At 39.5% G+C, this 72,089-nt stretch overlaps 1 protein-coding gene across 2 annotated transcripts; it reads right to left on the bottom strand.

Moving 5' to 3' along the window:
- Window positions 1-48,518: 48,518 nt before the first annotated feature.
- LOC140800840 (tyrosine--tRNA ligase 1, cytoplasmic) lies at window positions 48,519-64,231 on the bottom strand. 2 transcript variants are annotated; one of them, XR_012111319.1, is made up of 10 exons: window positions 63,985-64,218; window positions 63,770-63,917; window positions 59,825-60,108; window positions 59,587-59,683; window positions 59,048-59,153; window positions 58,879-58,961; window positions 50,457-50,698; window positions 49,995-50,219; window positions 49,246-49,305; window positions 48,519-48,828 (listed from the first exon to the last, which is right to left on the bottom strand). XR_012111319.1 is itself a non-coding variant. In XM_073155731.1 (10 exons), exons 1-10 carry the CDS (start codon window positions 64,104-64,106, stop codon window positions 48,808-48,810), a joined length of 1,173 nt encoding a protein of 390 aa, XP_073011832.1. In that variant the 5' UTR covers window positions 64,107-64,231; the 3' UTR covers window positions 48,519-48,807. The 2 variants fall into 2 exon arrangements, 1 of the variants encoding a protein (XP_073011832.1); XM_073155731.1 differs by having other exon boundaries at window positions 49,995-50,100; window positions 50,553-50,698; window positions 63,985-64,231.
- Window positions 64,232-72,089: the final 7,858 nt, after the last annotated feature.

Raw genomic sequence — 72,089 nt, 5'->3', positions numbered from 1 at the left:
CATGTAAGTCAACGGTTAAACAAATGCTAATATAAGATTTACTTTCCTATACATCATTATCTGTTTATCATCTAGCAGCATAATAAACATCCATCGATACACTGTATATGAAATATCATAGTCCACTGTATTCCTTTCATTACCGTCCTATGAAGCAATTAGTTCAACTTCCAAATCATCTATCAGTCATAACAAATAATGATATCTATAGGCTCTATGAATAACTCAACCAAATTATCTGTCCAATTATTATCATCAAAACAGCTAACCTATCTAAGCACATAATTTCTCAATTTAATATCTATGATTAAAAACCAACATATCTCATTTCTAATTAAATCACTTAAACCTCATATTTCTTCAAGAGTCTCAACTTAATATTCTATCACATCCTCTATATAAAATCCACCACATATACTTTACAATTTAATCTTATAGCATCATAAAAAATCCTTCTATAACATCATTAATATCACCTAATAATCAAAAAATAACTCTGTATATTCATAATTATAATTCATCACCCAAAGCACATGAACATCATGCTATAATATTCTTATCTTCTAAATCAATGTCCAAAACTAAACTAATAATCAAAATATACTTTCACTGTCATATATGTTATAAAACCATCAACTTAGTAACTATCATGACTCTATATAATTCCTTTTATTATTATTCTTTCCATCTAATCATATTTACATAATTAGCAACTACTAAACTAAACCTACTATCATATCATCCAGAAATACATACATTAAGTCTCAACTACTAATATCATTCACAATCCAATAACTGTATCCATGTCAAATTTTCTATCCTCATTATCATATTTGGTAATCATCAACTTAAAGATAAAAAAACGATGTTAATCCTCTAGCAATATTATTGGACAAACATATCCTTATTAAATCATCCATCTTGTTGGTACAATTAAAATTTTATACCTACTAACATAAGCATCTTGCAAACATAATTTATCATATCAATCATCCCAAAAAAAAATTTCTATATACAATCTACAATCATCTATATCACATCACTTAATATCTTTTCCACTATACAAAATTATCATGTCTTTCATCCATCCACAATAAAAAATTATAACCTTCATAAAAATCAGAATAGTCTCTTTGTACATATATCTTTTTACATCAATCCCCTAATCTCAAGTGTATCCATAAAAAGATCAAAAATTCAAAAATATGCTATATCTGTTTAGAATAACCTCAAATCTACTAATACTAATTCTTCTGCATAAATAAATATCTCCACATGTTTAGGAATTTCTACACTTTATCACATTATATGAACATGTCGACATCTCCAATATTATGCTCCACAAACTATAACATGTCGACATTAATAGCATCAATGCATAATTTATTACTATCTCTTCTTATTAATTAGTCGCTTAGATAAATTCTCAATATACCGATATCACAAATTATTTTAATCAATATCGTTAAGTATCAAGACTTAATAATCTCAACATCACAACCTAGATTTCTATCTCAACCAATTAATATCCCACTCGTAAAGATCGATTACTAGCATAATCCTAAAATAAATCGACAACTACTATACTTGATGGTTTGCCAGATCTTCCTTAAACCTAGGCTTTGATACCACCTGAATTATAACGCCCCCGCCCGGCACGGGCACGTGTAGCTTACACGATAGGACAGGCGGGGCCCATCACACACAGATACACACTCCAGTGCACATATAATCATGACATCATAAAATAATACCTGCTAACATATCCATGCTCATATAATCCAACACCTAATAAATCATACGATGAACCAAATAAACCTATTAACATATAAATATCGAAGTCCATAATAATATACACTAGACCACTACATAATCTGGTAGGACCCACACAGGCCACGACAAACCATCAAGATACAACTAAACAACTGATACACAAGTACACTATAATCTGACATGTATTATACAAATCATCATATGATACAATAAAGTACAAATACAATAAACAATGATACAACTCAATTTCTATAGAAATTATCATCTATATCGTCTCGCACCTATAGCTCACTTCATCAATCTAAAATCTTATCGGGATATCTCAAGTCGCTATCACGTACCACATATCTGAGGGGGTTAGAAAAGAAAATAAAGAGAGTCATGAGCAAAAGGATCAGTGAATAGACCTTACTCTGAATTAGTGATGCCAAATAGAGAGTAAATTATATACTGAATAATATGAATCAGAAAAAGCATCATGTCATGAATGAGTATATGAATGTATCCTCAATAATATTTAAATAAAATATAGATAATATGTCATAACTAATAAAAGTATATAATCCTCGACAATGAATAAACATATCACCATGCCATACTATCATCATAACTCTCTCTCAAATATGACATATGATGCATGCCGACCATGACCATGCTATTATACCAAATGCAACCATATATGATGTATATTAACTACTCGATATTAGGTAATCAGATGATAATAAAATTATATGCATTTTTCAACATCTCAGTCATCAATATCAGCTCTATATGTCATCATCATACTAGACCACTATGCACAATTAGCACCCGGTATTTGGTCTCGACATCATGTCTGAAGGCTTAGAGCATACTCTGCCACCCACAAAGAGTATCTCAAATATAACCATACCTCGCCACCCGCTAGGGCATCAACATCGATCTAGATCGGGCACTCTCCTAGCTAATAAAAACCTCATGAGAATAACTCGCCATATATGCCTTAGCGAACAACATGTGTTCGAATGTCTTCTGCGCACACAAACTAACGACCTCGGACGTAAGGCTAATAGGATCGCGACTATATTGAGTGATCAATCATCTCCAGGCACACCCTAACTCTCTCACCCACTCGAGTATCCTCACGCTTTCTATCAACTATTCTATCAATCACATTTCATGCTTTCCTTCTAAATGACAAATCATATACATATATCCAGTACAATAACAAGTCAACTACATAATAGGAATTTATGTGGAACAGGAATCAAGAGAAAAATAATGCAATGTAGTCTCCAACCATGTAGTTAACACATGCATAACCATGCTAATTTATTACATACATACTCATGCTAGAAATCATCTCGATATAAAATCATAACAGTATAATCATCTCTAATCATCTCTATATATCACCAATGTACTCATATCCCAGATCAGCCTAATCAAATGCATGATAAAATATATAATCTCTAGATAAAGTCATATAATCATGCTAAAAGCCAAAACATACATGTACATAATATATAATATATCCTAATTTGAGAAAAGCGTCTAGGAGATAAAACTACTCACATCTTATCAGAACACCCAACACACGCAACCCTCAGGTCCATTAATAATTATTTTGTAATACCTGCTCTTATTTAACTAATCATATATTATATGCAAAATAGTCATTATCCTATTATACAAAAATAATATGCAAGTTAAGTATTCTATTTTATACAAACTATTTGATAATAATATATTAAAAATAGGCATATAAAATATAAATTAAATATAAATATAAGATTATTATCAATAAGACTACATATATTAAACTAATAAATAATAACTAAAGTATAAATAAATTTATAGGCAATATTTATAACTATAATTAATAAATTATTAAACTAAAAATACTTAGTAAAATTATATTAGTGAGTATAAATTATCAAAATAATTAATTATCTAAATAGACTAATTTACTTAACATTAGAAAATAATTATATAAAAAAAATGATAATCCTCTTTGTTATATTGCTAGGTTGAGCCCAGCACTATTGCAACAAAAAGAGGAGGGACTGAGAATGGAGAAGAACAAGAAAGGAAGAAGAAGAGAAAGAAAGAAAGAAGAAAGAAGAAGAATAGAAGAAGAAGGAAGGAGGGCGCGAAACTGCGCCACTAGGGAGGCGCCGGCCATGCAATTTTTTTTTATTTTTTTTAAGAATAGGTTGTTACACCAGTAGAGCCAAGTTTCGATCCTAGTGACCTGTTGATTATGGGCCCACCACTCTTGATACAATCTCCCGTTGGGCTAAGGTTTGATCTATCCCGTTTTTCAGATTTGGACAAAATTTGGCACGGAAATTTAGAAAAGGATTCCTGAAGTTGTAGCTGTCAGATCAATATAAAATTTTGTTTTGTTGTAATTCTAGAAAAGAGCTTTCCAATGAATCTAATTTCAGGAAAATCGGACAACAAGATCTCGAGATATCGTCAAATAAGTAGACAAACATCAGGGAGTTTGTCAATAGATCCGTGGATGGAGGCACGGGATCCTAGGTGATGATGGATGTTGGTAGGCTAGCAATAATGGGGTGGCACCAGTGAGTAAGTGGTGGTGGAAGGATTATGGATGATGAAAAGGGTTAGGGCAAGATTTTAGAGATTTGATGAAGGGGGAGAATTGGGTCGACTCTAAGGGACTAGGGTGAGTGGCCAGTCGAGGGAGGCTAGAAGCGGCGGAGCCGGGGAATAAGAGAACAAGAGAGAAGAAGAAGAAGAAGATTAGGGCAAAAACTCAATTTATTCAATAATGACTCCTTGGTTGCCATCCACACTTTTAGAGGCTAACCAAATAATTCAAATTGACAATTATTAACCCTAATAACAGTGGATTTTCGCCAACCACATTCGAACGAGGTAGATCGTGTTCGAATTCATATTTCGCATTCTCTGTTTTTGTAAACCTAACACAGGCATTCCCAAGCGTGTCTGAATGCACCCATCCACGTTCGAACGCGACCTATAGAAAACTTATTTTTCTCTAAAACAAAACACTAAAACAATAAGAAAAGACACCCATAAGGTGTATCCATGCTCGAGACGACATCGGTGAAATCTGAATCATATCAGTGCAACCCGAGGAGAACCCTAGGCTCAAGTGCGAACTTTACTTAAAGATGATAAGGAATGGGTGGAGTATGATAAGGTGGAACACCGGCGTGATTTCATGTAGCAGAGAAGGGATGCATACTGACAACAACACCCTCCCGCGGCTAGGTCAGGCCATGGCTACTATCCTAATAATGATTTCGGTGTTCGGGGTCGATCAGTACGCGTTGATTTTCTAAAGTTTTAAAGTGGTAATCCTTTTGATTGGATTATAGGGCTGAGCAATTTTTTGAGTTCCAAAGAATGCTGGAGGACCCCAAGGTGATGCTAGCAAGCTTCTATTTTAAAGGACCAACCCTTTATTAGTATCAGGGCGCCGTAAGGAACGGGCGACTTGGGACATTGGCTGACTTTACAACGGGCATTATGAAAAGGTTTGGGGCTGTAGGGTATGAAGATTTTAATGTTGTCCTCACCAAGACGGTACAACGATGATTTTGGGCTTCACCGATGTTGTCTCGAGCATGGATATATTTTAGAGATGTCTTTTATTTTTGTCTTAGTGTTTAATTCATAGAAAACTAAGTTTTCTATATGTCGCATTCGAACGCGGGTGGAGTGCGTTCGAACGCGCTTGTGAATGCCTGCATCAGATTCGCAAATAAATAGAGTGCAAAATGTGCGTTCGAACGCCGTGTTCGAATACGCTTGCAAATGCCTGCATCACATTTGCACATACAGAGAACACAAAATGTGCGTTCGAACACGATTGGGCGCATTCGAACACGGTCGATGAAAATCTACTATTTTAGGGTTAATAATTACCATTTTTGAATTGTTTGGTTAACATATAAAGGTGTGGATAGAAACCATGGAATCATTATTGAATGAATTGAGTTTTGCCCTTATCTCCTTCATCTTCTTCTCTCTCGTTCTCTCATTCCCCGGCATCGCCGCTTCTAACCCCCCCCTCGACCGGCCTTTCACCCTAATCCCTTAAGGGCGGCCCACTCCTCCCACTTCTTCCAATCTATCTATCACCTTATCCTAACCCTTCCATCATCCGTAACCCTTCCATTATCACCGGTCCACCACCCCCCATCATCACCAAAAATTTCATGTCGATCCGACTACTTCATCTTTTGGGATCTATTTTCAAATTTTCATGTCTGATTCGGTCAAGATCTGAAAATCTGGATTGATCGAGCCTTAGCCTAAAGGGGAGATCATATCAACTTGGTATCACAGCCACCATTCCTCGGACATGCGCTTCCTATGATGACAACCAGAGCCATGGCTGCACGGCGAGATGAGGAAAACGACATTTCCCCAATAGAGGAGGGGGAAATGGTTGCGGGGACTTCCACCCGCGGAACTGCCAGACCAAATCGGTATACGGAAGAGCTTAGCATTCAAGCCATATTTGGGTCTCTTTTTCAACAAATGGCCATCAATAACTAGATGATAATGGAGATGATGCGGGAATTATGAGGGACAAGAGAAGCCATGGCAAATAGAAATGCACCATCGACGCCACGACGTGAGTCCACCCTGATACGATTCGAACTTCATCGACGTCGTCTCGAGCATGGATTCACTTTAGGAGTGTTTTTATTTCATGTTTTAGTGTTTAATTTCCATTAAAATAAGTTTTCTGTAAGTCGCGTTCGAATGCGGGTGGAGTGAGTTCGAACGCGGTTTGTGAACGGGGTTGTGAACGTGGTGAAGAGAATGTACTGTGCGTTCGAACGCGGTGCGTTCGAACGCACTGTGAACGTCTGCATCGCGTTCGCAAATACCGACAGGCACGTTCGATCACGCGTTCGAACGCCTGCATCGCGTTCGCAAGTCCAGAAGAGCTAATTCGGTGCGTTCGAACGCGGTCGGGCGAGTTCGAACGCGGTCGGCGAAAATTGTGTTTTAGGGTTAATGTGAGTTGTTGGTTAGCCTATAAAAGGATGTGTAGGGCAACCAAAATTATTATTTGATTATTGAGATTGAGTTTTGCCTTGCCTCCTTCGTCTTCTTCGCTCCCGTTCTCTCAATCCCCGGCGACGCCGCTTCTAACCTCCCTCGTCCGACTAATCACCCTAGTCCCTTAGGGGTGGCCCTCTTCTCCCCCTTCGTCCAATCTATCCAACACTTGCCCTAATCCTTCCATCAACCACAACCCTTCCACCAGCACTTTTCACCGGTGCCACCCCATTAACGTCGGTCCTCCACCATCCACCATTACCTAGGATCTCGTGCCTCCATCCACGGATCCAAAATAGAGCATCCTGACGTTCGTCCACTAAACGAGTGATATCTCGAGATCCCCAACTCCGATTCGCCTGTAACTAGATTTGTTGGAAAGCTCTTTTACGAGGCTACAACATATCAAAATCTCACGTTAATTTCAAAGTTTTGTGCCAGATCGTAACAAGCTGGTATCAGAGCCTTAGCCCCAAAGAGAAGATCGTATCAATCTGGTATCAGAGCCTTAGCCCCAAAGAGAAGACCGTATCAATCTGGTATAAGAGCCACCTTTCCTCGGACAAGCGCTTCCAATGACGACAACCAGATCCATGGCTGCACGGCGAGATGATGAAGAAGAGATTCTCCCAATAGAGGAGGGAGAAACGATTGCGAGGACTTCCACCCGTGGAACCGCCCGATCTAATCAGAATACGGAAGAACCTAGCGTTCAAGCCATGTTGGGGTCTATTTCAGAGCAATTGGCCATCAACAACCAGATGATGATGGAGATGATGCGGGAACTACGGGCAAACGGGAAAGCACCATCGACCCCACGACACGAGTCCACCCCCTTGAACCCACCGCCACCGGTTCAGCCTTTGCAACCACAAGAGCCGCTGCTACCACCACCCTATGGGCAGAGGCAAGCAAGGATGGTTACACCAGTCCGGTTGCGAGTGAACCCATCCGACGGTGAACCACTATGGAGACCGCATTGGAGATCAAGATCCGTGGGTGGGTCAATACGATCCGGAACCACAACTAGTTAATCAAAACCGAAGGAGGGATCATCAACCCTTCATGGTGCATCCTCCCCCGGTTAGACAAGGACATGATCCGGAACGAGACAATGGCATCCGTGGGCAAGTCGTGCGTCTCGAATTCCCCAAGTTCAAAGGTGGCGACCCGATCGATTGGTTGTATAGGGTGGAGCAATTCTTTGCATACCAAGGAACGGCGGAAGAGTACAAGGTGACGCTTGCGAGCTTCCACCTTGAGGATGCGGCGCTTCATTGGTTTCGAGCAGCCAATGCCACTGAGGCTATCGAAACTTGGGCTGAATTTTGCGCCGATATCACACGGCGATTTGGAGCATCGGGATATGAAGACTTTGATGCTCTCCTCTCAAAGACGGTGCAAAAGACCACGGTTGGGTCATACCAAGAAGAATTTGAGAGGATTAGTAGCCGATGTCATCCACCATGGACGGATCAAGAACTTCGCAAAGACCTTCATCTCCGGGCCGCGGGGGTGACATACAAGCCAATGTGAGGGCTTTAAGGCCTAGAACCTTATAGGAGGCCTTCGAAGATGCGGTGCTTATGGAAGACAAACATAGGGCCATGAAGATACACTTGAAGTAGAGTTGGATGAGCCAAGGAAGCCGCAATCAAGCTCAACCAAACATAGTGGCGGGAAATACTATCGGAGTACCAAGGGTTGCTGCTACAGTGGTACCTCCTCGAGCACCCTTGAAGCCATCCCAAGATGTGAAGTATGCACCTAGAGGTCCGGGACGAGCACTCACACCAGCCGAAGTAGAAGAAAGAAGAGCCAAGGGCCTATGCTTCCGTTGTGATGAGAAGTTTGTACCCGGGCATCGCTGCGCTAAACCGATGGGATCGATGATGCTAATCGATGGATTGGAGGAAGCGGAGGATTACACGCAGATTTGGGACAGCGGCATATGAAGATTTTGCTGCCACATTAAGCAAGATGGTCTAGAGGACAATCGTATTGGAGTACCAAGCTGAGTTTGTAAGAGTTAGTAGTCGTTATGAGCCATCGTAGCCCGAACGGACATTGATGAGTATATTTATTTCAGGGTTGCGGGATGAGATATAAGCGGATGTTCGTGCTCTATGTCCTACTACTCTTGAGGAGGCATTTGAGAAGGCTATGAGGATGGAACAAAAGCATAGGGCTCTAAAGATGGCAGCGAAAACAAATTGGGGCAACCGAGATGGGCGGTTTGCACATAGAACACCGACTGGAAATTCTGCGATTTCAAAAATAGCGGCTACGAGTACTAGACCACAACCACCTTTGAGACCTTCTTCTGAATTCTCACACCTGCCCAGGTGGAGGAGCGAAGAGCGAAGGGACTTTGCTTTCGATGCGATGAGCATTTCACCCTTGGTCATCGGTGTTCTAAACCGATCGGGAGTGTGATGCTTATCGACGGTCTTGAGGAGGATGATGAGGTTGTTGATGATGGAGAGTGTCTAAAGGAGGTCCCTAAGGAGACTCTTGAGGAGGGCATGGAGGAAGATATCCAAGCCGAAATATCGATGCATGCATATTCGAGTACTTCCGCGCCGAGGACGTTATGGGTAGACGGACTCATTAGAAAGCATTGTGTGCACATCCTCATCGATTTGGAGAGTACTCACAACTTTCTAGATGAGCGGTTAGTGAGGAGATTGGGTTTGGATGCCGAACCGACCACGGGAATTGACGTTGCTATTGGAGACGGCACAAAGCTTAAGGCAGAGAGCTTGTGTCGTCGGGTCGGTATATGGGTGAAAGGATACCACATCATTGTGGACTTGTATCCGTTGGCGCTGCTAGGAGCGGACATTGTCCTTGGTACTTAGTGTCTAAAGAGTTTGGGAACCGTCACATTTAATTTTTGGAGCAGGTGGATGAAATATAAATAAGGAAACAAATGTGCGACTTGATAGTGTTCGGTCTTCACCGATTCCTGCGATGCAGCCTATGATGGGGCTGCCTTATGCGTATGATTTGGCCTATCTTCTTCAGTTAGGACCAGCAGGAGATGAGCCTAAAATGAGCTCATGTTCTACCATTAGATTGTATAATTTATTAGATAACTTTTTTGGACTATTTGAGGAGCCACAGGAGTTGCCACCGAGGAGAACGCCAGACCATCGCATAGAGATTGTACCCGGGGTTGCATTGGCGAACGTGAGGCCATATCGGTATCCACATGTTCAAAAAGAAGTTATCTCAAAGATGGTTGTCGAGATGTTGGAGAAAGGCCTCATTCAACCAAGTCATAGCTCATATTCATCCCCCGTGCTATTGGTGCGAAAAAAGGATGGGACATGGCATTTTTGTGTCGACTATCAGGCACTAAATGCTACTACCGTCAAGGATCAATATCCCATTCCGGTTATCGAGGAGTTGCTGGACGAGCTTGCAGGAGAGACTATATTTAGTAAGCTTCACTTGTGGACCGGGTATCATCAAATTAGAGTTCACCCGGCAGATGTGCATAAAACTGCATTTCGGACTCCGGACGGGCATTACAAGTTCCGGGTGATGCCTTTTAGTCTCACCAATGCTCTAGCTACCTTTCAAGGCCTCATGAATGATATATTTCGACCTCTCTTGCGAAAGTATATCTTGGTATTTTTGACGATATTTTGGTGTTTAGCAGGACTGAATTGGAGCATTGGCGCCATTTGGAGGATGTGTTGAATTTGTTGAAGCAAAACTAATTGAAGATCAAAATGTCCAAGTGCCTATAGGGAGTACAACAAGTGGAGTATTTAGGCCACATCATTTTAGTGGATGGTGTAGCGACGGATCCTCAAAAGGTTGCATGTATGACCGCTTAGCCTATTCCTACTACTACCACCGGATTGAGAGGATTTTCAGGGCTGACCGGATATTATTGACGCTTCATCGCCGAATATGGCAAGATTGCAGCTCCTCTCACTTCTATGTTGAAGAATGACACTTTTAGAAGAATGGATGAAGCCACTTCAGCCTTTGAAAAACTGAAAACAACAATGACGACGGCACCCATTTTAGCTCTACCGGACTTTACCAAACAGTTCTGTAACATGGCACGACGTGGCCGGCCATAGTGTAGCCGGCCTCATGCCATGCAGTGGCTGGAGGGGAGCGTGCCACGCCCCCTTCGCATCGCCGCAGCCAACCGGCAGCGGCCAGCTGGCCATAGCGGGCCCCAGCGCCGTCGCAGCCACCGCGAGCTGGCCGTGGCGAGCCCTAGCGCCGCAGCAGCCACCGCTAAGACATCCCCCCACCGCCTTCCCTCTCTCTCTTTAAATCTCTCTCTCTCTCTCTCTCTCTCTCTCTCTCTCTCTCTCTCTCTCTCTCTCTCTCTCTCTCTCTCTCTCTCGCCGAGGCCGGTTGCCGCCGTCGCCACCTCCACAAGCGCCGATGAGCTCTTTCTCCCTCTTTTTCTCTTCTTCTCTCTCCCTTTCACTATCCCTCTCTCTCTCTCTCTCTCTCTCTCTCTCTCTCTCTCTCTCTCTCTCTCTCTCTCTCTCTCTCTCTCTCTCTCTCTCTCTCGCTCACTCTCTCTCTCTCTCTTTTTCTTACTTTGGGCTCGGGCTCGTCGGAGCCGAGCCGCCGGCGAGAGGCCGGCAGCTGGCTGGCCACCAGCTGCCGGTGCCCACCTCGCCGACCCGGTTCCGCAGTTCCCTCCCCTCCTCTCTTTCTTCTCTTCTTCTTTTTTCTCTTTTCTTCTTCTTCTTCCTTCTTTCTTCTTCCTTTCTTCTTCTTCTTCCTCAGCTATTTCTCCTCTTCTTATTTTCTACAACAGTGCTGGGCCCGAGCTTAGCACTATAGCAGAGATCCTTTATCCTTTTAATTTTATTATTTATTTATTTAGGTATTTCTGTCTTAATTAATACAAATAGATTTAGACATTATTTATTTAAATAATAATAATATTCATCATTATGATTATTATTAATTAAAGTTTATTGATGATTAATTAAGTTATAAACTATTACACATAAATATAGGTAATACTTATATTTATTTATTTGTTTATTTATTTATTTACTTATATGTATGTTAGATTAATAGATAGATTTGTAAATTATAATTATTAGATTTATATTCTAATATTCTTATGATATACATTTTAAGTAATTCTATTAATTTACTATACATTATTATTTTATAACAAATAAGATAATGACTACATAGTCCCAAATTAATCAAGATATAATTTAATTATAATTAGGTTTTTTATCTATATTTATATTTTATTTATAATAAAAATCTAATAAATCATCATATTTTACTCAATCCTGTTGGCCTTACGTCTGAGGTCGTTAGTCTGTGAGCGTAGCAGACATTTGAACACATGCCGTTCGCTAGGGCATATGTGGCGAGTTATCCTCACGAGGTTTCTATCAACTATGTGGGTGCCCGGTCTGGATGGATGTTGATACCCTAGCGGGTGGTGGGGTATGGTTATATTAGAGATACTCTTGCGAGTGGCGGAGTATGCTCCGAGCCTTTGGACATAATATTATCCAGTACATGATTTACTCTCTATTTGGCATCACTGATTCGGGGTAAGGTCTATTCACTGAGCCTTTTGCTCATGACCCTCTTTATTTCTTTTCTAACCCCTCAGATTTGTGGTACATGATAGCGACCTGAGATATCTTGAGAAGATATTTTAGAGTGATGATGAGGTGAGCTATTGATACCGTTCCATACTATAATGCAGAAGTTCTCATGAAGAAGGAATCAGATAGCATCACTCTTACTTTAGAAACTATCTCCTACATATTGTAACTGATCTCAGTGGACTTGTCTTCATTTGGAACTAAAATTCAAAACCATACACTTTCTTTCTTTCTGCCTATAAATATCTCACCAATTTAACCAACCAAGAGAAGCAGACATTGTATGTAATTGCATTTGGCATTCTAATTCGAAATGAACATTGATTCAATCATGCGACAGGTCGGGCGGGGCCCGTCACGCATAGATACTCTCCTGTGCATATATAATCATGACATCATCAAATAAAACCTGTTAACCTATCCATGATCACATAATCCATCACCAAATACATCATAATATCAACCAAATAAACTTGTTAACATATGAATATCCAAGTCCATAATAATATACAGTAGACCACTACATAATCTGGCAGGGCCCACACAGGCCACAATAAACCATCAAGATACAACTAAACAACTGATCCACGAGTGCTATAAAAATCTGACATATACTATACAAATCATCATCTGATACAATAAGGTACAACTATAACAAACAACGATACAACTCAATGTCTGGTTAAACTATCTTCTATACCGTGTGAGCGCGTGGGCGTGCACGTGCCATGCCGGGCGGGGGCATTACAGTTCAGGTGGTATCAGAGCTTAGGTTTAAGGATGATCTGGCAAACCATCAAGTATAGTAGTTGTCGGTTTATCTTAGGGCTACCCTAGTGGTCAATCTCGATGAGTTTGATATTAATTGGTTGAGATGGGAATCTAGGTTGTGATGTTAAGATTATTAAGTTTTGATACTTGTCGATATTGATAGAAATAATTTGTGATATTGGTATATTGAGGATTGATCTTAGCGACTAATGAATAGGAAGAGGTATTATTAAAATCATGCATTGATATTGATATTGAGGTGTCATAGTCTGTGGAGCATAATATTGGATATATAGAGTTGTTCATATGTTGTGATAAAGTGTAGAAATTTGTAAATATGTGGAGATATGTATTTTATACAGAAGAATTATTATAAGCAGATTTAAAGTTATTCTGAGCAAATATAGCATATTTTTAGATTTTTGATCTTTTATGGATATATTTGATATTAGGAGATTAATGTAAAGAGATATATACGCAGAGAGACTATTTTGATCTTTATGAGGGTTATAATTATGGATTGTGGATGGGTGAGTAAGACATATGATGATTTTGTATAGTGGAAAAGAAATTATGTGTTATGATATAGATGATTGTAGATTGTATATAGAAAAGAATTTTCAGATGACTAGTATGATAAATTATGTTTGTAAGATACTTGTGTTAGTAGGTATGAAATTTTGATAGTATCGATAAGATGGGTGATTTAGTAAGGATATGTGTGTCTAACAATATTGTTAGAGGATTAATGTCTCGTTTAAATCTCCGAGTTGATTACCAAATGAGTAATGGGTATAGGAAATATGACATGGATACAATTATTGGATTGTGAATGATGTCAGTAGTTGAGAAGTACTGTATATCTTTCTAGATGACATGATAGTAGGTTTAGTTTAAAAGTTGTTGATTGTGTGAATTTGATTAGATAGAAAGAATGATAATGAAATGAATTATATAGGGTGATGATAGTTGCTAAAGTTGATAGTCTAAGGATATATCTTGTATGGCAGTGAAATTATATTATGGTTATTAGTTTAGTTTTGAACATTGATTTAGAGAATAAGAATATTATAGCCTGAAGATCGTGTATGTTGGGTGAAGAATTTTAATTACAAGTATACACTCTTATTTTATTATGATTATTAGGTGATATTAATGATGTTGTAGAAGGATGTTGATAATACTATACGATTAAATTGTGCAGTATATATAATGGACTTTGTATAGAGGATGTGATAGAATATTAAATCGAGACTTTTGAAGAAATAAGAGGTTTAAGTGATTTAATTAGGAATGAGATATGTTGGTCTAGATGTTAAATTGAGATATTATGTGTTTTGACATGTTAGTTATTTTGATGATACTAATTGGAGAGATAATTTGATAGAGTTATTCATAGACTTGATCATTTGTTATGACTTAGAGATGGTTTGGAAGTTGAACTAATTGCTTCATAGGACGATAATGAAAGGAATATAGAGGACTATGATATTTCATGTACAATGTATCGATGGATGTTTATGATACTGCTAGAAGATAAACAGATAATGATGTATAGGAAAATGATTATATTAGCATTTGTTTAACCGTTGAGTTATATGTTCGATTACTACTGGAGGTTATTGAGTGATCGAGCCTTTTATAATGATGAGATTGATCTTAATGATTGTAAAAACTTACAGGTTACATTTAAGTCTTAAGATAAAGATATTTGATTCGGAGATAATGATTTCATAATTGGAAGATAATGACTTCATGATTGGTTCCATTATAGTTTGTGAAAGTTTGATCTTTTTGTAAATTGCAAAGTTAAGGTTGCGAGAATGTTATAATTTATATTTTTTGATGTCTTATGATCTATATGAATTAGTTAGTGCCAGTTATTTTATTAGCAGATCATAATAGCATTACCAATTCGGGAGATTAATCATAGTAGCTTTAGTTCATGTACAATAATTTTGTGGATTTGTTTAAGATGTGTTATGTATTCTTAAAGATCAAGTATGATAGATTAGTAAATATTTTGTGTGGCAATGGATTAATATTATGAACTGAATATTATATCTGTCAAAATATTGAAGAGATTGTTGGATTACTTCGTAGAACTCAGTAGATAGTCTCTGGATCTGAATACCGATATCATTAAGTGATATTTTGGTGGATATACTAGTAGTGATAGTAATTAAATAGATAATGATCAAACTGGAATTATGTGAATCAAGGAATGAATGGTTTGGAATTGATAGAAAGATCATTTATAAAGTTTATCATGCATGTTTCTTGAGATAGTTTGGATTTAACCTTTTAGATATTGTAGATTAAGAAGGAAGATAATGTGGAGAATTAGAAGAGGATATAAATTTCAGTTGAGGGTGCATTAGGATTTACATTGATAGGTTGGATTTGATGCACTATATGTTATTCTGGAGAATGTATTATGAATACACGTTGATATTGTAGTCTTATATGGATAGGTATGATCTCTTATATTGATTTATCTAGTAATTTGTATAATAATTTAAGCATATGAGCAATGCACTTTAAATAAGAGAGTTTGTGCTATCGCCTAAATTTTATGAGGATATCGGATGATGCTGAGTATGTTTAGATTAGTGAGATTATTTGTCTAGAAAGAGAAGCATGAGTTCGGTATTTAGGATGTTTTTGAAATAACTTGTATTTATTGTTCTGCTTGGTATTTAGTGATAGTATTGAGGGATAATCCATTGAGTATGTTTGGAATCGGAGTATTAATTCAGTAGATTAGAGATAATTCACTTAAATAGATTGTATAGTATTATCATAGGTGATTATGGCATTACGATGTGTATTGCGGTAGTTATCAGGAAAAGTGATAAAATTGGGATAGCTTGAGGTATTTTGGAGTAGAATATGATTTACTTAATAGATGACAACACTTTTTATATTGTACAATGAATGTACGCTTCTTTGCAGACCAGTGGTATTATTGATGTTTATAGATATGGTATAATTACCTTACTCACTTAGATCTAGAAATTTTAATTTTGTAAGGGAGTTACTTGTGGTGGTGTGAGTTATAGATTTGAAAAAGTAAAGATTGTGCAGTTGTCGATTTAAGTAGAAGGTACTAGAGCTAGATTTATAGATTTTCTTACAATACCAGTGTGATTTAAATTTCGGGGTCGAAATTTTTATAAGGGGGGAAGGAAAATGTAACAACCCAATGCCAAAAAAAAAAACAAAAAAAAACCTAGTTACATGGCACGACGTGGCCGGCCATAGTGTAACCAGCCTCGTGCCATGCAGTGGCTGGAGGGGAGCGTGCCACGCCCCCCTCGCGTCGCCGCAGCCACCGCCAAGACACCCCCCACCGCCTTCCCTCTCTCTTTAAATATATCTCTCTCTCTCTCTCTCGATCCTCTCTCTCTATCTCTCTCTCTCTCTCGCCGAGGCCGATCGCCGCCGTCGCCACCTCCACGAGCGCCGGTGAGCTCTTTCTCCCTCTCTCTCTTCTTCTCTCTCCCTCTCACTATCCCTCTCTCTCTCTTTCTCTTTTTCTTACTTTGGGCTCGGGCTCGTCAGAGTCGAGCCGCCGGCGAGAGGCCGGCAGCTGGCTGGCCACCAGCTGCCGGTGCCCTCCCCGCCGACCCGGTTCTGCAGTTCCCTCCCCTTCTCTCTTTCTTCTCTTCTTCTTTTCTCTTTTCTTCTTCTTCTTCCTTCTTTCTTCTTCCTTTCTTCTTCTTCTTCCTCAGCTATTTCTCCTCTTCTTATTTTCTGCAATAGTGCTGGGCCCGAGCTTAGTATTGTAGCAGAGATCCTTTATCCTTTTAATTTTATTATTTATTTATTTAGGTATTTCTGTCTTAATTAATACAAATAGATTTATACATTATTTATTTTAATAATAATACATATTCATCATTATGATTATTATTAATTAAAGTTTATTGATGATTAATTAAGTTATAAACTATTACACATAAATATAGGTAATACTTATAGTTATAAACTGTTACTTAAATATTTTCAGATCCCGAACTCCTTATTTGAGACCCCGTGGACCTTGATAGCGAGAAGTGTCACACGGTTGATGGGCGGATGTAAGGGATACGTGGTTTGTATCTTTTGATCAGTGTGAGTAGTCTTATCCCTTAGACGCCTTTCTCAGATTAGGTTATATTATATATTTATGTACATGCATGTTTTGGCCTCTAGCATGATTATATGATTTTTATCTAAAAATGATTATAGTCGGGCATATTTTATCATACATTCGATTATGTTGATCTGGGATATGAGTACATTGGTGATATATATAGAGATGATTAGAGATGATTCTACTGTTATGATTGTTTACCGAGTTGATCTATAGCATGAGTATGCATGTAATAGATTAGCATGAGTATGCATGTGTTGACGATATAGTTGGAGACTACATTGCATCATTTTCTCTTAATTCCTATTCCACCTAAATTCCTGTTATGCATTGACTTGTTATCGTACTGGATATATGCATTTGCTTTGTTATTTAGAAGGAAAGCATGAAATATGATTGATAGGATAGTTGATAGAAAGCGTGAGGATACCCGAGTGGGCGCGAGGGTCAAGGCGTGCCTAGAGATGATTGATCGCTCGACATAGTCGCGATCCTGTTGGCCTTATGTCTGAGGTCGTTAGTGTGTGCGCGTAGTAGACATTCGGACACATGCCGTTCGCCAGGGCATATGTGTGAGTTATCCTCACGAGGTTTTTATCAACTTTGTGGGTGCCCGGTCTGGATGGATGTTGATACCCTAGCGGGTGGCGGGGTATGGTTATATTAGAGATACTCTTGCCGGTGGCGGAGTATGCTCCGAGCCTTTGGACATGATATTAAGACCGGGTACCGGGTATTGACTGTGCACAGCGGTCTAATATGATGATATTATACCGAGATGTCGATGATGATCGTGATGTTGAGAAATGCATATGCTTTCATTATTATCTGACATACCTGATTATTGAGTGGTCAATATACATCATATATGATTGCATTTGATATCATAACGTGGTCATGGTCGGCATGCATCATGTGTCATATTTGAGAGAGAGTTATGATGATAGTATGATACAGAGATTTGTTTACTCATGGTCGAGGATTATATACTTGTATCAGTTAGGACATGTTATCTACTTTTCATTTATATATTATTGAGGATACATTCATATACTCCTTTATGACATGATACTCTTTCTGATTCATATTATCCAGTACATGATTTACTCTCTATTTGGCATCACTGATTCGGGGTAAGGTCTATTCACTGAGCCTTTTGTTCATGACTCTCTTTATTTCTTTTCTAACCCCTCAGATTTGTGGTACATGATAGCGACCTGAGATATCTTGAAAAGATATTTTAGAGTGATGATGAGGTGAGCTATTGATGCGAGACGATATAGAAGATAGTTTAACCAGACATTGAGTTGTATCATTGTTTGTTATAGTTGTACCTTATTGTATCAGATGATGATTTGTATAGTATATGTTAGATTTTATAGCACTCGTGTATCAGTTGTTTAGTTGTATCTTGATGGTTTGTTGTGGCCTGTGTGGGCCCTGCCAGATTATGTAGTAGTCTACTGTATATTATTATGGACTTGAATATTCATATGTTAACAAGTTTATTTGGTTGATAGTATGATGTATTTGGTGATGGATTATGTGATCACGGATAGGTTAACAGGTTTTATTTGATGATGTCATGATTATATGTGCACAGGAGAGTATCTGTGCGTGACGGGCCTCGCCCGACCTATCACGTGCGCCGCGTGTGCCGTGTGGCCGCGTGGGCGTGCACGTGCCGTGCTGGGCGGGGGCCTTACAAGTTCATTGTGGAATGTGATACGTTGGGTGTTGGCATAGGAGCTGTACTAATGCTAGGAGGATGTCTCATAGCTTTTCTTAGTAAGGTTTTGTCTCAAAAATCTCAGCAATTATCGACTTATGAGAGAGAGATGTTGGCAATTCTGAATGCCGTGACAAAGTTGAGGCCTTATTTGATCGGTAAACGATTCATTATCCGAACCGATCAAAGAAGCCTTTCGTACTTTATGGGACAGCGCATACATACTCTGACACAGCAACGATGGGTCACAAAATTGCTGGGATATGATTATGAAATTCAATACAAGAAGGAAACGGAAAATAGAGCGGCGGATGCACTATCGCGCCAACCCGATACCGCCAAGCTTGCAGCCTATTCCTTTCCTACCTTTCCATTCCTTGATGAGCTAAGGTATGCATGTTCATCTGACCCAGATATTTTGAGATTATTACAGGAGGTGATAAATGATTCAGAGCGCCATCCGAAGTTGTAGAATCGAGGTGGTTTGCTGTTGAACCGCGGATGCATTCGGGTATTAGAGCGTATTGGTCCATTTGCATATCGTTTGGAGCTGCCGGAGGGGTCGATAGTGCATCCTGTCTTCCATGTTTCATTGTTGAGGGAGCGCATTGGAGATCATGAGATCGTTGGATCAGTTCTACTGGAGCCATTGGAGGAGATAGAGATTGTAGAGCCAGTTCATATACTTGCTAGGCGCCGATGACGACTTGGTATGAGATTGGAGATAAAGATTCTAGTTGAGTGGCTTGGCAAGCCATACGGTGAGGCGACATGGGAGTTGGAGACAGATATCTTGGAGCGTTTCCCTAACTTTTCACCATGAGGGCAAGGTGGGGGAAGCGTGGTAGGCTGATACACTTAGTTAAGATTTTATTTAATTAGCTAAATTCAGCTATGTGCAGTTTTAGGAAAATATTCGTAGAATATTCTATACATATCAAAATAATATCCAACTAGTTGAATAAGCTCGCCAACCTCCAGATCTACAACTTTGATATTCATGACTTCTCCAGATTTGGAATCTATCTGTGACAAAATGAAAGCTTAATCCAAGAAGTAATCGGAGAAGATAAGGAATACTGGTTTAGTTGGTTTGTTAGGGTTTCATATTTTTTACAACTTATTGGCTAGCCTCTATAAATATGTGGATGGCAGCCAACTTCATGATACTATTGGAATATTGATTTCTTATCTCTCTATTATCTATCTACCCTAATCTCCCTCCTCTCTCATCACTATCCTTCCACCTCTACCGTCGGCAAGGTTTCTCCTAACTTCTAATCTCCCTCGACTGTCGAGCTACCCCTCTTCTTTATGATCTCGACCACTTCATTCCTTTCGTCTACTTCCCTTAATCACTTCCACAATCCACCCTTATCTCCATAACCATCCATAACCCTAATATCCACTCCACCCGTCACCACCACCAACACCCACATTATTCCATATTTTCGTCCCTGCTACAATTCGAATCTACGAAGGGCATAAATATAAAAGTTGTAGATCAGGAATTTACGGAGAATATTTGAAGAATATTTTCCTACGATTGCGTCGACTGATTCCTGTAATACATCCAGATCTTGAAGGAATAGTTACGTCGCCTATCTTTGGTTTCAGATCTTAACAATTTGGTATCAGAGCTTATCAATTAGTATCAGAGCTTAACAATTTAGTATCAGAGCCTATTAGGCACAAAACTGAACTTGAGCTCAGCAAACCGATAGGCAAAATCGGGGAATTGAGCAATACCTTCGTTGTTTCGTCGATGATCATCTTAAATGCTGGTTGGATTATCTTCTATAGGCTAAGTGGTCGTATAACACTTCCCATCACAACAACGTCGACATGATCCCATTCGAGATAGTATATGGACGGGCAGTACCGGCATTACGGGGGTATGATTTGGTAGCAACGACGGAATGGAATGAGGTCGATATGGCATTGATGGATTGTGATGCTACTCTTAGGAGTTTGTAGACGCATATGAGAGCAGCCCAGAATTTGATGAAACAAATGTATGATCAGTATCATTGTGAGAAGTTTAGTGTGGGTGACATAGTGTTTGTACAAGCTCAGCCCTATTGTCAAACCACTTTGCGTCCCATTCAGAACCAAAAATTGGCAGTCAAATTTTTTAGTCCATTTCGAGTTTGTGAGCATATTGGACCAATCACTTACAAGATTGAGCTACCAAAGGAGTCTAGAGTACACCTAGTGTTCCATGTTTCGTTGTTAAAAGCGAGGATTGGGCCAGATCAAGTTGCTGGGTCAGTTCTACCCGAACCCAAGGAGGATTTACAATAGGTGGAGCCGATACAGGTACTAGCACGATGACGGAGGTGACATGGCACAAGGCTAGATATGGAGATCTTGGTTGAATGGTTGTGCAAACCATTCGATGAGGCGTCATGGGAACTTGAGTTTGAGATTATCAATTGATTTTCTGACTTCACACCTTGAGGGCAAGATGAAGGAAGCATGGTGGGCTGTTACGATTCATTTAGTTATGACTTTTGTTTATTTTTTGTTTTAGAAATAGCTTTTGTTTTGGAAGAATAAGATTTTTTGCAGTCGCGTTCGAACGCGACTTCCTGAGTTCAAACGTGACTATTGAAAACTAGCATACGTTCATAAAAATAGGGAACGTGTTTAGTATGTTCGAATGCATTCGAGCACGTTCAAACACGCCGTTCGAACACTTGCACACATTCGCAATGACAGAGAACACAAAATCCACATTCGAACGCATTCGGCTGCGTTCGAACATAATCGACGAATTGCATTATCTTAGGGTTATCTTTTAATTATCTTGTTGATAGGCAATTTAATTGAGGATTATTAATTAAATATTGGAGTTATCCTTCCAACTCTCTCTCTTTCCTCCAACTACAACCAATCTTGGGCGTCGTCTTCTTCCTCCCTCAATTTGACCATGCCCCCTACCTCTCAAGGATCGGTCCACTCTCCCCCCTTCCTCACACCATCTAACCCACAGACAGTATTTTCCCTATAACTTTTGATCTACAAGTCCGATCGACGTGATCTCAGTTGCATTGGATCCCTTATTTCAATAGGAATAATCTATCCAAGTTACAGATCTATTTGACGGTTAAATCTTCCACTGATCTCCTCGAAAGTTCCATCCTAGGAAGAATTTGGGCTGATCTTCATATTTTGCACTCTGGTTATTCTTGAACCTAGCATCCCCTTGCAATCCTCTATCTTTTGGTGGGGCTTCCAGGCTAGATTGATAAATCTTTGATTGGATCAATTTTGGTTAATGGAAGTTTTCATTAATTTGTTTGCTTTCCCTCGAGATAATGAAGGAGGTGGGTTCGGGCCCAACCCGAGAGCAGGTGGTGATGGGTTGTGGGCAGCTCATAGCCCATCCCTTTGTTTGGGCTATGGGCTAGCCCAATTTGCTGGTTTAGTTTATTTTAGTTATTTTCTTAAGTTTAACTTTGTTAAATCAAGTTACATAAACCCTAAAAAATGATAATTAAATTGTTTAGAATACTAGAGTATATGAACTATAGTAATTATGAACAATATTTTATTTGTCATAATTAGTTATAATGATTATTATGTTTGATATTCTTAATAGTTATTTTGCCTAGACAAATAATTGAACCTACCCAAGCCCATGACCAAAGTATCATGTTATGTTTAATTAAATAGTTTTATGATTAGATTCTTTTGCTTATGATGAGATTATATTCATCATAATATTAGATCCATTACTGTATGGGGAGGGTATCTATGTCGTAGAGGGAAACAAATAACTATGAGCGATTTTAAGCAAGTGACTCCTCTGTAACCTAAGGATAGTATAAACATGATGTGATGAAACTAACATTTTGATACTGTAATAATATTTTGACATCCATGTTTATGTGTTAGTTATTAGCATTTATGCATTATTATTTCATGATGACATAATAGATGCTTTGCACAATGTATGCGTTTTAGCTATAATAATTATATTATGTGTATTAGACATTGCACCACGTACATGTATCACTAATTAATTAGATTCCATCTCGATAGTACCCTTCTACTCACTTAGCCAGGGTTAGGGACAAATTGTAAATATATTACTTTTTTTAGAGAGAATGACTATAGTCATCGATATCAATAAATCAGCAAGAAAGTCATATATATTACTTATATATATATATCTAGATTGTTAGTCCTAGGGGACAATAAAGTAAATTGTAAACTATAAGCCAGGTTTGAGGAGACAAGTTTACTACTAAGTATGGAGGTCAAACTTGCTGATCTTCAAATAATAATTGTGAGATAAGATTTATAGCTCTAGCAGTACTCGATGATATAAGATTGCGTGTCTTTCTTAGTCGAGGGACAAAAAAATCATGATTTTCCCCACATAATGTAACACTCACAACTCTAAACACGTGCATGGCACGAGCCCGTATGGCACGTGTGTGGCACCTGACTATTTGGTTATGTACTAATAATCAAAAAGACCTGTATAATTTATCCACAATATTTAAACTAAGAAAAACACAAGTCTAATCGCCAATAGTACACGGATAACCCTACTTGGGCCCCACACAGGCCACAACACATCATCAAGAGCTTTTCACCATGACATATACATAATGGTGGTACATACATAATTATACAAGTACAAAGTCACCTGCTAAAATATAAGTTGAGGATAAAGACATACATTGGAGGATGTTCACTAATACATCAAATAAGATAACATATCTAACGCATAACACTAACCACACACTACTCTTCACCCACTGTCAAGATCTCTAAGGGAGTATCCTGCTCCACTCGTTCACCTAGGTTTTTGGAAAGGAGAAAACAAAGAGAGTCATGAGCTAAAGGCTTAGTGAATTGACCATACCCTGAATCAGTGACCTCGCCACATATGCCTTGGCGAACGGCATTTGTCCGAATGTCTACTGTGCACACAAACTAACGACCTCGAACGTAAGGCCAACAGGATCGCGACTATGTCGAGCAATCAATCATCCACCAAGCGCGTCCTAACCCTCACGCCCACTCAGGTATCCTCACGCTTTCTATCAACTATCCTATCAATCACATTTAATGCTTTCCTTCTAAATGATAGATCATATGCATATATCTAGTACGATAACAAGTCAATGCATAACATGAATTTATGTGGAATAGGAATCAAGAGAAAAATAATGCAATATAGTCTTTAATCATGTAGTCAACACATGCATACTCATGCTAATCTATTACATGCATACTCATGCTACAGATCAACTGGACATAACATTATAACAGTATAATCATCTCTCATGATCTCTATATATCACCAATGTGCTCATATCCCAGATCAACCTAATCAGATGCATGATAAAATATGCTCGACTGTAATCATCTCTAGATAAAGTCATATAATCATGCTAGAGGCCAAAGCATGCATGTACATAATATATAATATAACCTAATATATAATATAACCTAATTTGAGAAAGGCATTTAAGGGATAAGACTACTCACCACCACTGCAAATATCAAACAACCACTCGTTTACATTGCTACGACAATGATCAAGCCTCGATAGCACGGGGTCTTGAATAAGGGGGTCGGGATCTGAAATTATTTATAACAAATAATGTCAGTCTTTCTATTCATTAAAATTAACCCGATAAAAAGATAGTTTCTTGTTGTAATTATGTACTCTTCATTTCTATATTTGTTTTGTTATTTATTAACCATAATTATATTATTTAATAGTGTATTTAAAACATAATTATCTGTCTATTATTCTCCTTGATAATTAAGAAAATAAGAATTAAGTTACTGCAAATAATTACGTAAGAATATACGTATAAAACCCTAATAATTACTATTACCTACCTAGGATTAAAATAGTAATTAGAAATAAATAATGTGCATATATATATATATATTTATATTTATATAAACTATACATAGTGCTGGGCTCAGCCCTGCGCCATGCACAGCAGGGCACTAGGCCGAGCCCAGCACCACTTGCAGGGTGTAGTCTAAGAGGAAAAAAGGGAAGAAAGAGGAGGAGAAGAAGAAGAAGAAGAAAACGAAGAAGAAGAAGAAGGAGAAAGCGAAAGGAAGAAGAGGGTTGGGCCATGGGGGAGGGGTGCGGCCGTTGGTGGCCACTCAGCGGCCGGCCTCTCCCCGATGGCTCAATCCTCCGGCGGTCACGAGAGGAAGCCGACAAAGAGAGAAAGAGGGATAGAGAGAGAGAGAGAGAAAGAGAAAGAGAAGGAGGGAGGCTCACCGGCATTAGTGGAGGTGGTGGCGAGTAGAGAGAGAAAGAAAGAGTGTTTGAGAGAGAGAGAAAGAGAGAAAGGTGAGAGAGAGCCCGAAAGAGAAAAAGAGAGAGAGAGGAAGAAAAGGGAGAGGCGATGGGGAAGGAGGCTATGGTGGCAGCGGCTGGGGCCCTCCGCGCCAGCTGGCCCGGTCAGGTTGGCCGAGCCAGCGCTTGGAGCGCGTGGCGCCCTTCCCAGCTTCCACTGCATGGCACGAGGCTGTCGTGCCATGCAGTGAAGAATTTTTTTTTTTTTTTTGGTTGTTACACATAATGCGGTGATGAGTGTGAGGATGGGCTTATGACGGAGGTCCTTTGTGTAAGGTCGCAGATAACCGATCATATGCAGCGTATGCTAGGCATGCACAGGCAACATTATCACTAGATATCTATTCTTCTTTGTTGATTAAGACTTTGGGAGAACTTGTGCTATTATTAATTTTTTTATAATGAAGGTTGTGGGAGAGCATGTGATATTGTTAATTACCATGATCTTGAGACTTGCTAAGAATATGTTGCCATGAGTTATGATCTTATTTTATCGATAAATCTTTATTATTAAATTTATGAGCATAATACATTGGCATTTAAGCATCATTTATATTATTGCATTTTGTATAATATTGTTCATATATTGTAGAGGCATACACTTGTTGAGTTTTATGCACACCATCCTATGTTGAAATATTTTTCAGATTAATAGATATAATCGAGGTTGAGGTGAAGCAAGCGAGAACTAGCTAGATCTGTTATTTAATTTTCTATATTAGTTATGTTGCCATTCCGTGGGCATTTATCTTCTATCAGAGCTCGTGTATTTTAGAGGCTTGTTGGCCTATGATGGACTCTTTGTTGGATTAGGTTTTGGTAAACTTTGATTTATTAGTTTGGATACCTTATTGGAATATTTGACTAGCAGATCACATGAGCAAACATTTGGGTTCTATCCATGTGAGGAGCACATGTATCTAGTGGTGAGTATTTCATAGATCCTTTTAAAAAAAATATTATGGTGGATTTGAGATTGAACGAAGATATTATGGGAATATTAAAGATATGGTGAGATGGCATATTAACTAAAAGGGAACAAGTTTTTTTTTTTGAGGAATTGAAAAAGGGAAAAAGTTAAAAGTGAGAAAAAAATAGATTACTCTGCAATTAATAAAATTTGCTTTATAAATGTCAATTCCCTTTTTAAAATACCTAGATTACCATTTGGTGAGATAAGGTTTGGTGATTAGATATAGGAAAAGTTTTTTATTTGATAGGGTTGGTGATATGACTCGCGGCATTGGGTTTATTAGAATGAGCCTATTTATCTAGTTCGTTAGATTATTTGCAGATCTTTTTGGAAGTTACGAGCTTCATCGAGTCTAGGACCATTGCGAATCGGATCAGACGGATTCGTAACAACTAGTATCAGAGCCAACGTTCCTTGGACCATCATGGCTACAGCAAGATCAAAGGCGGCTAAGCAAGTAAGCGATCAAAGCTTGGAGATGGACCACATGGCTACGTCAAGATCTCCATCCTCTTAGAGTTCACGAGGAAGGACAGATGCCCCTCCTGATCTCATGCAAACCTTGGCGCTTATGGCGCAAACAATGTGATGAAGGCCACCCTTGCTAACATGAACCATCATCTTAGGCATACCCCTGAGCGACATCAAAGGCATGAAGAACACCCATTACCTAGAGAGAGGAACCGACGAGGACCGATCCTGGAGGCACCATGGCAACAGCGCGATAAACCGCACTGGTGCCGCACCAACTTACCTCCCTTACACCCGAGGGAACCTATGGCCCCACATCTAGAGGAGGAGCCTTGGGATGAGTAGGAGGAGCCCCCACATCAACCAAGGGTCTAACAACAAGAGCCGCTTCATCGAGGATTCAAGAACGGACGTCATCAAATGCTACAACCCCGCACCATACGAGTCAATTTCCCTAAATTCAGTAGTGGTGACCCGTTGGATTGGATTTATAGGGTGGAGCAATTCTTCACATATCAAAGGACACCTGATCACCAAAAGGTGCTTCTGCCCTCATTCCACCTTGAAGACGTAGCAGTGAGATGGTATCAAGCAACGCATCGCGCGTGTGCTTTCGCCACCTACGAGGAGTTCGTCAATGTGCTGTGTGCGTTTCAAACCTTCTGACTATGAGGACTTCCAAGCCACTTTGACGAAGCTAATCCAAAAGACCTATGTAAGAGCCTATCAAGAAGAGTTCGAAAGAATTAGCAATTGAGTACACGGGTGATCGGACTCAGCTCTCAAAAGCGCTTTCGTCTCCGGGTTTCACTGTGATATCCAAGCGGAAGTCAAAGCTACTCGTCCTACCACCTTGCAAGAGGCCTTCTCAACGGCACAAATGATAGAGGAAAAGATACGAGAGTTGAAGGCAATACAACAACCAAAGTGGACCACAATGGAGTCGACAACCATGGATCAAATGCCAATGAACAACCCAAGACCGCCAGCCTCAGGTGTGCCATATTCGGGACAGGCTCGGCCAAATTTAAGCGGGTCAACCCCACCTCAAATCGGGCTAGACCCTAAGGACTAGTCAAGGTTGAGAGGTCGACGACTCCTACCAGCGGACATTGAAGACCAGCGCTCAAAAGGCCTATGCTTCTATTGCGACAAGCATGTCGTACCGGGTCATAAATGTGCCAAACAGCCTGCTACCATTATGCTCATGGAGAAGATGATTAAAGATGATCCATTAGGCGACATGGAGGACCAATCGTGAGAAGAGCATGGACAAACTAAAAACGATGCACACTCGATGAAGCAACTACATAAGGCTTGGGAACCACTATGGACACCTTGAGGACAAGATGGTATAACTCGATCGGATTGGATCCACTCGTAGCATTGGGTTCATTAGGATGAGCCTATTTATCTAGTTTGTATTTGCTTGAGATAATAAGGCATTTTGCTAGAGGGGCATTCGAATGCCATAGACCCGCGTTCAAATGGGGGCGTTTGAATGCCATGGACCCCACATTCAAATAAGGCCGTTCAAATGCCTACACGCGATCGAACGCACCTTAGCAAAAATTATTGGTTTGTTAGGGTTTGTTAGAGTTGTTTAACTGAGTTGATGAGTCCCTATGGTGAACCTCTATAAATATGTGGAGGAAACCCTAATTGGAGGATGATCTTGGATAATTGAATTGGCTTTGGCCTTTATCGCCTTCTTTATTTGTCTCTAGCCATTGGCGCCCTCTCCCACCTCCCTTCTTCCATCGCCCAAGTCTTTGGTCGGCCTCTTCCAGCTTATAACCCCTCTCTTCTACAACAACTTCTCCCCCTTCACACCAAGAACTAAACCTAGCATCTATCTAGCCATTGGAGGGCTATCAAGCTAAGATTTGATTGACCTTTGACCACTATTTCATCAATATCTTGAGATCTAACTGTCCAAATCCTGTGATTTTAGATTTGTTGAAAAGCTCTCTCCAAGACAACAACATATCCAAAAGTTTAGAGGATCCATTGGTTAGATTGCTCGCAGATCCCTTTAAAAATTATGAGTTCATCGAGTCTAGGACCGTTGCCGATCGGATCAGGCCAGTTCGTAATAGTTGGCCACAGTGGGATATGGCTTAAGAAGGGTGGATAAGGTTAGAAATTCTTCAAGAGTATTTTAGTCATTTAATTACTAGATATATAAACTAAAGACTGTGGTTAATGGTAGTTAGTCAAATTAACCATAGGATGTTATACAAAAATTATTGGTAGAAAGGAGGAATCTGATTACAAAATATAGAGTTTTAATAGAAACATTACAAAATATAGGGTGTTATTTATAATTTTTTATTATTTTTATCAACATTTTTTATAAGTTCAACTCTGCATTTTGCTTTTTATTGCCTAAAATTATCTTAAATTAATTTAAAAGAAGAGTTGCTATGGATTAAAGAATATTTGATTACTCTCGAACTTGAAAAAAAATTAACTAAAATACCTCTCGACAAAATTGTCTATGAATGGAGGAAGGATGTTATAGCGATGATGAGTGGGGTAGATTAACTTATAAAAGGTATTATAATCATTATGCTTATGTATACTTTCATTCTCTTGCTAGCGAGTTGACTCGAAAAACTCTTCGGGTCGAAGGTACGATCAAGAAGAAAAAAAGTCCTATTTTTTATTGATTTAGGAAGCACCCACAATTTTGTTAATTCTCAGATGGTGAGGCATTTCATATTAGAGTCAGAGCCTTCTAATGGCTTCGATGTGATCATCGGTGATGGCACCATGTTGAGAACGGAGGGCATATGCCGCATGGTCCAGCTACAAATTCAGGGCCATCTCTTCCAAATTGATCTTTATTCATTGGCTCTTCGAGGAGCCGACTTGGTGCTTGGGGTGCAATGGCTTTAGAATCTTGGACCGGTCACCTTCAACTTCACCACCATGGCGATGGAGTTTAGTCATGAAGACCAACCGATCCAGTTATTGGCTACATCAAGCATGGAAAAAAAGGGGCACTACAGTCCCTTGAGGGGTTGCCAAAACCCAGGTGCTACGGGTTCCTCATGTAACTCATCGAAGAGGCCAAGGACGTGGACGATCCAGCACACTTACCCGCTGAGATTGTGCCTAGGGCTGGTCCAACAAATGTGAGGCCATACTGTTATCCCTTCATCCAAAAGGAGGCGATAACAAAGATAGTTCAAGAGATGTTGTCCAGCAGGGTGATAAGACCAAATTGAAGCTCCTATCCTTCACCGGTCTTGCTCGTGCGAAAGAAGGATGGATGATGGCGGTTTTGTGTAGACTATCGAGCTCTCAATTCTATCACCGTCAAATACCGATATCCCATACCGGTAATTAAAGAGTTGCTAGATGAATTGGCAGGTGCATGTTACTTCTCAAAGCTGGATTTGGGGTGGGGTACCATTAAATCAGAGTCAAACCATTTGATGTGCACAAGACGGCGTTTAGAACTCATGATGGGCACTACGAGTTCCTCTATATGCCTTTTGGTCTTACTAATGGTCCCGCCACCTTTCCGAGCTTAATGGATGATATCGTTATGTCTCATTTGAGGTAATATGTGTTGACATTCTTTGATGATATATTGGTATATAGCCATACATGGGAGGAGCATTTGCGACATCTTCGGGCGGTACTCGACCTATTGCGGCAACATGAATTGAAAGCAAAGAACTCCAAGTGTTCATGGGGGCAACAAAGAGTTGACTACCTCGGCTACATCTGTAACAACCTATCCCTAAAAAATAAAATAAAAAAATTAATTTTTCCATGGCACAATGTGGCCGGCCTCAAGTCATGCTAGGGTGGTGCGAGCTGAGGGTGTCACGCTGATACGATTCAGACTTCACCGATGTCGTCTCGAGCATGGATTCAATTTAGGAGTGTTTTTATTTCATGTTTTAGTGTTTAGTTTCCATTAAAATAAGTTTTCTGTAAGTCGCGTTCGAACGCGGGTGGAGTGAGTTCGAACGCGGTTTGTGAACGGGGTTGTGAACGTGGTGAAGAGAATGTACTATGCGTTCGAACGCACTGTGAATGCCTGCATCACGTTCGCAAATACCGACAGGCGCGTTCGATCGTACGTTCAAACGCCTGCATCGCGTTCGCAAATCCAGAAGAGCGAACTCGGTGCGTTCGAACGCGGTCGGGCGAGTTCGAACGCAATCGACGAAAATTGTGTTTTTAGGGTTAATTTGAGTTGTTGGTTAGCCTATAAAATGATGTGGTAGGCAACCAAATTGATTATTGATTATTGAGATTGAGTTTTGCCTTGCCTCCTTCGTCTTCTTCGCTCCCGTTCTCTCAATCCCCGGCGACGCCGCTTCTAACCTCCCTCGTCCAGCTAATCACCCTAGTCCCTTAGGGGTGGCCCTCTTCTCCCCCTTCGTCCAATCTATCCAACACTTACCCTAATCCTTCCATCAACCACAACCCTTCCACCATCACTTTTCACCGGTGCCACCCCATTAACGCCGGTCCTCCACCATCCACCATTACCTAGGATCTCGTGCCTCCATCCACGGATCCAAAACAGAGCATCGTGACGTTCGTCCACTAAACGAACGATATCTCGAGATCCCCAACTCCGATTCCCTGAAACTTGATTTGTTGGAAAGCTCTTTTCCGGGCCTAAAACATATCAAAATTTCACGTCGATCCGACGGTAGAATATTTCGGGATCTTATTTCAAAGTTCCGTGCAAGATCTAGTCCAGATCTGAGAATTAGAAAAGATCGATCTTTAGCCCTAAAGGAGAGATCGTATCAAGTTGGTATCAGAGCTCCATAGCCAGAGGTGAGATCGTATCAAGCTGGTATCAGAGCCACCGTTCCTCCAACAAGTGCTTCCAATGACGACAACCAGATCCATGGCTGCACGGCGAGATGATGAAGAAGAGATTATCCCAATAGATGAGGGAGAAACGGTTGCGGGGACTTCCACCCGTGGAACCGCCCGATCTAATCGGAATACGGAAGAACCTAGTGTTCAAGCCGTGTTGGGGTCTCTTTCCAGACAGATGGCCATCAATAATCAAATGATGATGGAGATGCTGTGGGAAATACGGACGTGGCCGAAACCTTCTTCAACAAGCCAAGGAAGCCGCAATCAAGCTCAACGAAACATAGCGGCGGGAAATACTATCGGAGTACCAAGGGTTGCTACTACAGTGGTACCTCCTCGAGCACCCTTGAAGCCATCCCAAGATGTGAAGTATACACCTAGAGGTCCAGGACGAGCACTCACACCAGCCCATGTAGAAGAAAGAAGAGTCAAGGGCCTAAGCTTCCGTTGTGATGAGAAGTTTGTACCCGGGCATCGCTGTGCTAAACCGATGGCATCGGTGATGCTAATTGATGGATTGGAGGAAGCGGAGGACGAGTTTGCAGCTGAAGGTGCAGATGTGGCTAGACATCAAGGAGAAGAAGCTGAGGAGCAACCCGTGGAGGACATGATAGCCGAAATCTCCCTCCACGCCTATTCGGGGACAGCTGCGCCAAAGACCTTGCGGGTGAACGGGGTAGTCAAGAAAACCACAGTGAGAATCTTGATTGACACCGGGTCCACCCACAACTTCATTGACAAGAGGCTCCTTAGGAAGATTGGGCTCGAGTCGGAACCCATGGAAGGGTTCGATGTGATGATTAGAGATGGCACCACATTGCGAGTGGATTCTATTTGCGGAGGTGCAGAATTGAAGGTGCAAGGCCAAACTTTCACATTGGATATTTATCCGTTGGCCTTGCAAGGTGCCGATATTATTTTGGGTACCTAATGGCTTCAAAGCTTGGGGCCCGTGACATTTGATTTTACAAGCCTCACATTGACGTTTTGGAGAAATGACAAGAGAGTGCTGCTAGATGGAAGCCAACCGCTACTTGAACTTCCAAATGAAGGGGTCGCAAGGGAGCTCGCTTCTTTCTCGGCGCCCACCTTTCCTTTCTTCTCAGATCTGCGGAGAGCTAGTGCAGAGGATAGTGAGCTGGTCCAACTCATGGAGGAATTGAGAGAGAACCCCTCAAGCCACCCCAAGCACGAGGAGCGTGATGGGTTAGTACTAGAGTGCGGGCGAATCAAGGTACCCCGGAACGAAGAGCTACGGAGACTATTGATGGCACACTTCCATGATACTCCTATAGCAGGGCATGAAGGGGTATTACGTACCTACAAGCGGCTGGCCCAAAACTGTATATGGACAGCAATGAAGACGGACGTGAAAAAGTATGTGCGTGAATGTCAAATCTGCCAACGAGTCAAATCGGAGGCACTCAAGCCTAGCGGGCTACTACAACCACTACCTATACCAGAGCGTATTTGGGAGGATATCTCCATGGACTTCATCGAGGGGCTGCCGGAGGTTCGGGGACAATCGGTGGTGTTTGTTGTGGTGGATAGACTGAGCAAATATGCTCATTTCATAACATTGTCTCACCCGTTTTCAGCAAAAAGGGTTGCTGAAATTTTTGTTCGGGAAGTGGCACGCTTGCATGGGATGCCTAGGACGATCGTGTCAAACCGGGATCGCATCTTCATCAGTGAGTTTTGGTCCGAGTTCTTCAGATTGCAAGGGACTCAAATCAACCTGAGTTCAGCTTATCACCCCGAGACGGATGGCCAAACCGAGGTGGTGAATCGCGGACTGGAGCAATATTTGCGATGCTTTGTGGCGAAACGACCAAGGGATTGGGTGAAATTCCTTCCATGGGCTGAGTGGTCATACAATACTGCTCATCACTCTAGCATCGGCATGACCCCCTTTGAGGCAGTTTATGGGCGTACTCCCCCTATCTTGCGTGCCTATGATAGACTCGCGGAGGCGGATAGGACCGAGCTTGACTTGGAGCTTGCTGATCGAGATGAAACATTGAGGCTGCTCAAGACTCACCTAGCCACAGCACAAAACCGCATGAAGCAAACTCATGACAAAGGCCGACGTGAGCGAGAATTTGAGGTGGATCAATTCGTGTTCGTTCGAGCTCAACCGTATCGACAATCCACATTGAGACCAATTTTGAACCAAAAGTTGGGTTACAAGTACTACGGTCCGTACCGAGTGCTACAACGAATCGGTCCAGTAGCTTACCGGTTGGACCTACCTGAAGGAACTAGGATACATCCGGTCTTCCATGTATCAACATTGAAGGCCCAGATCGGGCCTAACCCTAATGGAGGAGGATGGCCCCACTGAACCGGTCCGAGTATTAGGCCGCAGGAGAAAACGCCATGGGATCAGATTAGAGACTGAAGTGCTAATTGAGTGGCTGGGCAAATCTACTGACGAGTCTACCTGGGAGCTAGAGTCAGATATCATGGATCGCTTTCCAAACTTCAAACCTTGAGGACAAGGTTGCAGAAGCGTGGTGCATTGATACGATTCGGACTTCACCGACGTCGTCTCGAGCATGGATTCACTTTAGGAGTGTTTTTATTTCATGTTTTAGTGTTTAATTTCCATTAAAATAAGTTTTCTTTAAGTCGCGTTCGAACGCGGGTGGAGTGAGTTTGAACGCGGTTTGTGAACGAGGTTGTGAACGTGGTGAAGAGAATGTACTGTGCGTTCGAACGCACTGTGAACGCCTGCATCGCGTTCGCAAATCCAGAAGAGCGAACTCGGTGCGTTCGAACGCGGTCTCTTCTTCGTCAATTTGAGTTGTTGGTTAGCCAAAAGGATGTGGTAGGCAACCAAATTGATTATTGATTATTGAGATTGAGTTTTTCCTTGCCTCCTTCGTCTTCTTCGCTCCCGTTTTCTCAAGCCCCGGCGACGCCGCTTCTAACCTCCCTCGTCCGGCTAATCACCCTAGTCCCTTAGTGGTGGCCCTCTTCTCCCCCTTCGTCCAATCTATCCAACACTTGCCCTAATCCTTCCATCAACCACAACCCTTCCACCATCACTTTTCACCGGTGCCACCCCATTAATGCCGGTCCTCCACCATCCACCATTACCTAGGATCTCGTGCCTCCATCCACGGATCCAAAACATAGCATCCTAATGTTCGTCCACTAAACGAACGATATCTCGAGATCCCCAACTCCGATTCGCCTGAAACTTAATTATTTGGAAAGCTCTTTTTCTGGGCCTAAAACATATCAAAATTTCACGTCGATCCGACGGCGGAATATTTCGGGATCTTATTTCAAACTTCCGTGCAAGATCTAGTCCAGATCTGAGAATTAGAAAAGATCGATCTTTAGCCCTAAAGGAGAGATCGTATCACACGCACCCCCAGCCGTCAGCCCGGCCAACTAGGCCAGGCCAGCTAGCTCAGGTGGGGCCCAACACCTAATAAGATCTAGAACCCAAGATAGGCTACGCTCGATTCCTTCAAGATCTGAATGTATTATAGGAATCAGTCCGCATAGCGGTGGGAAATTATTTTTTAGATATTCGGTAGTACTCATAAAATTACAAAACCAATTGGGTTAGATCCGTAACTTCCTGATCTACAACTTTTATATTTATGCCCTTCGCAGATTCGAACTGTAGCAGGGACGAAAATACTGAATAACGTGGGTAATGGTGGTGGTGACGGGTGGAGTGGATGTTAGGGTTATGGATAGGTATGGAGATGATGGTGGATGGTGGATGTGATTAAGGGAAGTAGATGAAGGGAATGAAGTGGTTGAGATCCCAAAGAAGAGGGGTGACTCGATAGTCAAGGGAGATTAGAAGTTAGAAGAAACTTTGCCAACTATAGAGTGGAAGGATAGTGAAGAGGGAGGAGGGAGAAGTCTAGAGAGAAGATGAGAGGCAAGAAATAAATAATCCAATCGCATACTAAAGTTGGCTGCTATCCACATATTTATAGAGGCTACCCAACAAGTCCTAAAACAATATGAAACCCTAATTCTAGAGGATTCCCGTCAATCGCGTTCGAACGCGCCGATCGCGGTCAAACGCACTAAAAAAGCTCCATCTCTAGATGTGCGAACGTGATACAGGCATTCAAACATGAGCGTTCGAACTCGCCCGGCCGCGTTCAAACACACAATATGCGTTCTCTGTATTGGCGAACCTGATGCAGGCGTTCACAAGGGCATTCGAACACGACCCCTCCTGCATTCAAACGCGACCTCAAGGTGTAAAGTCGGGGAAACACTCTAAGATATCAGTCTCCAACTCCCATGTCGCCTTACCAGATGGCTTGCCAAGCCACTCAACTAGAATCTCCATCTCCAATCTAGTACCATGTCATCGTCGGCGACTAGCAAGTATACGAACTAGCTCTACGATCTCTATCTCCTCCAATGGCTCCGGTAGAACCGATCCAACAACCGGTAGAACCGATCCAGCAATTAAACATGGAAGATAGGATGCACTCTCGACCCCTTCGGCAGCTCCAAATGATATGTATCCAGACCAATACGCCCCAACACTCAAAACGGACCAAAGTAGCGATGTGCTAACTTTTGGTTACGCATCGGACGCAAGGTCACCTGTCGATACGGTTGCACCCTCAGAAATACCCAACTGTCGATGTCGAACTCCTGCTCCTTATGGCTACGATCATAAACTTACTTCATGCGGTTTTGAGCAAGTTTAAGATGAGCACGCAACCTCCTCAATGTGGCGTGCTATCCATCAACACAAGTCCACCTCTGTCATATCTGATGATGCCACTGGATTATAAACGCGAAACGTCGGAGCCGTGCGTCCATACACCACCACAAATGGAGTCATGAATGCTGCTATGGTAGGCGGTGTTATAAGACCACTCCGCCCATGGTAAGAACTCCAACATCGTCTCAGCATCTCTCCCGCAAAACACCTCAAATACTGCTCAATGCCTCGATTGACCACCTCGGTTTGGTCGTTCGTCTGTGGATGGTAGGCCGAACCGAAGTTCAATAAAGTCTCCTATAATCTGAAAAACTCAGTCCAAAAGTCGCTCATAAATACACGATCACGATCCGAGACAATCGTGCATAGCATGCCATATAATCGAGCAACATCTCTAACACAAATTTCAACCACTGACTTGGCTAAAAACGGATGTGACAATGCCGAAAAGTGTGCATACTTCTCAATCTGTCAACCACTACAAAGATAATGGAATAACCATGTACCAGCGAAAGACTCTCTATGAAATCCATAGAAATGTCCTCCCAAACACGGTTTGGTATAGGTAAAGGCTGTTGTAATCCGACTGATTTCAATATGGTTACCTTAGCCCTTTGACAGACTTCGCAAGCACGGACAAAACTCCTCACATCCCGCCTCAATCCTGGCCACGTGCAACTCTAAGATATCCTCCTATAAGTCCTCAAGACACCCTCATGACCAGCCTCTGGAGTATGGTGGAAGTGCTCCAATAATTTCTATCGCAATCTATCATTTGTGGGCACCCGAATGAATCCGCAGTCCAGCAGCAAACCGCCTTGATTCTCCAACTCGGGATGGCACTCCGGATCATCCATCACCTCCTGCAATAATCTCATAATATCTGGGTCAGATGTACATGCTACCTCATCTCATCAAGGAAGGGAAAGGTAGGAAAAGAATAGGCTGCAAGCTCAGCGGTATCGGGTTGGCGCGATAGTGCATTCGCCGCTCTATTTTTCGTTTCCTTCTTGTATTGGATTTCATAATTATACCCCAGAAATTTTGTGACCCATCTTTGCTGTGTCGGAGTGTGTATACGTTGTCCCATAAAGCATGGAAAGCTCCTTTGATCGGTTCAGATAATGAATCCTCTATCGATCAAATAAGGCCTCCACTTTGTCACCGCATGCAGAATTGCCAATATCTCTCTCTTATAAGTCGATAATTGCTGAGATTTTTGTGACAAAACCTTACTAAGAAAAGCTGTGGGACGTCCTCCTTCATTAGTACAGCTCCTATGCCAACATCCGACGCATCGCATTCCACAAAACTGCGTTTCAGACTCCGGACGGTCATTATGAGTTGCAAGTGATGCCTTTTGGTCTCACCAATGCTCCAACTACCTTTCAAGGCCTCATGAATGATATATATTTCATCCTCTATTGCAAAGGTATGTCATGGTATTTTTTTTTACAATATTTTGATGTATAGCAGAACTGAATTGGAGCATTGGCGGCATTTGGAGGATGTGCTGAATTTGTTGAAACAAAACCAATTGAAGATCAAAAAGTCCAAGTGCCTAAGGGGAGTACCATAAGTGGAGTATTTAAGCCACATCATTTCAGCGGATGATGTAGCGGCGGATCCTCAAAACCTTGCATGCATCCACTTGGCCTATTGCTACTACTACCACCGAATTGAGAGATCGATGCTTCTCACCGGATATGACAAGATCGCTGCTCCTCTCACTTCTTTGTTGAAGAAGGACTCTTTTAGATGGATGGATGAAGCCACTTCAACCTTTGAAAAATTGAAAACAGCAATGACGATGGCACCTGTTTTAGCGCTACCGGACTTCACAAAAGAATTCATTATGGAATGTGATGCGTCGGGTGTTGGCATAGGAGCTATACTAATGCAAGGAGGACGTCCCATAGCTTTTCTTAGTAAGGTTTTGTCACAAAAATCTCAGCAATTATCGACTTATAAGAGAGAGATGTTGACAATTCTGCATGCGGTGACAAAGTGGAGGCCTTATTTGATCGATAGACGATTCATTATCCGAGCCGATCAAAGGAGTTTTCCATACTTCATGGGACAGTGTATACACACTCCGGCATAGCAGAGATGGGTCACAAAATTGTTGGGGTATAATTATGAAATCCAATACAAGAAGGGAACGAAAAATAGAGCGACAGATGCACTATCGCGCCAACCCAATTCCGCCGAGCTTGCAGTCTATCCTTCTCCTACCTTTCCCTTCCTTGATGAGATGAGGTATGCATGTACATCTGACCCAGATATTTTGAGATTATTGCAGGAGGTGATGGATGATCCAGAGTGCCATCCCGAGTTGGAGAATCGAGGCAATTTGTGTTGGACCACGGATGCATTCGGGTGCCCGCATCACTTCATTATGGAATTAGATTATTGATTTCTTGCCTCCTATCTTCTATCTAGACTCCTCCCTCCTCCCTCCGCCATCTTCACCATCCTTCCACCTCTACCGTTGGCAAGGTTTCTCCTAACTTCTAATCTCCCTCGGCTGTTGAGCCACCCCTCTTCTTTGGGATCTCGACCACTTCGTTCCCTTCATCTACTTCCCTTAATCACATCCACAATCTACCTACACCCCCATACCCATTCAAAACCCTAACATCCATTCCACCCGTCACCACCACCACCCACATTCTTTCATATTTTTGTCCTAGTTACAATTCGAATCTATGAAGGGCATAAATATGAAAGTTCTAGATCAGGAAGCTACGGATCTAATCGAGTTAGTTTCGTAATTTTCTGACTACTAAGAAATATTTTGACAAATATTTTCTAACAATTGCGAGGGCTGCTTCCTACAATAAATTCAGATCTTAAGAAATTATTCCATAGCCAATCTTTTGGTATAAGAACCTATCAATTTGGTATCAGAGCTTATCATTTAGTATCAAAGCTATCATATCGATTTGATGAGGTCTCACCGCTGGTCCTTCTTGAAACTCTGTTCGTCGTCGAGGAGATGACAAACCCAATCGATTTACGACATATTCCTTGAATTCTTTGTGATCCTTTTGCATATTGTCAACTCTATGCAACAATGTTTGGAACATACTCCTAAGTTCATCCATATTCAAACCCATGGACGTTGGTTGACTCGGTCCTGCCGTGGTCGCTCCAAAGGAATCGGCCTCACGGTTAGGATCGTCATGCATTGAGTCATCCCTTGTCGGTGTGCTCTCCATAGGTCTCCTTGTTGATGTCATCTTCCTTATTTCAACCATTAATGGAGGTCTGAGGTTCGCCTACTCTGATACCACTTGATAAGATCTGGAACCCAAGATAGGCTATGCTACGATTCCTTCAAGATCTGAATGTATTACAGGAATCAGTCCGCGCAGCTGTGGGAAAATATTTTTCAGATACTCTCCAATAGTCAGAAAATTATGAAACTAATTGCGTTAGGTCCTTAACTTCCTGATATACAACTTTCGTATTTATGCCCTTTGCAGATTCAAACTGTAGAAGAGACGAAAACACAAAATAACGTGGGTGATGGTGGTGGTGATGGGTGGAGTAGATGTTAGGGTTATGGATGGGTATGGAGATGAGGGTGGATGGTGGATGTGATTAAGAGAGGTAGACGAAGGGAACAAAGTAGTCAAGATCCCAAAGAAGAGGGGTGGCTCGACAGTCGAGGGAGATTAGAAGTTAGAAGAAACCTTGCCAACTATAAAGGTGGAAGGATGGTGAAGATGGAGGAGGGAGAAGTCTAGAGAGAAGATAGGAGGCAAGAAATCAATAATCCAATCGCATAACGAAGGTGATTGTCATCCACATATTTATAGAGGCTAGCTAACAAGTCATAAAACAATATGAAACCCTAATTCTAGAGGATTCCCGTCGATCACGTTCGAACGCGCTCGATCGCGTTCGAACGCACTCGAAAAGGTCCATCTCTAGATGTTCGAATGCGGGCGTTAGAACTCACCTGATCGCGTTCGAACGCACAATATGCGTTCTCTGTATTTGCGAACCTGATGCAGGTGTTCAAAAGGGCATTTGAACGCGACCACTCCTGTGTTCAAATGCGACCTATAGGAATTTTATTTTAATAAAAATAAACACCTAATGCAATAAGTAATTGTAATTTTATTCTATATTATTATTTTGTAACAAATAAAATAGTAGGCTTATTTATTTATTATTTTATAAAGTAATGACTACATAGCCCCTAATGAATCAAGATAGAGTGAGAACTACAATTTAATTATAATTAGGTTTTTATTTATATTTATATTGATATTTATAATTAATAATCTAGCTAGTTATAAAGATAAGTAGAAATTGTAAAACCTAATAAATCATCATATTTTATATGAATAGATTTTAGTTAAATGAACATCTAACTTCTTGCTATTTAAATATTTTCATATCTCGAACCCCCTTTTGTGAAACCCTGTGGACCTTGTCGATGAGTTGACGTTTGATTAATGGATGTGAGAGATACGTGGTTTGTGTCTTCTGATCGGACTATGAGTAATCTTATCCCCTAGACGTCTTTCTCAAATTAGGATATATTATATAATTATGTATATGCATGTTTTAGCCTTCAGCATGATTATATGACCTTATATAGAGATGATTTCAGTTCAGCATTTTTTATCTTGCATTTGATTAGGCTGATCTAGGATATGAGTATGCTGATGACATATAAAGATGATTGGAGATGATTATACTGTTATGACTTTATGTTGAGATATGAGTATGCATGTCATAGACTAGCAGAGATATGCATGTGTTAGATATATGGTTGGAGACTATATTGCATTATTTTCCTCTTGACTTCCTTACCACCTAAATTTCTAAGTTGCATGATCTATTATAGTACTGGATATATGCACATGATCTATCATATAGAAGGAAATGCATAAATCTCATTAATAGAAAAGTTAATAGAAAAACATGTGGGTACTCGAGTACGCGTCAGGGTTAAGGGTGCATGGATTAATGATTATGGTCGCTGATATGCTGACCCTAAGAAAATCCAAAGCATTGTTGATTGGCCGCTGCCCAAGACTACCATGGAGCTACACAGTTTCCTCGGTTTAACCGGCTACTATCTCTAGTTTATGGCAAAATATGGCAAGGTTGCGACTCCCCTCATGGCCTTGCTATGGAAGGGTGCATTCACATGGACAGAAAAGTAAGTGAAGCATTTGAAGCCTTGAAGAAGGCGATGATCTCAGCCCTAGTCCTTGCTTTAGCAAATTTTACCAAACCATTCACCATTGAGTGCGATGCTTTCGGAGTCGACATGAGCAAGGCTCTTTCCGAGCGATCACAGCTGCTATCTACCTATGAAAGAGAGATGCACGCTATCACTAAGTGGAGGCCTTATCTCATCGGGCAACGCTTCACGATCCGCACTAACCAAAGAAGTTTGTCATATTTCCTTGGGCAGTGCATACACACACCAGCCCAGCAAAGGTGGGTGTCTAAGCTACTTGGATACAACTATGAGTTGGTGTATATAAAAAGGTCTGAAAACAACGTTGCCGATGCATTATCTAGGTGCCTGAATCCAGTCGAGTTGGCGGCGATTTCAGCGCCGATTTTTTCCATTTTTCTAGCAGCTACGGGAGGCCTGCAAGAATGATCCAGACACCATGAAAATGATGGACGATCTTGCTGCAAATCCCAACTATATGCAATGAGTGGTGGTAAAGGACAGACTCTTGGTGAACAAGGGCAAGATCATTGTTCCAACTGACCATCACTTGCACTTAGAGTTGATGCGCCACTTCCATGACTCCTCCATGGCTAGACATGAAGGGGTGTTGCGCACCTACAAACGGCTGAGTCAAAGTTGCACATGGGATAGAATGAAGAAAGATGTACAAGCCTATGTCAAGGCTTGTGAAGTGTGTCAAAGAGCAAAGACGGAGTCAGCAAAACCAACTGGATTGCTACAACCGCTTTCGATTCCAATGAAGATCTAGGAGGATGTCGCCATAGATTTCATTGACGGTCTATCCAAGGCCAAAGAACATTCCATAATATTGGTGGTGGTAGATCGCCTCAGTAAGTATGCACAATTTTTAGCTTTGGCACATCTTTACGCGGCAAAGAAGGTTGCGGAGGTTTATGTGCGCAACGTGGTCAAGATGCATGGTATGCCAAATCGATTGTTTCAGATCGTGATCCTATATTTGTGAGTCAATTTTGGCATGAATTCTTTGCACTCTAAAGGACTACCTTCCGTATGAGTTCAGCCTATCATCCTCAAACGGACGGCCAATCCGAGGTGTTGAACCGTTGCTTAGAGCAATACTAGCGGTGCTTTGCTAGCGAGCGACCGCAATAGTGGTTATCTTATTTGCCATGGGCTGAGTGGTCATACAACACAGCCTTTCATTTGTTCATTGGCATGACCCCATTCAAGCCCGTCTATGGACTGCCACCTCCGACCTTGCATACGTACTTGCCATCGACCGAGCTGACCAAACTGAGGTAGATGTAGGTTTTCTCCATCATCAACAACCTCATCATCCTCCTCAAGACCATCTATAAGCATCACACTCCCGATCGGGTTAGAACACCGATGACCGGGGTGAAATGCTCATCCCATCGAAAGCAAAGACCCTTCGCTCTTCGCTCCTCCACCTTTGCAGGTGTGAGAGTTCGAAAGGGGGGTCTTGTGCCTCCTCTAACATCAGAAGGTCTCAAAGGTGGTCGTGATCTAGTACTCGAAGCCACTGTTTTTGAAACCGTAGAATTTCCAGCCGACGTTCTAGGTGCAAACCGCCCATTTTGGTTGCCCCAATTGGTTTTCGCTGCCATATTTAGAGCCTTATGTTTTTGCTCCATCCTCACGGCCTTCTCAAAGGCCTCCTCAAGAGTAGTAGAACATAGAGCATGAACATCCGCTTGTATCTCCTCTCGCAGCCCCGAAATAAATGTGCTCATCAATTTCTATTCGGGCCAAGGTGGCTCACAACGACTACTAACTATTTCAAACTCAGCTTGATACAACAAAACGATCGTCCTCTGAACCATATTGCTTAATGTGGCAGCAAAATCTTCATAAGCCGCTGTCCCAAATCTGTATGTAATTCTCCTACAAAAATTAACCCATCTGGTAAGTCCACCACCACGAATAACCTATCTATATCAATGAAATGTCATTCCTTGGAGGTGAAATGTCATTCATTGGAGGTGAAAGCTTGCCATCTGGACCTTTGCATCTTTCGTTGTACCTTGACAATCAAAATATTGTTCAACTTGAAACACCCAATCCGTTGGATCATCGCCTTAGAATTTTGGGAAGTCCAAGCGTGCAGTTCTCCCTCGAATAGCGTTGTTGGGTTCGTGAAATATCCTTGGTTCAGGTCTAAACATTTGTGCATATTAATCACCTTCTCTAAATCCTCGAGCACGTCCATGTCCATCTCCATAGGGATCAACCTCATCCTCAAAGTGCCAATCCTCCTCATCGACGAAGCGCACCGGTGCCGCACGCCTCTCGGGTTCCACCACCGTTGGTCTTGGGTTTTGTAACGGAGGTGGGGGATGATGTATAGGCATAGGTAAGAGGGGATCATTAACACTCATATGACGCACCTGGACCTGTGGGATATCAGTTCGATGAGGCCCCATCGCTGGTCCTTCTTGAAACTCCGATCGTTGTAGAGGAGATAACGAACCCAATCGGTTCATGACATATTCCTTGAATTCATTGTGATCCTTTTGCATTGTGTCAACTCTATGCAGCAATGTTTGGAACATGCCCCTAAGTTCATCCATATTCGCACCCATGGACGTTGGTTGACTCGGTTCTATCGTGGTCGCTCCAAAGGAATCGACCTCACGGTTAGGGTCATCATGGATTGAGTCTTCACTTGTCGGTGTGCTCTGCATAGGTCTCCTTGTTGATGTCATCTTCCTTGTTTCAACCATTAATGGAGGTCTGAGGTTCACCTGCTCTAATACCACTTTGATAAGTCTTGGAACCAAAGATAGACTACGCAACGATTCTTTGAAGATATAGATGTATTACAAGAATCAGTCCGCGCAACCATGGGAAAATATTCGTCAAAGATTTTCCGGTAGTCAAAAAATTACAAAACTAAGTGGGTTAGATTCAAAACTTCCTAATCTAAAACTTTTGTATTTATGCCCTTCGCAAATTCAAACTACAACTGGGACAAAAACACAGAATAACGTGGGTGATGGTCATGGTGACGGGTGGAGTGGATGTTAGGGTTATGGATGGGTATGGAGATGAAGTTGGATTGTGGATGTGATTAAGGGATATAGACGAATGGAACGAAGTGGTCGAGATCCCAAAGAAGAGGGGTGGCTCGATAGTCGAGGAAGATTAGAAGTTAGGAGAAACCTTGCCAATAGTTGAGGTGAAAGGATAGTAAAGATGGAAGAGGGAGAGAGTCTAGAGAGACGATAGGAGGCAAGAAATCAATAATCCAATAGCATAATAAATTTGGCTGCCATCCACATATATATAGAGGCTAGCCAACAAGTCCTAAAACAATAAGTAACCTTTTTAGAGGATTCTCGCCGATCGCATTTAAATGCGCTCAATCGCGTTCGAACGCACAAAAGACGTTCACTATATGTGCGAACGCGATGCAGGCATTCGAATTCACCCGAGCACATTCGAATGCACAATATGCATTCTCTGTATTTGCGAACCTGATGCAGGCATTCGCAAGGGCGTTCGAACACAACCCCACCTGCGTTCGAATGCGACTTACAGGAATTTTATTTTAATGAAAATAAACAACTAATGCAATAAAAAAAAATCCTGACTAAGTGTATCATTTTCAAAGTCAACCGCCATTATATTTTGGTCAGACATTTGAGGCTTACCCCTAAGGGTGTAGACCCTAGTTGTAGAATCACCTGCCCATCACCTGGTGAATAACGTGAATGATTGTCCACTGCCACAAACTAAGGATCATACTCGTTAGCCCATCACATGAGTCAATATCACACCTCGGGGTGTAAACGAGTCGAGCCTAAGCGAGTCGACTCCAGCTCAGGCTCGGCTCGAAATTACTTTTGAGCCTTATAATTCTGCTTAGGCTCAGCTCAACTCGAGCCTAGCTCGAGCTGAGCCTAATCAAGCCCGAGTCGAGCTCGAGCAAAACTCAAGCTTGATTAGAGGATGAGGAGGCGGTGGCGGTGGCGATGTAGGCGGTGGCAGCGTGGATGACGGCTTGCCAAAGGAGGATTAGGAGACGATGGAGGAGGCCGCCCAGAGGATATGGTCAATGGAGGAGGAGGAGAAAGCTGGCGGAGTGGAGGAAGAAGAGGAGGCCTACGCTGAGCCCAACGCCAATGGAGGAGGTGGTCGCTGAAAGACACCAGAGAAGATGGTCGATAGAGGAGGAGGCCGACGGAGGAGGAGGAGGCCGACGAAGGAGGAGGAGGCCGACGGAGGAGGAGGAGGCCGACGAAGGAGGAGGAGGCCGACGGAGGAGGAGGAGGCCGACGAAGGAGGAGGAGGCCGACGGAGGAGGAGGAGGCCGACGAAGGAGGAGGAGGAGGAGGACGAGGAGGAGAAGGAGGCCGACATAAAGGATGAGGTGGCGCCATGGCGACAACTTGCCGATGGAGGCCGACGGAGAGGGAGGAGCTGGCGACGGCTTGCCGATATAGGCCGACGAAAAAGAGGAGGTGACGAGGGCTTGCTAATGGAGCCGACGTGTGGGGTGAGGCTATGGGTGGTGGTCTGGTGGATGAGGGTGAGGATGGGGTGGGTGAGGGTGATGGGTGATGGTGGGGAGGGTGATGGTGATGGGTAAGGGTGGGGTGGGTGAGGGTGAGGGTGAAGGTGATGAGTCAAGCTATCGAGCCTATCGAGCCGATCAAGCCTAATGGCCCGCCTTTTCCCTATTTTTTTGTGGGGTGTTACAAGTTATGTCATATAAGCCCTTAAAGAAAGTTTAGTTAAGTCATATAAGTCTCTAAGGCAAGTCTTATTTCGAGTTGTATAAGCCTTTATTGCTAGTTCGAGTATGACTCATTATACCTAACCTCTCTATATATATGGATTGAGCTTCTTTATTTAATCATCCAATCATCCAATGAAGAATTAAGAATTATGTTTTAGCCTTAGACTATTTTAAGAGTAATAATCTAGGAGTAGAAGTAAACTTATCATAGCCGTTTATTTCTCTTAGAGTATATCTAACTTAGAAACTTAATTATACCTCCAAATTCTAGCCACCATCATCTCTACAAGCCGCCCTACCTTACGACTGTCCACCGCTACCTTTGGCTGGTTGCTACCCTCCGACGACTGCCGCAATGTCAGATAATTACCAATGTCCAATTCTGACCTTCCTCCACTATTTTAATTTATCTTTTTCGTTCAAACTTTGAATCATGTGAAACTAAAATCATTATAACCGTGACATCTGAGGCTTCTTCCTATAAAAATTTCAAAATATTCTTATATCTAGATCATTCCAAATCTGATTCGTAATATGTCATCGGGTACTACTAGGTCTACGTCATCATATCCTTCTTTCTCTCTCACTTAAATACCCTAAGAGTATGAGTCTAGTCGATCAATAGTAAATTGCTCATCGTTGGGTGAAATGGCTGCAATCATCTGGGATCAATAGACTGAGACCTCAAGCGTGAGCCCTAATATGTAATATAATAAATATCCTCTACCCCTAACTTTGGCTCGGGAGGTATCGGATACTATCGAGACGTTGATCTTACAGGTTTTATTATTGTGCACGTATGCTAGTGGCATGATATTATACCGCACAAATAAGCATAATGAAAATTCATTATTATCGTATATTATGTGCTATCATACATAATCATGCCAACAGATACGCATAGAAATCATGATACGTATAATCTTGTAGAACAGTAAAAAAATATAACAGGTACCACATGCATTAATAACAGTAAGAAATTAAATGTATGCATATGCATGATATAAAATCAATGATACCATAAAATATGACATTGGATTCTCTGCACTACTCCTAGATTGTAGAAGTTTTACTTCCCTCACAATCAATTTTTATTTCTCTGTCTTTGTTTTTAGTATGATGTATCTGTTGTGCTTGCCCTACATATATTTTGGCATTAAGATCCACATCGCATTAGTTAACTCTCAAATATTGCATAATTTCAGGTTTGGTGCTGCATATCGATGCAATAATATATATTTATTTACTATATGTTTAAAGTACATTATTGTTCAATCCACAGAATTATGTAATAAATCTAAAGAAACAATATATGAGCTTATATGCTCACTCATATAGTTTTTTTTTCAATTCATGCCCTATGAGACTCAGATCCTTATTTGAAAATGCTTGGTACAAGGTTGACTCTGAACGTCGGTGACATTAATCTATTAGATCTTTGTTTTGGAATTGGTCCTCTATCAAAAGGTTAGATGGTCATATAATAAGATCGCACTCTGAGATATTCTTTCACCAAAAGGTATCACAGTTTCTTCCTTTTGCTAATTATGTCAATCCCATTAGCAATCTATCCAACATATATTTTCTAGATTTCATCTACACCAAGCCCGACATCAACCAATTTGAACAATTAATATTGATTTCAATTGATACATACGTCTCAATTTTTTTTGGTGCTTCCTAAGAAACGCAACAAAAGCATTTTCCACTAGGAAGCAAAATATTGAAACTTCCTATTAAGGACTTTTCTTTCCTTCAATTCTATTTATTAATGTTTAACTTCTGCACTAAGTAAGTTTAGGTAAATTTACAAATTACCTTCTTATGGTTATACTTAAAATCAAACTACCCCTTAACTTTTAATCTATATCACTTTAATAACAATTATCTCATCGTCAACTATGAATTTAATCTTAGACAACCTTAGAGGGGATTTGTAATTTGCCCAATAATTTTTCATTGTCTAATAAATTTTAATTGAGATTCATTTCCCAATCCCCAATCCCCAATCCTCAATCCTCCATCCCCGATCCTCCTAAATAATAAAAAAAAGAGGGAAGAAATAGCGACTCTTGATCTTGAGTTTCAACCCACCCACATAAAGCACGTCCTAAAGGATAAAGCATTAAGTTTAATTCCATAGCAAACAACTGTCTCAATGGCTCTCTCAAACACATTCTTCTACAAATAAATAGCGGCAAACTATCAATTTTGCAGCTCCAAACCAGGCAGAAAAAACTGCCAAATTTCCAACAACTTGTACGCTTCAGTACAATAGTGCAAATTATTTGCTTGTCGTTCAATGAGAAAATGCATCAACTGTGAACATAATGGATATTGACTTCCTCAATACAAGGGAATAGTCAATGTTGAGGCAACTACAATGAAGCTGCTTTGTAATCACCTGCTAACTCTGTACGCCTGCAAAAAAGGGAAACATGATACAGCTAGCAAATGATAAAACCAGCTTATAAATCAATAGTGAGAAAAAAATTTACGTAAGAATATAATTATGTTTGATATAGCCATTATAAGTAGAATTTTTTGCACCAAGGGCATGGAATCTGACAAGCTAATAGAGGAGGACAGAAAGAATTGGCAGAATGCCAGTCCAAAAACTAAGAGATGTGAGGTCCTTCAAAAGGTGATATCTGCTATTCCAAAGCTCTAAGATTACTGAATTGAAGATTTACTAGACCAGTCCAAGTCTATGGCCCTTAAACTTCTCTTTGCCACTTCCATCAACAAGAATATAGCATGAAGACCTTTGATGTCACCACTAAAATACACAGGAGAAAAACATAAAGATTGAATTTACAGGGATCGTCGGAATTGTACCTTGACAGATTTCAGTAGTTCTTTGGCCTCATTATTTTTTTTGAAGTGGTCACGGACAGGCTGCAAATCATTAGCAAAACAGAAATATAATTTTCTATTTTTCTTTGAGAAGAACATTGAAACACTCAAATCCAGCAGGTTAGAAGAGCATGAATTAGACCCCATAGTCTGAGGCCATCTGAATAAATCTCATGTTCATATTTAAAAGGGGTTGTAATCCATTAGCACCAAATTTCAAAATCCTATTCAACACCTAGATCATGGATTATTGTGTTGTGTGCACCTGTGCCAGTGCCTCATCAGAACGGATATTGTGGAGTATCTTGATATTGGCCCACGTCAATCCATGGTAATACTAGTGAAGTCTCATGATAGTCTGTATTGTTCCCATGATGACTCCATGCAGAACAAGCAATATTTTCCAGTATGAGTGTCACCCATGCCAGCCACTGGCCAAGTGAAACTGTGCATATGGCTAACCAATACTACTAGTAGGATGATAATTCTTGTTTAAATCAACCCCTTCTTCTTTGGTTTCCCAGATTCCCAACTTCTTAGGCAGATGACTTTTAAGGGATCACCCTCTATTTCCCTAGATTTTATCATTTCAGTTTTTGTTTGCACAAATGTTGTCAAACCACTCTATGTACTATGAAGCTTTATTCATTGCTAAAAAAGTGTCAGTTTCAACTCCACAGGTAGATGTCAATAAGAACTTCCAAAGAGAGATTAAAGCAAGAGAAGTTTACCTGCAATATCTGATTTAGTGCTTTTGCAAGGGCAGGCTTTACATCAGCTGGATGTAATGTGCCAGTTTCATAATCTGCAATTAGTTCTTCCATGCTGGTATATGTCCTGCCAAGATACAGAACCAAAGTGATAGATGTCATCACAAAGTCACTATGCACTACAAAATCGAAAAAAGCATAGAAGACTTGGAATCTTGAATTTGCATGTAGTACTTCGTAGACCTACTGTTCTCATATAAACCCCACAACATGGATAAAAGACATCCTGAACATAATAGATAGCCACAATGCAAAGAACATTGACAGGTACTTCAGTATCACAATCCAACATAAGATGGCACTATTTTAACTGATGTCCAGTATCACAAGTACTTCAGTGAAATAGTCATTAAAGATATTATAAGGGAACCTGTGAAGCAGATGATGTCCACCACGACAAATACTTAAATGAAAAGTCGTTACTTATTCCTTACAAGAGAAATCTTGGAAATCATAATCAAGAAAGAAGGTAGAAGGACAACATATTCATAATTTGGAATTAAGATGCAAACCACTCACTTGTTACCACCATTTTCTTCTTGTCGGAGTATGTCAAAACTATTAAACCATGGGAAGACAATGTACTTGATATATTCCAGACAAGGATTCGCCTCTACAATTTTAGGAGGGCAGTAAGCTTTCTTTATTTTCACATTTACTTCAGCCTGCAATATGCAACAGTTAGATTTAGTAAAAATATCCTGATCTGCAAGACAAGAAGACAGTACAAAAGGAAGTGACAGTAAGATGAGTATAAAAGGGAATTCCACATTTCATGCATTGAAAGATGGTAGAACTATTACTTGATAGGCTAAAAGGAATTAAAGTTAAATACTAGAGCATGCCCACATTTATCTACTAAAATCTTATCTATCAGCCTACTTCATTCTTTTGCTCGTTTCATGACACAATGCATCTGCGTTTGATGCTGTCTGTCTACTTTAGCATTTAAAACTTCCCCTTTAATTTGTTGTTATGGTCATGATTCACCAGCATGTGGCATGGTGATGCTGATGGCACTCCAAAAGGCTAACATAGGCTTTCGCAGTAACCCAGAGAGGGAGGAGATGGAATCCTGTCAAGACATTCCATTGTTGCATGGAGAAGCCACTGCTGTCTCCAATGCTAGGATTTTTTTTTTCTTTTCATGAATCGCATGGAGAAGATGATAGCAGATAAATTAGGTGTAGCAGATTGGAGAGGATCCATTTAGGATAAGTCAAGATCCATTATCCCTTAAAATAGAACTCGCATTCTCTATCATTTAAATTATGATCCAATAAGCTATCACTTAAATTAGAATCCAATATATTACTTAAATCAAGATCCAATAAGATATTATATAAAATGATATACTCCTCTTCTCCATGATCCACACGCCTTCCCTTTGAAAATCCCAGCATAAATGGAGAGGCTGCAGTTGATTTCGGATGGAGGGATGACGGTGAAGGGTTCCAAACCATGTTCTTTTCTTAGATAAGAAAGTCATTAAGATAGAACTAATAACTAGGTAAACCACATTGCATGCTATCTCAGAAACATGAATACTTCAAAACTCCAGCTGTATCACATCAAGCACCTTATCAGATATGATACTGATTGGATATTTCACAAATATGTATCAGATACTTTTTTTACCTATCTGATTTTTTAAAATTAAAAAATAAAGGATACTCTCATATACTTCCAAAATATTCAGATACTGAAAGTCCAAAGACCAAGTCAAATTAATGGTTCCATATCAGGTCAAATATTCTATTATTAATGATCTATGAATTTAAAGGGAATCAACATAAGAATTCATCCCACAAATGCATAATCAACTGATGATTTATTAATTAATGATCTTTGTTCTTGATATAAGTGTCTAAAATTTGCTATAAATTATTAACTTTGTTGATGAATAAGTTAATGATGTGCTTAAGAAGTTTTTGACCAAACTAGACCTCTTTTAAATTTTTTTTTACCAAAATAGACTATTTCTCAAATTTATTACCAAATGGAGTCTAATTCACTGTAGCACTAACAAAAACGTTAAACTTATCAGCATATTTGAAAGCGCTTATTAGTTCCACGTTTTTATCCCTCAAACAATTATTTTCCTCAACTACTGGAAGATTAAGTTAAAAAAATTTATATACATAAGACGCTAATCAGTTTAGTATTTTAAGGCCAAACAAAAACACTGAATTGATTAGCATTTTTGCTTAAAAATAAAATGTTGAATAGTTTAACATCTTTATCAAGGCTACAGTAAATTAGACCCCATTAGGTAATAAGTTTGAAAAGTAATCTATTTCGGTAAAAATAAATTTAAATAGGGCTAGTTTGGTCAAAAACTTTGTGCTTAAGTATTACTTGCATTACTTGCATACTAGTCATAAGTTATTATAATAATAATAACAATAACATGAACCCAATATGATACAGGCATACACATTTTTTGCTAGCGGATATATATATATATAGTATATATACACAAGCTATGTCAAAATGTAGCATAGATACAGAACAACACGGGCACGACGATACAAAAATCTTGAAAAAACAAGATATAGACACGTCTAGGATACAGCAATAAAAAATTAATAAATAAAGTATATATATATATATAACTTTTAATTATAAATTGCCAGTATTTAGGATCTAGTTCCACTAGATCCTAAACCTTCATGTGACAAATCACATTTAGGATCTAATTCACTAGACCTTAAACACTCAATATTTATTTTTTTCCTATCATATGTGACAAACAACGTAATATTTAGAATGAGAATATTACATACAATTCAATTGAGCATAATATTTCTAACGACTACATATATTGACAAGTGTCATTTCCATATTGCCAAGTATCATTATTTTGTGTGTATGTTAATACATAGCATCCATTGACAAGTTCCCTATAAATTAACAAGTCATTATGTTGTTAATGTTAACACGACATGCATTAACAAGTTCCCTATAAATTAACAAGTACCACTGCAATATAAAAATAGAACAAAAGAAACAACAATAGGGTTGTTGCACTTTCTTTTGGGGGCTTCTCCATCCATGAGAGAGAGAGACAAAAAGAACAAAAAAGTACACTTGTTTCTTTGTTCTCCATCTGAGAGAGATACTGCATCGAGGGAGGAAGATTTATCAATCGACACAGTCGTCGCCCTCCTCTCTCACCACCAAGAGATACCCCCAACATCGTCGAGAGATATTGCAGTCGCAAGAGAAAGAGAGATCTCATAGATATTTCAAATAAGGACTTTTGAGTGTGTTAGATTTATATTTGCTGGCAATTATGTACAAAATATTCTAAGTGGATTTTTTTCATGTATACGAGTTTTACACAAGTATAGAATATCTCTGGTTTGAAAAATTACAAGATTATTGAAGAAAAGCCGTTGAGTTCACACCGCGTTCACAAACGCGTTCGAACATGAAATCTGCGTTCACACAGACAGAGAGCCGCGTTCACAAACGCATTCGAACGCAGAATCTGCGTTCACACAGACAGAGAACCACATTCACAAATGCATTCGAACGCAGGTACTTGCGTTCACACAGACCGAGAGCTACGTTCACAAATGCATTCGAACGCGAGTACTGCGTTCACACAGACCGAGAGCTGCGTTCACAAACGCATTCGAACGCGAGTACTGTGTTCACACAGACCGAAAGCTGCGTTCACAAACGCGTTTGAACGCAACCTAAAGAATTCAAGTTGTCGCGTTCGAACGCACTCGGGCCCGTTCGAACGCACCTGAGATCAAGTCATGTCGTTCGAACGCACCCGGGCCGCGTTCGAATGCACCAACGAAGTTTGATAAAATTGGACTTTCGTGAGTACAGATAAGACTTGGATTTGGCTCTAGAAAAGCAATCTTAGACTACTTCAACGACTCAAGGTAATCGAACTCGAAAGAATTCAATTCGAGGAGAAGTACAAATTGGAACTTGAACGTGTCAAAGATCTTTCTGAACAACTTGACAATGCAAAAAATAAAATCAAGGCTGATGAAATTGAACTAGAGCAACTTAATAAAAAAGTGACATTTCTAAAAGGGAAGAACAAACTTGACGAGATTCTAAAGGCTCAAATCTCTGGAAAAGATAGATATGGTGTTGGATACAGCCTTGAAAGCTTTAAATTATGATTGTGGTATTTAGACAGTGGCTGTTCAAGACATATGTCGGGTGACAAGTCGTTATTTTCTAATCTTGAAAAACATGAAAGGGAGTTGTGACATTCGGAGATGGTAATTCATCCAAGGTAATAGGTAAAAGAAAGGTAAGTTGTCCGGGGGTTCCTATTCTTGAAAATGTTCTTTATGTTAAGGGCTTGAAAGAAAATCTTCCGAGTATCAGTCAATTTTCTGATGAAGATTATGAGGTAAATTCTCCAAAAATGATTGTACTATTATAGATCATGATGGTAATGTTATAAGTTATAGATCTAGAACATCTGATAATTGCTATGTTGTTGGAACAACACAAACTGAAATGTAACAGTGCCTCTTTCGACATTGCAGATATTTAGCATCAACGTCTTGGACATGTGAATCACAAAGAATTATTTACTCTGTCCAAACAAGAAGTGGTAAAAGGAATACCTAAGATGAAAGAAATGTCAAAAAGAGTGTGCGGTTCGTGTCAAATTGGAAAATAAATTCGGATCTCACATAAGAAGATAAATGCAGCTACCACCGACCGTGTGTTTTAATTAGTTCACATGGACTTGATGGGTCCAACAAAAATGGAAAGTCTTGGAGGTAAACGCTATATATTCTTAATGGTCGATGATTACTCTAGATATACCCGGGTTGCCTTTCTACGTGAGAAGTCTGAAACCTTTGAAGTTTTTAAATCACTATGCTTAAAATTGTAGAATGAAAAATCTACAACCCTAGTTAGGATTCGTTCTGATCATGGTAGAGAATTTGGAAATGAAAATTTTTTGATATTTTGCGATTCTCTTGGTATTCAACATGAGTTTTCAGCTCCTATAACTCCACAACAGAACGGGATTGTTGAAAGAAAGAACCGAGTTGTGCAGGAAATGGCTAGGGTTATGCTTCACGCTAAAAAGGTTACTCAAAGGTTTTGAGCGGAGGCGGTCAATACAGCGGTACATGTGATAAATCGTGTTTATCTAAGACCAGGTACAAAAATGACTGCTTATAAAATCTAAAAAGGTAAGAAACCTAGTATTAAATATTTTTGAGTTTTTGGTAGTAAATTTTATATCTTGCGTGATGGAGAATATTTGACTAAAAAGGTTACTCAAAGATAAATGCAGCTACCACCGACCGTGTGCTCCAATTAGTTCACATGGACTTGATGGGTCCAACAAAAATAGAAAGTCTTGGAGGTAAACGCTATATATTCTTAATGGTCGATGATTACTCCAGATATACCTGGGTTGCCTTTCTACGTGAGAAGTCTGAAACCTTTGAAGTTTTTAAATCACTATGTTTAAAATTGCAGAATGAAAAATCTATTACCCTAATTAGGATTCGTTCTGATCATGGTAGAGAATTTGAAAATAAAAATTTTTCCATATTTTGCAATTCTCTTGGTATTCAACATGAATTTTCAGCTCCTATAACTCCACAACAGAACGGGATTGTGGAAAAAAAGAATATTTGACTAAATTTGACACTAGAAGTAGCGAAGGCATCTTCTTGGGGTATTCGAATAATAGTAGAACCTACAGAGTATTTAATGTTAACACTTTTATTGTTATGGAATCTGCTAATGTTATGATAGATAAATCCACGACTGATTTAACATCTGCCAGAGTGAAATGGAATCTGCAACGTACCGAAACTATCTGCCAAAGTGAAATCAAATCATCCACTTTCACAAGTGATCGGAGACGTGAATGACCAATTAAGATAAGATGACAAATCCAAAGTGAGGTATCATTTACTTGTTATACATCTTCTTATGAACCTAAAAATGTGAAGGAAGCATTGTTAGACGATTCATGGGTTAATGCTATGCATGAGAAATTAGAGCAATTTTCTAGGAATGATGTTTGGTATTTAGTTCTTAGACCTAAGAATGTGAACGTCATTAGAACAAAATGGATTTACAAGAATAAAAGTGATGAACATGGCAATATAGTTCGCGGGGTGTCTGTATACTAGGACTCAGATGTTATTCGCGCTGAACTTCGTCTTCCTGATGGTGAGTTCCAGTATCTAACTTCTGCTCCACTTCCAGATGTCGATGAATATGCTGGCACTGTACTGATCAAAGGGGAACGTTGGAAGGGAAACATGATGCTGCATGTGAAACTGACGTCAGTGGCTCGCATGCTTCACCTGTTTTGTCTGTACAATATCACCCCCAAGACTCGGCATTCCAGTATTAGTCTGGATCGTGCATTCCTTCTTCATGCAATGTTATCTAGAGTCTCGGTTGATTTAGTTGCGGTGATCTACGATTCGATTCTCACAGCTGCACAGAAAGAAGCACCTCGTGAGGGGTTACCGTTTGGCATCTTTATTACAAATTTGTGCACTCAGAGTGGGGTGCGTGTGGATGCTTCGGAACCTTCCCTTACTTCGCACAAACCATTGGATCGGATGACTCTTAAGCGGAGTCAAGCTCACGATAAGTCGTCTCCTCTCAAGCCGTCCTCTTCTGCCGCTGGTCGTTCATCGCACCTCGACAGTTCTGATGATAGCTCTGACGGTGACACATCTCACACTGAGGGGGAGTTACCACAGTACTCTGACCGTTTCAATCAGCTTAGTACTCAAGTGCAGAATCTCCATTCGACAGTGAATGATTTACGAGCTGAGCAAGCTCGTCAGGGGATTGTACTTGACTCTGTGTTGACGATTCTTCATCGTCAGTTTCATCCGAGTTCCTAGTCTTTGGCATTTGTGTCAAAAAGGGGGAGAATGTCTAGGTGTCTAGATGTGTAGGGGAAGTATGGGAATAAGGGGAGTTTATTAGAGTCTTTAGAGTCTTTATAACCTTACTTATAACTTTGCTTGGAGTAATTGTGAACTTTGTCTGCTTAAGTACTTTTGAACTTATGCTCCATTGATAACTTGTGTTTAGATTGTTTATTCATTTCAAGTTATTTTCACTTGATCTTGGATTGGTATATGTTTATTTGCAAGGATTGATGTGCAAAATATTCTAGACTTGTTGATTGCTCAATTTGAAGTCTTTGTAATATCTTGTAACCTAGGTGTTTTGTCACAAATTGCCAAAGGGAGAGATTGTTAGATTTTTATTTGTTGGCAATTGTGTACAAAATATTCTAAGTGTATTTTTTTTCATGTATATGAGCATTATACAAGTCTAGAATATCTCTGATTTAAAGAATTGCAAGATTATTGGAGAAAAGCCGTTGAGTTCACAAATGCATTCGAACGCGGGTACTGCGTTCACACAGACCGAGAGCTGCATTCACAAATGCATTTGAACGCGGGTACTGCGTTCACACAAACCGAGAGATGCGTTCACAAACGCGTTCGAACACGGGTACTGCGTTCACACAGACCGAGAGCTGCGTTCACAAACACGTTCGAACGCAACATATAGAATTTAAATTGTCGCGTTCGAACGCACTCGGGCCCGTTCGAACGCACCTGAGATCAAGTCATGCCGTTTGAACGCACCCGGGCCGCGTTCGAACGCACCAACGAAGTTTGATAAAATTGGACTTTCGTGAGTACGGATAAGACTTGGATTTGGCTCTATTTTGGAGATCATATATAAGGATTATGATGTCCTATCTCTAGGGTGGTTGAAGAAGCATTATTGAAGGAGACTTCTTGAGGCTACATCGGTTATTTAACTAACAAGATTCCACTCATCATTAAAAAGTTAATCTTTCGCCTTAAGGGTTATCTAGACGAAAGATCAATCTCGAGGGTTACTTAGGTTGGACTTCAATCACAAGAAGCAATGAATCGTGAGTTCTAGCGAGTGAGACTGAGAAAAACAAAGTCGTTTGGATCGACGGGTTGTTTTATGAGTCAGTCTTGTAACTGCTACTATTCTAGTGATTGGTTTTGATCCGAGTTTGGATCCGTGGTTTTTTTCCGTTTGAGTTTTTCCACGTTAAAATCTTGGCGTTCATCTCTGCTTTCGTTCTTAATATTTCTACGGACTTTTACTTAAGCGAACGAATGATATCATTGCCTAGTATTTAGATACATACTTGTGTCTAGGGGTTTTTTCAGGGTGGTTGTTAGGGATTTAGGGCTTTGAGTTTTAGTTTCACAGGTTATTCGAGTAAGAAATGAAATTTTTTAAAACCCTCACTCATAACCCACGAAAAGTATTGTCGGGCTCCTCCAACATATCCCCAACATATCCCCGACGTATCCGAAATAATTGTTAGTTATTTTCTAATATTAGATACTTTTCGTTTGTCCGACGCATGTCGCACACTATCACAACAGCGATGTTCGCGTAGCGTGCCTCCCAGCCTATGTATCATTAGCGCATCATATTTGTGGCATTTGCATCCGTATTTCATGTTCGTATCCATGCTTCATAACATGTTACCTTCTATGTATCGCTTAAGGAATAAGGCATGCAAATCCTATTTTAGATATCAATCAATTGTTTTGCCAAGCACTTAGCAAAAAAGTAACAAGAATCTGAAAAAGCTCCACTACTTGTGCATTGGCACATAAGTGATACAGAAAATGTACCATTGTGTGACGAAACAAGTAATATACATGATATTTAATACTCGTCAATAAAATTCGTAGCTGTTTTAAGTGCAGCAATGTCTGAGAGGCTAGAAGAAAACATCATCTAGGTTCCATATACACTAAAAATATATCAACATTGTTTCTGTGTAAAGAGTGTGTACCTCCTCATCCTCCATGAAAATAGATGAAGATGGATCACTTTTTGACATTTTCTCTTGCCCTTGTTGTAAACCAGGCAGCATGTCTACATATCAATTTTAATTAAGGATATTTATTTACTTTTTTTCCAAAATGTGCATATCAAAGAACAAAACATCTGCAGTAGGATACGATGCGATAAAATAATGGGCTTGTTTTTCCTCTTGATGTCATCACAATACTCTCTAGCTAGCACGTTAACCTTCCTCTGATCCATCCCTAACTGGCAAATATCAGCCTGAAAAAAATGTCATGGAGTCTTGCATCAGGTTGAGCCAACATGAGCATTTCAATAAAATCTTAACATTATGTGGTATCACAGAAAGAAAGATGGAAGTTTCAGCCTCTAAATGCCATCAGTTAGAAAATTCAAGAAGGTCCATCAGCTGAAAAGTAATCAAATCAGCAACAAGAGAATGGTCCAGGCCATACTGTTACTATGTTTATCTTTCCATTCAAATTAGGATACTTCAGAATCTTTACACAAGCATTTGTAATGAAGTTTAAATAGAAATCAATCCCTAATGGATGCAAACATTTTCTGACTTTGACTGACAAGTATCATAGCATGAGAATAACATGTGAAACCAATAATAAGAACTTTTTTTATTGTTTTAAATCTGACATGCCATGCAAAAAAGAATCATTCAAATTCAAGCAATAAAAATGACCTTAAGGAAAAATATGTCAGCACATTGCATGCAAGGGTAGAATATCTGAGCTGCAGTCAGTTCATCTTGCTCAGATCGACCCATGATTTGACTACACCTGCATAAATAGTAGGTGACTCATGTTAAACATCAGTGAAGAGGAACAATAAAAGGATGCAATAGCCAACAAATCACTGCACCTGTTCTGAGGCTATGATAGCTGAAAGTGAATAAAAACAGATACAAAATGCAGAAGTACCTCAGAATCCGTGGAAGTTTGTTTCTTCGAGCTATATCCATGACAAGGGGCCAATACTCATCTGCCCGGCTGTTTATTTCATCAGACGACCACAAAAATACAACATTGTCAAGATTCATTCCAACAGCTTTCCAGATCTCAATCAGATAGCGACCAATGGTTCGTATTTTCTTCAAATCACCACCCATCTTATTGTTCAGCTGGGCAAACCAATCAGCAATCCATATTTTAACTGTGCAACCAGCTGAAGTCAGTTTGTTAACATTTATTGTCTTCATAACCCCCTGATCATAAGTGAGAATATGTTCAGTGGCTTATTTAAGCACAGCATGGAACAAAATAAAAGTCGCGTAAGCTTAATAAAGTAATACATATATGCATCAGTTAGAACATCTCCTACTCATGAACAACCATAATTAAGTTGAATAATTATTTACCCTAATAAGTTTAAAGATCAGATAAAGCATATGTATAGAACAAAAATTGTTAAAGATGTTTCTCGGAAAAACTATTGCAGCACTAAGCAATCACTATCACCCAAAAGCCCTAGCTTTAAAATTTTGTGCTTCAATGGAGTCTAGAAAGAATAAAATGCAAGTTAACTAAAGAAGGCAGAGTTCAACCAGTGGATAAATCCATGGTTCCAAAACTCAGTATCGGGATCAAGCGGCCGCTAGAAAAAAATGATACATATGGGCTATATCGATTGTATCAATCATATTAGCCACCCGGTATTAGATAGAACTGTTTTTTAATTACATAAAGTTCTAAATATTATTTAAAAATATAGAAAGCTTCCTTAAAATTGTAGAAAAAAAATAGCACTAAAAAAATTAGTCACATATGAAGCCTATAAACTAAAGAAAAAATTCATTGAAAAATATGATGAATTCGGAACTAAATTTGATAAATTTTTATGCTTGTAATTATTGTTGCAAAAGTGAAATGAAGATCTCTCTCTCTCTCTTCACTGTTGGTTTGCAACAGTGAGAAAATGGGAGTTAAAGAGTAGACGAGAAATAGAGAAGAGAAATAAGAAAAAAAATAAAAGAGAACAAAAATACTCACCCGAGTTCACTGAAGTATAGAATAGCCGGAGAGGCTCACTAAATCGACAGTCAGATGAGCTCGAAGTATGAGAAGGAGAGTGTAAGAGATAGAGGATATAAACCAAAAACTTGAAAAGAAAATAGCTGGGGATATCAATTACTAATGTCTTCTAGATTAGATCCATTTTAGATTTGACCTGAATTTTTTTTTAAAAATTACTTTCAACTTATCCGACTAAAACTAACCAATCCCAAAAGGAAATTAGTTAGGATCGCGATCGGTTATGGCCAATACAGATCTAAATCGGCCGATTCAACTTGGGTCGACCAAAGTTGTGAACCATAAATAAATCTTCCATCATTATTTGATAGTTGAATCCCATAAACAAGTACTCCCAAACCAAAAGAGTTAGGAAGTGAGAGCATATCCACCAAAAATCGCACATGAACAAGTATCCTCTAAGAATTGTAGAGTACAAAGAAAAAGATAACTTTCTAATAGCAAATAGAACAATACTACATCAAGTATATTTGGCTTTAGATTCCATAATTTTTTAATTGGACTTTTTGCTGACAACAATTTGCCTTGTGACAATTTGCTGACAAAAATAGGTTGTGGTGGCCGCCATGGCAAATTCACCCTCTAAGCACTAGATTGCAATCGTATCATATTGGAAAGGCATTTTAGGACTAGTAGCCGCCTTGGCAGATAGTAGCCCACCATGGCAATCTAAATGACTACTCATTTTACTACTTTCCAGTTCAACCAATAGTAACTAAATTACTTTCCCTAATTCTATTTGTACTCACCTAAAACTTGGTAAGAAATTCAATTGTGTATGCTAATTAAAATCAAGGGGAATTTGTATTTTACCACCTCATGGTTTGACTCAATTTTAAAAAGTCTCAATGTATTTTCAACTAAAGAACGTAACCGTCATATAGTCTTAGCTAAGGTGCAACCATTATCTTTCTTATCGTACTTTACCACACTAGATATCAAATTTAAAAACCCTCATAGAGACAAAGTTGTAGAAGATTAGATAGAGTTTCCAACGTATTTAATATAATACTGATAAAAATTTTAATAACAAAGATATGATAAATATATTAGATATATGTATGGTTTTGTTATATCTTTGTCGTCTAAAATTCTATTAGTATTATTTTATATGCATTGAAAAGCCTATCCAATCTTCAACAACTTTGTCCCCATCTTCAAATTTGAGATCTAATATGATAAAATACGATGAAAAAAATATTGGTTGAACTTTAGTCAAAATCATGTGGAGGTTTACTGCTTAAATTTCAAATACATGGGAGCTTTACGAAATTAAGCCAAATCACAAGGGGGTAAAGTGCAATTAAATTAACCCTAAAATCAGTCTATATTTGAAAGAATTTATCTAAAGTCTTGTGATAAGAAATTCTGTTAAATTTGTAATTGGGATATAAGATTATGTCAATAGTAGTAACAAGTTGGAAAATGTTTGCACTTGGGCTTGTAGATGACTACAAAAGTTTGCTACAGTGGGCACTTCTTTTTTCTTCTTTTTCCTTTTTCTCCTGACTTAGATAAGAAAGAAGAGAAGGACGAGGAGGCAAAAGAAGCAAAAGTAGCAGAAGTAGAGGAAATCTAGGAAGATCTTAGATAACTTGCTTAAATCTTGCCTGATTTTCTCATTCTTTGAATAAGAAGGCATCTTTGATTAAAAATGTAATATATCTTTTACATATCCTAGCACCCATACTTGCATGACTGAAATAAGTAAGGATAATTGTCCTGCACCAGTCCACCAATTTCATCTTTCTAGACAGTTGATTTACAATATGTCAAATGAGTTGACTGGCATTTAGAAGGACCATAGTATATCATGTCATATGTTCAAAAGGCAATGTTGCAAGATTGCAATGGCTTATATCAGCAAAAGAAAAGTAGCTATTATAGTTTAATATTAGTATTTGTAATCAATAGGAGACTTCCAAAGTTTATAGTACACACTCAAAATTAGAAGAAAGCATATTTTTGTTATTCCACTTAATAGCTAAATTTTTAACCTTGAACAAGGAAATATACATAAGAGCAACACAATAAAACTTATTCACATCGATTTTGTCAACATCATGCTTTATGTTTCTTGCTTTATCATGACCAAAAGAAACCCAATAGAAATCCTCATAATGGGAAGGCTAAGTCGACACCAAATCTGGAATTGAGAACTCATACAACCAATTCATCAGCCAAAAAACATTATAGGAGCTCAAAATTTCTTTCTTTTCTTTTTATTTAGAGCAACTAACATCAATATCAAGGCAAGGTAAGCTTAAATTTTTACTCAACAGACCAGACACCTTCATCCTTAATTTCTGTTTGATCTGCTTTCTAAAGAATTTCTCCTTCCACCGCAATAACCAATGGCAAGCATAGCAGAAGCATAGGCTTTGTGGGTACCCGGCAGAGGCAAGGTCTTGTAGAGCCTCATCAAGCTCATCCACCTCAGTGATGCCCCCAAAGTAGTGACCTCCAAGGAGGGAGGTAGACCACGAAATTGAGCTTGTGCCTCGGGCTGGAAGAGGGACCAAATGCTAATTCTATCACGTTATGGTTGGGGCCTGGACAGCGACCCAAAGAAAATGGCAGTTTAAACTCATTGCAAAAGGAGAAAACCAGATATTCTTTGCCTGCTTGAATGCAGACTAGAGGAGGGGGAATTCACGTTCATCTATATACAAATCAACCCCTTTATTAGAAAAGAAGCATAAGAAACATATCTTGAACTCTATTCGGAAGTAGTCAAAGCCCATTATCTATACCATGTCTAGTCCATTCCCAATTCATAGATTAACATTTATCACAAAGCAATACCAACAATAGTACGAAATGTAATCCTTAAACCTGGGCAATGTGCATCCTCCCGGAAGGCTCGAATCCGTCGTAGCATATCGGGTTCGGCTTCTTTTCCAGGAGATTCCGCAGCTCGTCCTCCTGAATGCACTCCTCCCCGATGCTCCTCACCAGAGCGAACCTCTCATCCAACGTTAGCCTAGAGACAGACGGAAGAGAAGGTTTAGGGTTTTGAGAAATAGGAAGTGGTTGTCGGAGGAGCTTACCCGTAGACGGCTGGGGGAGTGGGAAGAGGGGAAGGATCCAGCGAGAGGGATGCGACGTCAGGGGGAGAGGATGAAGAGGAACTCGAGGATGCAATCTGCTGCTCCCCCGGTAAGCCCGACATGGTGGTGAGATTGGTGGAGCGGCAGGAGAAGGCGGCTACGGGAATGGTGTAATAAGTACTATGCGACTACTCTTTCTTTGTTTTGGAGGATTAGGGTTTGGATTCATCTTTCAGAGTTTTGATTCAAAATATATATATATATATATATATATATATATATATATATATATATATATATATATATTTAACCTAAATAGGGGGCATTTGCACTTTAAAAAAATTTAAAATTTTAAAATTGGAATCTTGTGCAAACCTCTTAATGTAAATTTTATGCACTTCAAAAAAATAAGATTTTATGCACTTCATTTATAAAATATACATACTTTCTAATAGTGCAATATTACTAGGGTTATTTGTACCAAAATTTTACTTAATTTTTATTTTCGCGAGCCAAAACTTTCCTTTGTAGATAAGACATTTTCACTCTTTTTCTTTCAAGTTTGCCATTATGTCGTTTAGTGCTTATTAAATATTGATGGAACAATATAAAAATAAAGAGAAATGACATGTACCTAGAGCTATCAAAAAAGCCCGTGGGCTCGTGAGGTTCGTGGGCTCAACTCATTAAGAGCTCGACTCGAGCTCTAAATGAGCTGAGCCGAGCTAGCATATTAGGCTTGAAAAGAATTATCAATCTGAACCGCAAATCATTAGATCTAAGATTGAACATATGATATGGTGTATATATATGACCTAAAATCTAAAGCCTTAGTCATCTAGCCTAGCTCCCCGCTCCGCTTCCCATCTCCCCCAACTCCCCTTCCTCCATCTATGCCCTTCGCACTGTCTCCCCCTCCTTTATTGAGATCCTCCTCTCCACCGACTCTCGTCCTCTTCCAACAATTGCGATGCTGCCTTCGTCAAGATCCTCCTCCATACCAACTCTCCCTCCATCTTTTGCTCCCGCACCAACTTCCCCACCCCATCCAGCGATACCGCCTCATCCTCGAGCTTATGGACAGCAGATCCCTCATTGTGCCCCTTTCCATGTTGTGCTAAAGCTAAAGCTAATTTTGTGCCAAAGCTTTTTTGTGCTAATTTTATGCTAAAGCTGAAGACCCTCATTGTAAATACCAATCCACTCCCACCTCATCGCCCATGGGGACATCAAGCTCTCCAACCTCCTCATCGAGCTAACGAGCTGACAACCTTTCTCGAGCTTGAGTCGAGCCGACCTTTCTAGCTCATCTTGAGCTCAAGCCGAGCTTGAGCTAAGAAATATTATTAGTGTCGAGTCAAGCCGAGCTAGCCCCAACTCTCTCAAGCTCGACTCATTTACACCCCTATATGTACCCTCTTGTTCTTCTTCTTATGATGTTGTTTCTTTTTCTTTTTTTCTCCTTCTTCTCTTTTGTTTTTTCTTCTTGTTTTTCTATTGCCGCTATCTTTTTTTCTTCTATCTCTTAATCTTTTTCTTTCTTTTTATATAAATCTCGCTAATCGCTCTTTAATTAATATAGTAAGAGACTAATTAGAGATAATTTAAATAAATAAAAATTATTTAGTCTTTAATCAATGTTTCGCTCTTAATCAATGTTGTAAATAAATTACAATATCTACTTTAAAAAATATGAATTATAGTCATAATTTTATATTTAAACTAAGATTTCGCTACAGATAATTTTGAATTTGAAGAAAATTTGAATACAAAAGTTCTAGATCATGATGTTATAGATTTTATCCAATTAATTTGATAATATTTGGACGTTAGATTATTATCTTGTGAATATTTTTTGAAAATTGTACAGAACTAGAATTTTATATTTTAAGTACAAATTTGTACTTAAACTATAAATTTTACACTTCAACTACGAAATTCTAATTTTGTGCTGTTTTGGAAGAATATTCATATGATATTTATCTAACATCCAAATATTATGAGATTAATTGGATAAGATCAGTGACATAATGATGTAGAACTTTTGTATCTAGAGTTTCTTCAGATCGGACAAAATATGTAGCAAAATCCTAAGTTAAGTAAATTCACAATTTAAGTATGAAACTGTTTAACTAATCCTAATTATCTCACCACTATCTCCAATTAATCTCATACTTTTTATTCTTTTTTTCTATAGAAGTCTCTCTAATTGCTATTTAATTAATACAGTAAGAGACTAATCAGAGATAATGGTGCAATAATTATAATTAGTTAAGTAACCAATAGCTATATAATCAATGTTTTAAAAGGAGAGAATTGCTTAATTCAAATTGTTTAATTTTCTCTAAAAATAACTTAATCAATATTGCAAATAAATTATAGTATCTACTTATGATACAATAAATTTGTAAAGTATTAGTATTATAAATGTCTTTAAAATTTTGAATAGAATAGTATGTATACCACTCTTCTCATTCCCTTTGTTTTGACCATATTTCATGGTTAATTTACAAATTTTATAAATTAACAATGAATTTTGTAAAAAGAAAACTGTGATACAGTTAGAATTTCATGCTTAAACAAGAATACAGAGAAGTGATCCAACCATACTCTTTTCTTGTTGTTGTTGTTGTTGTTGTTGTTGTTGTTTCTTCTTCTATATGGTAATCTTTTTCTTTTTTTTTCTATACAAGTCTCTCTATTTGTGATACAACTAGAGCTGGATTAGGTTGTATCAAAAGAAATAAATTTATTTTGGAAGAAAATAAAGTTTTTGTCAAGGGGCGTTCGAACGCTGGGGACCATGTCTGAATGCACCCGTTCGAACGCCTACACACGTTCACAATTACAAAGAACGGAAAATACGCGTTCAAATGGCCTTGAGCACATTCGAACGCACCGTGGCGAGAACACTTTGTTTTTAGAATTATATTTCTATTGTTTGAGTCCAAAGTGTAGCCTTTAAATATTGTAGAGTGCACCCTAGTTGAGTTATGTTATGAAATTATATTTTCTTCTCATATTTCTCTCTCTATCACTCTCTCTTTCTCTTCTTCTTCCTTCTTATCCTAACTTCTCATCGACCCTTAACCTTCATTGGTCGCGGCCCTACTTTTTCTAGGAGTGATCTCTTATTTCCCTTCATCATATTCCCATCTCTATTCACCAATATTCTCATCCACATATCATTTTCTCTTTCCTTTCCACTACCATCAAGATCTCCCTTCAATCCAAATAACCATCACAGTAGGAAATTAATCGAAGATAGTGGTAAGATAATTAAAATAAATTAAATTAAATAAAAACTCTTTAATCAATGTTTTAAAAGGAGAACTTAATTTCTGTTGCAAATAAATTATAATATCTACTTAAAAAACTATGAATTACAATTATAATTCGTACTTAAACTATGAATTCTTCGTTCCACTGTAGAAAAATTCTAAATTTGAAGAAACTCTAAATACAAAAATTTTAGTTCATAATGTCACTGATTATATCCAATTGGTTTCATAATTTTATGACATAAGATGAATATCTTCTATATATATGTGTGTGTGTGAGAGAGAGAGAGAGAGAGAGTTTTGCTCTACAAAGACTCTTTTCAAGCTTGGCTTGAAATTTATTTCAAGATTGGGAAGAATGGTCCAGCTTGGATCATTTAAGTTTGAGCTATACATTATACCTATGAATATTGAGTTGCAACTATATGTTCCTTCTCATATTTGATTTTAATTATATGTGTTAATTAAATGTTTCTACACAGATTTGGCATGACAAAATCAATAGTAGTTTTCCTATTTGCATGCTAACATTTAACATTTAATATTAACATTTCTTTTAAAGAAAGAAAAAAATTATCGATTAATCTTTTTTGTTAGAAAAGACTTCGAAAAACTAAAAGTTGTAGAAGCTCCTCAGAATAAGATCCCTCCTAAGTAAGTTAGCTAGCCAATCAACACCATAATTGGCTTCTCTATAAGCATGTGTGATTTTATATGTTTGAAAGTGTCTAGTAAGAATTGCAATATAATCAATGATGGTATCAATGGGCTCAGATACACTGTTAACTCCATTGAGAATGTTGACCAAAAGTTGAGAATCAACTATCCATAGCTGCGGAGTGCCTTTGTTCTTTATGCACTGCAAAACCTCCCGAATTGCCCAAGTTTCTATTGTCAATGCGAGTAGGATTGGCCACACATATACCTTACAAGTAAAGGAGTAAAATTAGGTTGTCTGGCAACAAAACTTGCACCACCACCTTTCTCTAAGCAATCCACAAAAGATCTACAACGGTTAACAACCTTGGTAGGGGCTCCTATTTGATGAGGAGGTCTGCAGGCGTAGGTTTTGATTGATCAATATGCAATTGATCCACATTTCATTAGTTAAAGTGAAACACTCATCTTAAAAAGTCACATGTTCTTCACATGAAAAAATCCACGTGACTCTCACATAAGTGTAATATTCTCATAAGTATCTAAGATAGGTCTAAACTACAATAACAATCCAAGCAAATAATTTTATATAATTTTATCTAGAGATGATTATAGTCGAGCATATTTTATCATGTATTCGATTATGCTGATTTGGAATATGAGTACATTGGTGATATATATAGAGATGATCAGAGATGATTCTACTGCTATGATTGTTTACCGAGTTGATCTGTAGCATGAGTATGCATGTAATAGATTAGCATGAGTATGCATGTATTGACGATATATTTGGAGACTATATTGCATCATTTTCTTTTGATTTCTATTCCACCTACCCTTAACCCTGGGCTGAGTGAGTAAGGGTATTGCCTAGCCTAGTCAGAATACGACTACTAATGATAGGCGGAAGTGGTGCAGTGTCTATAGGTGTATAAAACATGTCATGGTCATCATAATCGTTACATTTTATATTCACAACAATTATAAATCTATGCAATGGTATACCATACAGGATACATGTAACGCATTATCACACTAATGTTTATGCCACATTAACATTCTCATAATATTATGATGAGCAAGTTATCAATAACTACCTATGCAAAGACATAACATGGTGTACTAAATGCATGCATTAATACCGACATTTCCTATAGTGTCATGACAAGTATAATGACTGTAATTATATTTTTCTAGATTTGTATAACTCTACTCGCCTAGGGGGTCTCCACGGTATAGTAAATCTCGTCAGCTAGCCAGCTCCTCTGGAATCCCAAAATCCTCCTCACGCGGTGTCAATCTTATTAATTCACACAAGTAACGCCATACGTAAGATTAACAAACTAATAGAATTAATTATCTTGTTAGCGTATTTATGATTGGCAAAAACATGAGTCGTGGTCTCCTAGGGCAAGTCTTATGTTATCTTACAATTCACATGATACTAAATTGTCATTACGACGGATCCGGCTAATTAAATTAGGTGAAAAAGATAAATAGGGTTATAGGGTCCAAATGGCCCCAAATAGGCTAGGCTAGAGGCAATGGGTAAGCTCAAACCCAAAAAGCAAGAGAGCCTTAGTGGGCTGGGGGCCAGCCACAGCCTACCAAGGTTGGAATAGTGGGCTGCAAATTGTAGCCCACCCAACATTGGGTTAGTGGGTTACAGCCTGCAAGCCCACCCGGGTCCAAGGCTAGGTGGGCTGCGGCCTGCAGCCCACCCAAACCGAGCTAGTGGGCTGCGGTCTGCAACCTACTAAGGGGGAATTGGTGGGGGTTAAACTCCCACCCTTCTACCCCATCTCCTCCCGAGGGAAGGAGGTCAAGGTGGTGAGAGGGATCCACAGGGTTGCGGGCGGTGCGGCACGAGGCCGGCGGCGCAGCACGAGGCCGACGACACGGCCACGAGGCCGGCGGCGGCCACGAGGCCGATGGGTAAGTGAAAGGGGAAAAGGGAAGGAGGTGGACCCGACGGCAATGACCGCGCTCCATGGCCGGCGGCCATGGGGAGTCCATCCTCCCCCCATCACCAAGGGCCTGAAGCCCAGAGATGGCTTCTCTCCCTCTACCGGGGCTTCTCGGATCAGCAGCTAGACGCGAGGTCGTTGGCCGCCGTGGGCTCCGACGACGGCGAGGGAGGGGGGTTCACTATCAAAATTAATGGCAGGGGTGGGGGGAGACTTACCGGGGGGTTGGCCGACAGGCTCGGCAGCTCTCGGTCCGGCTTCGGCGGCAACAACACTTCGTCGACTCCGGTTTCGACAATCCGCGAGAGAGGGGGAGAGGTGAGGTGGAGGAGTTGATGAGAGGCGTGCGATGGCTGCAGTGGGGGAAAGAAGGAGATAGAGGAGGTGGGGAAGGTGGCGTGGACGACAAGGGAAAGGGAAGAAGGAGAAGAGAGGATAAGGGCAGGGTGGCAGGGCTGATGCACGTGCTTGGCGCGCGTGTCAGTTAGAGGGATTTTTTTATTTTGGGGTGTTATAGTTGTTTACAAAGAGGTTTTAATCCGGATTTTAAAAGAATTTCTCGTCATACAATTAGAAGAGATATTTTAAAATATTTTGTTGAAGAAAAAGAAAATTAATTTTAGATTTTGAAAAATTAAAATCTAGAATTTCTTTTACTAGTGATATTTGGACTTTATGCCAACGTTGGTCTTTTATGTGTATAACCGCACATTTTATTGATGATAATTGAAAAATACAAAAACGAATAATTTATTTTCGAAAGCTTGATGAGAGTCATATTGATGAATATCTTTCTCGTACTATTATTGAAGAGTTAACAAGTTATAATATCCAAAATAAGGTTTTTTCTCTCACTCTTGATAATGCATCTAATAATGATTCCACAATTTCTAATCTTTGATGTTTTCTTCCTTTAATTTGTAATGGTGAATTATTACATAATAGATGCATGTGTCATATTATAAATTTAATTGTACAAAGTGGTCTAAAAAAAATTGCTGAGCTAATTCATAAAATTAGAGAAATTATACATCATATTATTTTTAATGATAAAAGAGCTAGAATATTTGCAAATATGTGTAAAAAGTGCGGATTAAAAACTAAAAAACTTCAATTGAATGTACAACATAGATGGAACTCTACTTATGAAATATTAGAATTAGTACTTGAATATCAAAAAGCTATAATTTCTTATGTTTCTTAAAATATTAAAACGAACTAGAATGTCATACTGATTTAGAATAGGAAAATGCAGAAAAAATAAAAATATTTTTAAAAATATTTTTTGATGCTACTAATATGTTATCAAGCTCTTATTCTCCTACAATTACAATTGCTGGTATGCAACTTGTTAATATTGTTCAACTTTTTATTTCTTTAAAAAATGATCGGACTTTACATAATATTTTACAAAAAATGGAAACTAAATATGCTAAATATTTTGAACATTTTCCTTTACTTATTGGTTTTGACATTTTTATTAGAACCTCAATTTAAAGAGACTGGCCTTTTCGATATTTTTAATGGTTTATATGAAGATAAACAAGATGACTATATTTCTCATGCGATAACTACTAAAAGTTATTTTGAAAGGCTTTTTAAAGATTATTCTATTAGATATGGTTCTTCTTCCTCTACGCCTTCATCTTCTGTTATTCCTCCTAAAAGTGGTAGTACTAAGAAGTCATTACTTGCCCGACTTAAAATGAGGAGAACTTCATCAACGTTGGGGAGAATTACTGAGCTTCAAGCATATTCCAATCATTTTGTAAGTGAGGATGAAATAGATACTTTAGTATGGTGGAAGGCAAATGAGACGAGATTTCCAATTGTTGCTGCCATGGCCCGTGATATATTAACCATTCCTATATCTACTGTACCTTCAGAATCTGCTTTCAATATAAGTGTGCAATTGATTGATTAACGCAGATCATGTTTGGGAAAAAAAACAATTGAAGCACTCATGTGCCTACAAGATTGGTATGCTGCCGAATCTAGATCGCAAATGGACGATAATTTTACAATAGAAAATATAGAATTTGAGTTTTTAAATCTCAATGACTAATGCAATTTTATTTTATTTTTTACAATTAATGGATGGATTATGCAAATGATAAATAGGTGGGTAAGTGCCAACCTAGTTGGGATGTGCTCATTCTATAGTGATGCAAAAAAAAATCCTCCTAATTTTGGTGTAACT

The sequence above is a fragment of the Typha latifolia genome, chromosome 14 (assembly GCF_019914945.1).
Source record: "Typha latifolia isolate L0001 chromosome 14, TyphaL0001v2, whole genome shotgun sequence".
NCBI lineage: Eukaryota > Viridiplantae > Streptophyta > Magnoliopsida > Poales > Typhaceae > Typha > Typha latifolia.
This window is presented reverse-complemented; position numbering and strand designations above follow the sequence as displayed.

What these genes read in the sequence shown, in the direction of transcription:
- LOC140800840 (XM_073155731.1), bottom strand. Translation starts at nt 64,106, where the DNA reads ATGTCGGGCTTACCGGGGGAGCAGCAGATTGCATCCTCGAGTTCCTCT. An exon ending in GGAGGATGCACATTGCCCAG is followed by an intron (nt 60,109 to 63,769) that starts GTTTAAGGATTA and finishes ACTTATGATCAG; the next exon opens with GGGGTTATGAAGACAATAAA. An exon ending in AAACTTCCACGGATTCTGAG is followed by an intron (nt 59,684 to 59,824) that starts GTACTTCTGCAT and finishes CTATTTATGCAG; the next exon opens with GTGTAGTCAAATCATGGGTC.